Genomic DNA, 72,089 nt, shown 5'->3' on the forward strand with positions numbered 1-72,089 from the left:
GCATCTGTGCTCTGTGCATTTGCTTCTGATGGCTTCCTCTGTGGCTTGGTATCAGTTTAGAGCTGAGTGCTCTGAAATGTCGATCACAGCTAGTAGTCTGACAGTTTCCGGGTTTATTTCCTGGCTGTCCTATCTATCTTCCTCTGAGTCTGTATTTCGCCAATTATACATTGTATCCTTTTACCACTTTTCTATAATTGGGTATAAGTGCAAGAGAAAATGAAGAAATGAAGAAACCCCAATTCAAAGAAGAGTAAAGATATAAATATTATCAAAGCTAATGAAACTATCCACCACCTCATATATTTGACATTATTTTTGTAATGAGAACATTTGAGATTTACTCTCTTGGTTAATTAGCTTGATCTCACATTGTATCAGAAGATCATAACATCACTCTGTACCGCATAAGTATATACAACTATAAATGTCAATATATAATTTAAAAAATTTCCCCCAAGTAAACATAGTCTTTACAGGCCTGGGAAATTATATGTAAATAATGTGCAATTTGTTGTGTTTATTTATTGTTTTATCCTTCTAATCACTCAAAGATTAGAAAAAAAATCAAAGAATAATTTGGGGAGTTACAAACAGCAGCTGAAATAGATTATTTACACTTCCTTGCAAACACGGCCACTCTATTTTATCTTCCCATTACCTGTTTGACCTTGGACATGTCATTTGATAGGCCCAGGTCTCAATTTCCTAACCTGTAACTTGGGATTTGGAAACTTATCACTGTGAAGCTGAACTGTGATTCCCCTGTGACTAGGGCACGGTACTCACAGAGTCGCTTGGAGGCTGAAATAAGAAAACACACTTTACTTTGTGTCTGACTCATGGTAAGTAAATTCATGCTGAGTAAATTCACGTAATAATGCCTTTTCCTTTCCCTTGATTTTAATTTTCTATGATGTGGTATGGAGGTATTCTTTGAAAATAAGTAGAAACTTACCAAGAAGAAAGTCGGGTTCCCCCCCCAGAATGGATAGGTGCATTTACCATATCTATTTACAAATAGGTCTGTCTTCCTGAGCATTGTAATCCACAATTACAACACTCAGGCAGTGAAACCCACACAGGCGGTTCCTGGAACCATGCACAATAACACAGTGAACTCAGCAGGGCCTTGAATATGCACACATGCCCTGGAGAATTCTCTTCATTTTGCAGGTGGTAGCCTGACAGTATCATTTATTGGTTTCCATTGTCCTGTTATTTATTGTCACAACAATACTGAGCATAAAGCTTCTTTGTAATTACATTGCAGAAGAGCTCAGAAAAAAGCATTCCATAAATACAAATTAGAATTCTTGTATAAATTGTTTCCAACAGTAAGTGGCATTGGCCATTGATGTATTCATCTTACTGAATCCTGAGTGCCGATTGATTGTTGGTATCTAGACATCACTTACTTAATAGAGACATTCCCTCTGCGTTGTGAGTCATTTACACAGTTTTAACCAACTGCCAAACACATTCAAATGTGTATGAAGGAGAGGTGGCCCAGTGACATACACCACAGCAGGGCATTATTTAGCCCACCTGCCATGGTGTTATGGAAAGGCGGGATAATACACTGTAGTTCTTGTAAATAAGAACTTGTGGAGCCACATGGAGGCACAACGTGTTCATGACACATAGTGGCTAAATTGGGGGTGGGACTATAAATTCGGTTTGCATTTAGAAGAGGTAAATTCATGGTTAAATGGAGTTGGAGGAACAGTGTCTCACTATGAAGTAGATCCTACCCCCTCACCAAGAGTCTTATTTTGCAGGCAGAAAGAAGTGCCATGTGCAAAATATGTCTGAATATGACTTTTGACACAGCCATGGCATGTTTAAATTGATAGCAATTCGTAGCAGTACGGAAATCGAGCAGTAATAGAAAAATCAAAGGGGGAGACCACTGTCACCACCGAAACAGGACAACTTCCGTGAGTTGCAGGGAGCAAGACAGAGCCATTCCTGTCTGTGCTGTGGGGACTGTTCCTGTCTGTGCTGTGAGGACTGAGGAGCCAGCCTGCTCTCACCTCCCGCTTCCTCCAGATTCCAGTCTAGATGTCCAGAGACCACTGTCCAGAGACCACCTTGAGGAATCACACAAGCCTTTCCTGCCCCACCCCCGCCCTAGTAATTCTTGTTCACCTAGGGTGGCTTTATATTTCTCCAAAATCCTCATCATTATCACCTCCCCTATCTATCTACACATACACACACACACCATACACAAACTTACACACACATGCACACACTTCATACAAACTCCCCACACTCACATGAACACATACACACATGCACACTCATAAACACATACACACACCACACTCACAGAAACCCACACACACACTTACACTCATACACACACATTCACATATTCAAATGCACGCACTTACACACACAGACATGTGCACACACTCATACATACACAAACTCAAATCCTCCGCACAAACCCACATATACACACTCACACACACATTCACATGCGTGAACTTACACAATCAGACATGTGCACACACTCACACATACACATACTCGTACAAATGCCCTGCTGTTCACACATACACACTATGCACACTTATAAACACATATACATGCACTCACACACACCACACACTCACACAAACCCACACACACTTACATAAACATACTCACATATACTCATAAACACATATACACACATTCTCACACATGCACACACAAATACACACTCACACACTTATAAACATGTATTCTCACACATGTGCACACACATACCCACATGTACACACTCATAAACATATACACAGACACACAAACACACACAAACACACACATACACACATACACACTCACACATATGTACTTATACACACATATACACACACGCACACACATGCTTCTTTTATCTGTCTCCCCTTCTGTAATAGGAGCTCCACAAGATCCCACATCTTTGTTTTGTTCTCTGGAGCAGGTCTCTGGAAGTGTTCAATCAACGGATACAGTATGAAACTAGGAATGACTGCATCAAATGGCCCTATCTTTGAAAGGTTGTAAGTTGAGGTAGGGGTGTCATATGCAAGAGCGAGGTGACTGGTGATGTTGACAAATACCTTGGTTCATGCCCTGAAGATAATGGAGACCCTTCACCTTCCACACCTAGGAGCGTGAGCTCTCCCAAGCACCAGGGCAGACCCTGCACTGTCAGCCACCAGCTTAGCCTCAGCGAGGCTCTCTGATGTGGTCTTGGGGTGGAATCATGCCATGTTTGGGGCTTCTGGCAAAGTCAGGGGAGAATCGGGCAAGTGGTGTATGGCTGAAGTGAAATCTTGGGGCTTATTATCATCCCATTCAAGCATCCCTTTCTCATTAGTGTGAAGCAAGGAGACTGATCAAGGGAAAATCCCACAGTTCCTCTGTTCCCAGCACTATGAAAAAGCAGGTGTTTTGGGGGGAATGGTTAATAGAGGCAGACTCACAGTCAGAAATGAGTTAAAGCTGCTGAAAGCCCATCTGTAAAACGCTACAATTACTGACATTTACTGACAGCAATTGTGACAATGGAGAACGATTTTCTTAAAGCTAATTCAAACAATCTTTGGAGTGGTCATTTGCAGCGGTAAATAGTTTGCTCCCGTGACAGAGGATTTAGAGAGGTTTTTTCTCCTATCGTTGAGCTAACCAAGCACATATTGAAGCTCACTTGGGAGGGGAGGAAGGGGAACGTGGGAGACATAGATCTTATTAAAAAGCATTCATTTCTCTGTTCCCAAACTAATGTGGCGTGCCATTACTTTGCGACATAATGAGTGAAACATCGGTGCATAATTAGGCATCACCTTATGACAGCATGAGCCATTAATCAAACAATAATTTTAAGGGTTGTCATGGAAGGAAGGTTCAGGTTTATTCTTGGCTTTTTAAAAAAGTAGTACAAGCTGCTAGGTAGTGAAGTTCTTAAAAAAAAAAAAAAAAGAGAAAGAAAGAAACACCAAATCTTAAACACCAGAATATTTTCTTTTTAGCCAGAATAATATGCCGATTCATTCTTATAGGTTGTCATTTCTATGCAGAACTGCTATCAAGATTTCTGTTATAACTTGTTTTTTCATCATTGAGAGTATTTTAGTCTACTGAAAAGAAAAGATAAATGAAATTTGGACTTTTAAGTTTTTGGTTAAAAAAATCTGACTAAAAATTCAGGCAGGTGAATTTTCCCGCTTTATGTTTTCCTCTGTTCTCTCCTAACACCTCAGGAAGATTAAATACACTGAAGTAAGTTTATGCAGCATTAAAATAACAGTCTGACGTTTTGAAATGTTTAAACGGTCAGCTAATTCAGCTCAGAACAAATGAAATTCAGTTGATTTAATTGCCTTGCAACATGTTGGTTTGAAATTACTAACACCACTATTGCCTTGACACTTCTTGGCCATCTAGACTCTGAAAATCTTATTCACCCTGTCAGTGTGAGGGATGGCAATATCCATTTCAGTCTCCCCAATGAAACACCACTCCCAGGTAAATCTCAGACCAGTTGTTTAGTTCTGTCTCTCCTTGCCTTTAAGAGCGAAACATGGATGCTGAACCGAGTTTTGAAATTTCTCTGTGTTTGCAGGAGGCCCAGCTGGTCAGCCTGACATGGCCACAGGGATGTCTGGCCTCTACAAGTGCATCAGCTCTGGGGCTGTGTCTACTGGAACTGTGATCCTGCTCGCACTGGGGATGGATGATTTCTTGCCGCAGTACAACTGTATCCCCCCAGGACAGCTCATGATCAACAGTCATATCCTCAAAGAATTTGCCATTTGTCAGCAGGAAGACAGGTAAAAGGGGACTTGGGAACACTAAATGAAGAAAAATAAGTTTTATTTCCGACTGTGCTGAGATTGCTGGGCAGTTCAGCAAATGAAACAAGACAGGCTGAACCCAAAATCCGTGAGATAGGGAAGTAGGCCCATGCTCGGTGACGGCGACAGGTGCCAGTCACAGAGCCTTGAGAGCAACCGAGAAATCCAGTGCTGTCTGCTGGTCCATCGTTAAGTGAAATGATAAAGATGGCCATCGGGTTGTTTGTAAAAAGAAACGGATCTATGAAGAAGGAGTAAATAGGAATTTCCAGCCAGGTATGAATCTTAGCCACTTAATTCAGACTATTAAAATGTAAGCTAAAATTAAACTAAATAAGACATTAAAATATCTGGATTATAGCTGAGAATTAAATGAAATAAATGTGATATCGAGATCAGGGCATTTTTTTTTTCCCAAAAAACTTTCTAGGTAATTAGCTTGACATGTTACGCTTCCCCGTCACTCTTGGGAACAGCAGGTACAAAATGCCACACTCTTAGCAAGGAGGTTTACTGATCAGTTTAATGAACAGAGAATGGCATGCAGTGAGGATCTCAAGCATTCACATAGTTGCGTACAGCCAGAATTTGAAATATTTGGGATTCTTGACTATTTTATCTTTGTAAAAACCTTTTAATTCTTCAAAGGACAGAAAACCTAGGAACAGTGGTTATCTTCAGAGAGGGATACAGAGATTGGAAAATATGAGAGAGACAGAAACATTTTTACCATGTATACTTTGGTATCTTTTGAAATTTGGTTGATGGGCATGTATTATTTATTCATATATATGTTTAAAAATCTATATTATATTTTCAAATTCATATATATGTTAAGCAATATTAATACATATTTTCAAATTCATATGTATGTATTAAAATGTAAATTATATTTTCAAACTCACATATATTCAAATGTTTAAGTTATGTATTTAAAATATATAATTTATCACTTTCTCAATACTTAACACTATTTTGTATCTCAGGCTTGGATCTTCAGGATGTTCTTGATTCTCTGGTCCCTAATAAATCCCAGCACCTACCATAAGGGTGAATTATAAACTGTTTCCTAAAGACTCATGCAACTGACCATAGTTCTCTCTTAATTATACCCTCGTTTTTTGATCCATTTTATCTTAATGATAGACATTTTGGGGGGGATTTCTTTTCCTTTTGTAATTTTTTCCTGAGAAATATTAACAGGGGTCAAAACTCATAAGCACACATATATGCATAAACACCGGCAGATATATAGGTACTTTTAAATTATTTATTATTATTTTTTGGTTTTATTTATTTATTTTAATCTTTACTTTTAAAGATGTGAGGTACAATTCAGGGTTAGGCATACAAATGTTCATTATGCAGGTACCCTTGTTTGATGTGTGCCCCCCTTCCCCTGGCAGTTTCCCACAACTGCCAATCCCTTTCTTATTGTATTAAGATAATCATTCAAGGTCTGATTATGAGTGAGAACATGTGGTACTCTGTTCTTAGTTTCTGTGATAGATCATGAGTTTGATATACTCTAAACCCATCCAAGTTGCTATGAAGACCATATGTTTGTCCTTCTTTATGGCTGTGTAACATTCCATTGTGCATAAGTACCACATTTTTTTCTCTAGTCCAGTTTCGATTATCAGCGTGGTTGGTTCCATGTTTTTGCTATTGTATATAGTGCTGCAATAAACATGCATGTGCGTCTTTTTTGTAGAATGATTTGACTTCCTCCAGGTATATTCCCAGCAGGGGGATTGCTGGGTCATTTGGAAGGTCAATTTGTAGTTCTTTCAGAAATTTCCACACTGTTTTCCAAAGAGGTTGCACTAGTTGTGTTCCCACCAGCAGTGTAGAAGCATTCCTTTTTCTCCACATCCTCTCCAGTATCTGTTGTTGTTTGTTTTATTAATGATGGCTATTCTTACTGGGGTTTGGTAGTCTCTCAATGTAGTTTTGATTTTCATTTCTCTGATGATGGGTAAGGCTAAGCACTTTGTCATTTGTCTGTTGGCTACCCATGTATCTTCTTTTGAGAAGTGTCTATTCATGTCTTTTGTCCACTTTTTAATGGGCTGTTTATTTTTTTCCTTTTGGCACATTTGTGTTCGGACACTCAGGTACATTTTAAATGTTGAACTTCCCTTTGAAAAAAGGAAGATTTGACTCCTGGACTAAAGATAGATAAGGATGAAAGAGGGGGTGTGACTAATTCAGGTGAGAGTTTGATGAGGAAGTGATTCTCTTAGTCTGCCTCTACCTCTCCTTGCTAGGACTCCGCAGGAGATCCACTTATGCCTTTTTAGCTGTGTACTTAGGCAACCAGAAAATTAAGTATGCAGAAGCCCCTACCTTACTGCCTTTTGGATAGGACAGATGTTAACAACTCAATAGGTGTGTTTAAAAGTGGGGAGGAAATCTTTATGCTATAAGCCTAGACACTTAGATTATCTGTAGGATCAATCTTCCCCCCACTTGTCATTATCCTTCTAATATCCTACAAAAAAGGAGAAAAGTAAAAATTGTTTTCAGAAGGTTCCTACAAAACCTGGGAGTAGGTACATTTATCTCAATTTTCTGGGGTTAAGATCAGCCTTCACACTAGTTCATTCATTAAATTGTCACCAGACAGCATATAATACAGAAGGAAGAAAGAAGCAACATCCCAACTGTGATGATTGAGAGAAAGTGTGTGCTTAATGAGAAAGGAGAGTCGTATTCTATTGTGATTTCAGAGGGAAAAAAATGCAGTGAAGAGGCACAATGACTTTTTAAAGAGCTTGTTATGCACAGTAGAAGAAATGACACAAGCATCTCCCAGGACAAAGCCTCAAATGTAGCGTAATTGGAATTTACAAATTAGTGATGATCTGCCAAAGTGTGCCCTATGTCTGAAAAATGATCCTATTTTAAACATCTCATTTTATTTGCACCACTCTTGAAACATAATCACCAAGACTTTTCTGATTTGGACCTGTCACAGGAGCTTTGAAGCTACTGGTAGTCTCATCTTAAGAATTGCTGACATGCTACTCATTTTCTGTCTCACTAGACCGAAATTGGAAACTGACATACAAGATTTCAGATAGGTGGATTTAAAAAAATAATCAAATAAGGGTAGAATTTTAAAGAAACTGAAATTATTTGTAAATTTCTAACTACATAGGGAAATAAATCCTTTGGAGTCTTTTAATCTTTAACTTATGCCTTTTTTTTTTTTTTTGAGTTGGAGTCTCACTCTGTCGCCCAGACTGGAATGTGGTGGCCACTTCCGGCCACTGCAGCCTTGACCTGATGGACTCCGGTGATCCTTCCACCTCAGCCTCCCAAGTAGCCGGAATTACAGGCACGCGCTACCACGCCCGGCTGATTTTTTGATTTATTGTAGAGATGAGGTCTTGCTGCCCAGGTGGGTCTCGACCCGTGGGCTCAGGCAATTCACTCACCTCAGTCTCCCAAAGGCATGGGATTACAGGCTCAGCCACCGAGCCTGGCTCAACTTATGTCTTTATTGAATGTCATTGTGAGAAGTGACTGAGATTTCAGCATACTAACTCAGTATAAAAAAAACAAATGGAACCATATTTATTAGCAAAATAAAAAGATTGGAAGATAAGATAATGACATTCGACTTACAATATCATCAAAATATCAGATACTTAGGAATAAGCTTAGTAAAGTATGCGTAAGCTATACACTAAAATCTATGAAAGCTACAAAAGACCTACATAAATAGAGAAGTATACAATGTTCATGGATTTGGAAGATTTACTATTGTTAAGAATCATATGAGTAGTCAATAGATACATGAAAAAATGCTCAGCCTCACTAGTCATCAAAGAAATGCAAATTTAACCCACACCATGATATCACCTAACTCTAGTCAGGATGGCCACGATCAATAACTCAAAAAACAACAGATGCTCGAGAGGAAGCAGGGAAAAGGGAACACTTCTACACTTTTGGCGGGAGTGTAAACTATTACATCCTCTGTGGAAAACAGTGTGCCAATTCCTAAAAGATCTAATAATCAACCTTCCTTATGACCCAGTAATCCCCCAACTAGGAATATACCCGGAGGAACTCAAATCACTCTATGAAAAAGAAACCGGAACATGCATACTTATTGTAGCATTAACAATAGCAAAAACATGGAACGAACCATGCTGCCTATCAAAAGAGAACTGGATTTTAAAAATGTGGTACATATGCACAAGGAAATATTATGCAGCCATAAAGGAGGACAAAATTATGCACCTCACAGTAACTTGGATAAATTTAGAGTCTATAATACTCAGTAATCTATCACAGAAACAAAGAACTGAGTACCATGTGTGCTCACTCATAAGCGAACCTTAAACAATTATCATAATACTATAAGAAAGGGATTGGAAGTTGTGGGAAACTGCCAAGGGAGGGTGTGCACAATTCATCAACAAGGGTACCTGCATAATAAACATTTGTATACCTAAACCTGAATTGTACCTGACACCTTTAAAATAAACATAAAAAATACAAAAATAAAAAAGAATAAAATATCCTTCAATTGATCTATAGATTCAACACAATATCAACCAAAATCCATTAGATTTTTTAAAAATGTAGAATGTACATTAATTTCCTATTGCTGCTGTCACAAATTACCATAAACTTAATGGCTTAAAACAAACACAGTTTATCATCTTGCAGTTCTGGAGAACAGAAGTTGAAATTGAGTTTAAGGGAGCTAAAATGAAGGTGTTGGCTGGGCTGGTTGTTCCTGGAGGTGGTAGGGGAGAGTTTGTTTCATGCCTTAACTGCTGGTGGTACCCAACATTCCTTGGCTTGTGGTCACCTCACTCCGATCTCTGCTCCCATTGTCACATTGCCTTTTCCTCTTCTTCAGTCAAACCTCTTTCTTTTTCCTTCTTATGAGGGCACTTGGAATTATATTTGGGGCTACTTGGATAATCCATTCTAATCTTCCCCTCCAGGACATTTAACTTAATCACATCCGCAAGGTCTCTTTTGTCATATAAATATGATTCCCAAACTCCATGAATAAGGACCTAATTATCTTGGAGGGGGGTATTATTCAGTCTACCATGTAAAGTGTAGGCTATGTCTAAAATTATGTCAAAGTACAAAAATCTACAGTAGATATGGCAATCTTGAAGCAGAAGAACAAAGTTGGAACATTTATGCCACCTGGTGAAGGCATAGATAAAGAGATGAATGAAACTGTGAAAAAATAACACTTCCCAAATTTCTCAGTGTTTTGTAAAAACCCCTAGCCTCTGCAGCCATTATATATCCTTTAATGTTAGAGAATATTAGCTTTTACTTCTTCCAGAAACATTTTCAAATACCACCAGATTTAGATCTGGGATTATTTTTAAAAATACTTTTTATTACCCACCAAGTCAAACAGCTGCATCTCTGGATAGGGACCTTGATTAGCTTTAACTCTGAAGGTGCTGAGATGGTTAGAATACTATCTAACTAGGTATCTACATTCTAAATAATCCAAGTTACTGCAAAGAGGCATTGAAGTCTCTGATCCTACTTAAATGAAACGTGATTCTTCTAAACCAAAATAAAGTTGAAATTTTTCTTCTCATCTCTTGGCTTAGGGAACACTGATGATCTAACTTTAAAGTATTTAAGATTCACTCAAAGATTCTTATACTCAACCTGTAGTAATATATATACAGTAGGTCTGGGAAGGGCCCCGGGGGGAGGGTGATATATATATATATGTAGTAATAAACATCTCAAGAGTTTCTGAATCAGATGGTCCAAAGACTGCTCTTTGATGAACGTGGCCATAGAAAAATGATGATTCTCCAGAAAAAAAGACAATTCAAAATACTTTGTTAAAGAGACAAGCAGTAATTTATAAACATCACAGAGAAAAATAAAGTCTTCAATAGAAGTCAATAAGTAATGTGAGAGAAATAAAACAAAACACAGATCCAAAATGGATTACAGTATTATAATATTATTTTACTGATTAAAGGACCGTGAGGAGGACCCACAGGTGATATCACAAGTGATAGTTCATCAGGAGACGAATAATAGGTAAGAAATAATAAACTCGAATCTTAGTAGGGTATGCCAAAATTCTTGGAACCTTAGAGGACTCTAGTCCCAGTGGCCTTGATAAAAGCTTTTCCACTTCAGTTTCAAATCACTGAACTTCTCAATTAGGAGAACGACTGCTGTTTGTTGTTTTAACTAGATTATCTCAGGCAAGTTTTTCACTTGGACAAGCAGAGTTCATGTCAGGTGATTATGTCATGGTTTTGAAGAAATGTAACGTTTGGAAATAAATTGTGCACAGTTGCTCAATTCAACTAATATTTCAGGTCATTTTAGTTTCTTTTGGAAATGCATATATTTGAGTTTTCAAAACTGCCTCTTCCTATGAATATATGAGGTTTTTCCTTTGGTCTGATATGACAGTTAAACTTTGCAGAATTTTATTAAAAATACAACAAAGTCAGCAAATAGTCTTCCATTTCTTCTGTCAATGCCAATATTGTGTACACCCTCAGAATCATTTTAGCCTCAGAACATTCAGGTGTAACTGTATCATTAGATAATTACTTGTGACAGGGTAAAATTCTCAGTCTTGTTAGTACGATGATAGAATTTAGTGTCGAAAATAGTCTTGTATGTTGGTAATCAGAACAAGATCAATGGCTTTACTTAGCTTACTTTAGAAGTGCCAGGGACTTTATTCATAGAAGCTAAGTGCTACATCTTCATGATATTAGAACACATGTATATTCAGTATAAAAGTCAATTAAGTACATAATAAATATACACACTTTTGATTTGTCACTTAAAAATAAATTTTAAAAAGCCAACTAAAACCTATTAGCAATTAGATAAGTGAAAAATTTTTCTGATTCACCTGTCTTTTCTACCAATTGTTTGGTCCATGTTTACTCTTAACTTTTCTTGGTAGGGTTAAATAATATCTTAATTAAGTATAGTGTATCACATATAAGTAGTTCTTCACTAGACATAGCAATCTGAACATTTAAGTACATTTAGATTTTTTCCTTTGCTATTATTAATAACTAAAACCAAACACAACAAAAACCCTCATCAAGAAAAAAATACAAGCAATAGCTATCATTTATTGAGCAACTAATATACGGCAGGGTGCTATGCTAAATCTTTAATCTATAAAAGTTAATTTATTGCTTATTAGAGTCTTATGCCTATATAGTATGCAGTTAAGAAAACTAAGAATCAGAGAGGTTAAATGGTTGTGTAAGAAGTCAGTCTGTAAGAGAAAAATTGGAATTTGGATCCAAATTGATCTCACCCCAAAGCTCAATGATTTCTTTTCACAAAATAGTAACATTGAAAATATCAGCAGCATTACTTTATTTGTTTGTTTATTTATTTGTTTTTGAAACAAGCTCTTTCTCTGTCACCCAGGCTGGAGTGCAGTGGCATGATCACGGCTCACTGCAGTCGCAATCTCTGGGCTTAGGCAATCATCTTGCCTCAGCTTTCCAAGTAGCTGAGACTACAAGTGTACATAACCACATGTGTCCAGTAAAAAAAAAAATTGTAAGCCAGGCTTGGTGGCTCAGCTTGTAATCCCGCGCCTTGGGAGGCCAAGGCGAGTGGATTGTCTGAGCCCGCAGGTTCGAGACCCGCCTGGGCAGTGAGACCTCATCTCCACAATAAATCAAAAATTAGCCAGACGTGGTAGCGCTCACCTGTAGTTCCAGCTACTCGGAAGGCTGAGGCGGAAGGATCGCTGGAGCCCAACAGGTCGAGGCTGCGGTGGCTGGGAGCAGCCACTGCATTCCAGTCTGGGCGACAGAGTGAGACTCCAACTCAAAAAAAAAAAAATTGTAGAGTTGGGGCCTCACTATGTTGTCCAGGCTGGTCTTGAACTCCTTTCCTCAAGCATTCCTCCTGCCTCAGCCTCTCAAAGCACTGAGGTTACTGGTGTGAGCTATTGCAACTGGCCAGCAGTGCTATTTTATTACATGAAATGCAAACACAGACTGTGTTATAAACACTTTCTCTGTTTGTAAGTTGTCAGCATCCTGTCAAGGATAAACTAAATATAACGTAAAGACAGAAGTCAAATGGAGCTTCTGCCTTCTCTTCTCTAAGCAGATAGCTCTTAGATCTCTGTCTCTCATTCTGATATTTCTTTAAAGCCATTGGACATCTGTCCCTGGAGGATCTTCTAACTCTGCAAACTGAAAATGTCACAAACTGAGCCCATTCCTTTCTTCCCATTTCAAAAAAACTTTTAATTTTTTTATTTTAAAGATGTGGTGTACAATTCAGGGAATGTATACAAATGTTCATTATGCAGGTATCCATGTTGATGAGGTGTGCCTCCCACTCGCCAGGCAGATTCCCACTACTGCCAATCCCACCAATCCCACTTCCCTGCCCCGCTCCTGGCAGTTTCTTTATCTCCTGACTTCCTTCTGCTGCTGGTTCCATGAGTCTTCAGTTACCCAGGTGGAAACGTTAGTGGCGTTTCGGAGTTTGCTGTCTCCCTGCACTCTATGTCTCTCAGCTGCCAAGTCCTCTTGTTCTTCTTTTAAAATCCCCAACTTCTCTGATTTCACTGTCAATATTCTTTTTCAAGCTGCTTTTTTTAAACCCTAAAAATCTTTTTTTAACCTCAAGCCAGCTCACCGTTGCTTTCCTAGCAATGTTTCTGAATCACTGCCTTCACTGTGCTACAACTACTCTTAACACCTTCAGTGGCTCCATATCGTTTAATTATGGGATTGCTGGATGAGTTACAGGATTCCAAGATATATATAAATTTAATATTTGCATGGACATACAGTTAAAAAAGGTTTATCATTTGCTGCATCTGGCAACCGTATCGTATTACAGAATATAAACTCCTTAGCCAGCTCTACACTGAATCGGTCCAGTTTGTGGCACTAGTTTTATCCATGGCTCCTGTTTTTCCTGCATTTCATCTTCCAGTCAAATGCTGTAACTCACTGGTAAAACACATGAATTACCCTACTCTGGGCTTTTGCCCAATGGCTTATTTGTTTATGGACCCAGAAAAAAGCTATCCCTTGAAGAAGTCTATGATTCTTCCCAGTGGAAGTATGTCTCATTCTCTGAATTCTAGGATTCTTGGTTTTTTACTTTTCTTACTGCATTTGTTCTATTCTGGTTTACATAAATTATATATTATTGATTAATTATAAATTATCTCATTGGTTATAACTTTGAGGATAGGGTCTAGGTCTCTCATTTTTATTTATTTATAATTTTTTTTATTTTAAAGATGTGGGGTACAATTCAGGATTAGATATGCAAGTGGACATTGTACAGGTAAAGTTTGGATCTTCCTTTTGTCCCTACTTTGCCTGGTTTGAAATCAGGTACTCTTATTGATGTGCTGTCCTCCCCTTTTCATTTTTATATACTTCTATGTGTAGCATTAAGTTTTATACACATTAAGGCCTCAATGTCCATCAAACAAATCAATACAATAGTAGGAAAGACTTGAGACTTGCCACTCTAAAAAAAGAATTATCCTTTCATTTAGCATCCTCTCTCAGAAAGATCCATTTAGTGTCATCTCTCAGAAAGATAAAGAAAAAAAAAGCCTAGTGGGGTATGTGTTAAATGTGTGAATAATATCCTGCTTTATTGATACCTTATTATACAATGTTAAAATCACCAGTTCTTGAGTATTCCCAAAGAACAGTCACAGAATTCCTTTCCTCTCTTCTTCATGGGAATGTTCTATGTTGCTAGTTTTAATAGAACTTTAAGCTATCCTAAATAACCCGGAAAAATATTGAGATTTCAGATTTTCTATTAGTCAGGAAAGAAAGAGGGAATATGACCATAGGGTCGCTGACTTGTGAGGTTAAGTTGGGGGAGGAGGAGGTGCGCAGGCACATTTGAAAAGTCGCTTGCCACCCAGGTAAGACCTGGAGGTTGGGACATGGAATTTCACTTCTGCAAGGCTTGCATTTCACACTCCTTCCTTGTGTGCCTCAACATATCAGAGGGGGTATTCTGTAGAAACATCTGGCCTCCGGGCTACATCTCATTTATTTTTCTATCAGGTTATATTGAGTTTTCTGGTAACTGCTTTCTTACACCAGCAGATAAATCGCATCATTTCAGTTGTTTCTGATCTGACACAAACAGTAAGTTGAAAGACAGCCCAGTCTAGTCCTTGGGGGAGAGGTTTGACTGGCTTCCATCCTTATTCAAGATTCTTTAGCCCTGGTTTATTAACTGTTTTTCAAGAACGTAGATGCGAGGCGCATGGTGTTGGAAAAGTTCTCCTCCTCATCCGTATGTATGTAAATCACTGAGGAGAATACAGACGCCCCACCAGCAAGAGTTAGAATGACACTCTCAAAACTGCATATGGATGAAGCCATGGCCGATAAATTCCTCCTCCAAATATGCTCTCTTGTTGCATTATTTATGGACTTTGAAAATGCAGGTTGACTCCTGTGGTAATTCGTTGGCACTATTCTCTTCCTACTGAGGTCTGTGAGCTGTAACCTGATCCTTCGATGGAAAACGCTTATTCTTTCCTTGACAGTAAAATTGCTACTCTAGACTTATCAACCATTGCATATAAATTTTTTTTTTTGAGCCTTTACAACTTTAGAATTCGGAAGGAGAGGTGAAGGTTTTCCTGCTTTGGCTCTGTGTATGTATCTAGAAACATATTTAATTATGCTTCTCTATGGTACTTTTTAATTAAATTTGGAGGTTGGGAATTTTTAAGGCATGTTGCATTATCTGGACATTTAAATAATTATTCTTAGCATGATTTCGTTCAGGTTCTTCTTCCCTCAACCCTCTCTTTTTTTTCCCCATTCTTTTAGGGCTGTTGAAAGCATCCACAGAGACAGCAAAACTTGTTAAGCTAATTTAATGTAAAGTACAGAGCTTTTCAGGGAACCACAAAAAAGAAAAAGGCTTTTTGCAACATAGACAAGGAGTGCATAAAATATTTCAGATAAGTGAAGTACAGTTTTCAGGGCAGAAGGATTGTCTGTAAAATATCCCAAAATTTCACCTGGGAATGAATACTTTCTTTTTGCCTAAAACCTAAAACTGCTTTTGCAACACTGTGCATGTTAAAATAAGCTTAAGGACTTAGAGAATATGTTCAGGCTGAAGAATTGTTTAATAAGTTGTGTAAGGAGCAGAGATCTGGAATAGGGGCAGTGGAGAAATAGGAAGACAAATTGTCTTCCTTTTTCTTTTTTAAATGCTACCAATTCATTTGCTTTAACTTGTTCATCAGCTATCTTGTTTCTTCATTCTCTCTATTCCTCTGCCATCGTATTATATTTGAATGCTGCTTGCTGAAGGTGCAATCTTAGAGAGGTTTAGCTTCCTGAATGCTCTTTTTTGATGTCATTACTGAAGCACAACTCTAAAATATGTCTGTGTAATGTGGTACCTTCTCCTTTTTCTATACTTTTGTTTTAAAAGCAAACATGTATTTGTTGGGAAGGTTTGAATTTGGTCTGAAGACTGCCCTCATCCTCTTTGCTTGATGTATTTTGGATGAGTGCAAAGGTGAGGCAGGTTATTCAATGTAGGTTAGACATAGATCACTTGTAGGTAGTTTACAATAGGGTAAGCGTTCAGACATTTTTTTTTTTTTTTTTTTTAGTTGGGGTCTCACTCTATTGCCCAGGCTGGAGGGCAGTGGCATGCTCATGGCCACCACAGCCTCGACCTACTGGGCTCAGGGGATCTTTCTGCCTCAGCCTTCCAAGTAGCAGGAGGTACAGGCACGCACCACCACACCCAGCTAATTTTTTGATGTATTGTAGAGATGAGTTCCTGCCAAATTGTCCGGACTGGTCTCAAAACCATGGAATCAGGCGATCCTCTCACCTCGGTCGGCCACCTTACCCGGCCAGACATTTTTCTTACTGGCACACCAGACCTGTGGGCTGGAATGTGAACTTGTAAAAGTCTATCTTGTCAAAGGCAAATGTTCATTCAGGAAAAACCCATTCCTTTAGCTCATCAAAAATAGAGAGATCTTAGTTCATGGTTAGCATAATAATAATCCTAAAAGTATATCAAGTTTCTGGTCAAAGGAAAAGGTGTGGTATTTCTCTTAACATGCCCATATCTGTCAGGTATATTTCTCTCTCTCTAATAAATAAAACTATACTTGGATTTGCTCTGAAATGTTCTTTTGTGGCAGGTGAAAGAACCCACGGAGCATCACGCCACACCCCTTTCAGAGAGAGATCTGGATGCATTCTATGTCCTCAGCTGAAGTGAGTGGGAAACTGAAAAGGAAAGATGGACACAGCTATTTTGTCAGCAGATAAAGATGAACACAAAACATCTAACTGACCCAGAGGTTGTGATAGAAACACAAGGGGGAACCTCCCCCAAACTGGAATTCATATACAAAAAATTGTGCATTTATTCTTACATGTTTAAATTTCAGTCACCTTCAGAGAACTCTCTGATGCAATACGCCTATTGAGATGCTTTTTCTACTGCTCAAAACAGCTTTTGAACGTGTCAATTTTTATGCTTTTTAGTGCTTCTGCTATTTTTTGTTTCACCTTTTCCACATGGCAAAATGTTTTCCTCTGAGGACTTTTTTTCATCCGTGGAAACGAAAGTTGCTTAGGGTAAGATTGGGTGAATAAAGAAGGTGGCACATGGAGGTTATGTTTTTTTGATCAAACTGCTGAAACTCAGAGCAGTGTAGGCAGGTGTGTTGTGATGGAAGAATCAGTCACTTGTTTGCCACAACTTGAGACGTTTCTTCCGCAAATCATCTCTCACCACAACATTAGCTGGTACACTGATGCCAGGAGGTTCCCAGAACACTCACCTATTGGGGGAAGCTTGTACTACAAGAAGCCCACCCTCCAAAAGAGATAATTCTGTTTTTTGGAGGTCCCTCTCTTCCATAAAGTTTTACAATATTACTCACCTATTTTTCTGGGGCTACTAGCATTTCATGCTGTAATCAGGTTTCATAATCTTGAGCTAATTTTTGAACAAGTAATGAACAAATGACTATACTCATTTAGAGTACAGACAACTATTTAATAAATGACATTAGGGCAGAATACCAAGCAATGTGTACTCGATAGTGTTTATTAATTTCAGGCGAATAAGCAGTCAATTCTATGAGATATTTACTAAACAAGGACTCAGATGTAGGGTGTATTGAATTCATATAGGAGGTTTTCTCCCCAAGAATTTCCATCCATTCAGACGCTGAAGGAAAGTATAAACATGGAACTACAATTTTATTTTCTGATGTATCCCATTTTTTATGAAAGGTCAATGTTGGAACTATTTGCACTTATTCTACATTTTAGGAACATTAATTTTCTGTGAGTCACTATAGTTGATTTTTCTGCATTTTCTCTATATTATAAATGCATTCTTCTCTGTGTTGCTGGCTACATATTCATCTTAATTTACCTGTTAGCATATACTCCTGGATCAGAGTTGACCACTCTGTGATATACAGTTGAAAACATGAGGCTCATTCCCACCTGGATTGCTGTGTGATCCTGTTCGAAGAGTGGGAACTGCTTCTCCGGGAGCATCTTTACTCGAATATATGTTCTTTGATAAAGAAAAACTGCCTTTCTTCTTTCTTTCTTCCTTTCTTCCTTCCTTCCTTCCTTGCTTCTTTTCTTTCTTTCTTTCCCTTCCTTTCTTCTTCCTTCCTTCTTTCCTCCCTCTCTCCCTTTCTTCCTTTTTTTCTTTCTTTTGGACTTGATTTTGAAGGGATAATCCAACTTTTTCTACTTCAAGAGCTAACTGGGATATTATCAGCAGTACATGTTATCATGCAGCAGTGCTTCCATAGAACTGCTTAACTGAGATTAATGTCATAAGATGAAATCAGAATATCGTGTTGAGGAAAATTCCATTCAAAATCTTAGTAACTCTTTTTCAGAAAGTAACCTTAGATCAAGATAATTATGACGGTCTTGTTGAAATAACTTTCAGTAGTTTATATATGACAACTTTTCTCTGATTACTTTAATAATTTTATTATTATAAAGGAGTACCTACAAAATATTTTGGAAAATAAAAGAAGTGAACAGCAGGAGAAATCATGTAATTCTGTTTTCCAGAAAAAACAAATATTCACATTTTGATTTATTTCCTTCTGAATATACGTATATACATTATACACATACTTTTTGACTCAAGAATTGAACATTTTCCTATTTTAATACTGCTTGACTGAAGAATTGAGCATTTATTCATTTTAATAGAATTTCTTCAAAAGGATCATGTTAAGAGTTATTTACTATGCGTTATAATATTATATCATATTTTTAGTCATTCTTGTATTTAATGCTTAAGACCTGTTTTTGTTATTAAGGATAACTTCACAGTGAATCGTATTTTCTAACTGGTTTTAGCTGATTATTTCCTTAAGATAGATTCCTACTATGAAAATTATGAGGCAAAGGCAAAATAAATGGAACCAGTGAAAGAACCCATAAATACCAAAACATCCTTGGAAAAAAAGAATGTCTTCTCCTATTAGTTTACTCCAAAGAACACACACACAAACAGATGGATCTCCAACTTTGATATATATTTCCAACTGGTTTTTCAAAAATGTTTTAGTAATTAACTTGCTCGCCTGTTCAATAAATTGTTTTCTCTCAAGTTGTTACAGAAAAATAGCATCTTACTTGAAAGTACTTTTCTTTGATTACTAGCCACATTGAATGTTCTTAATTTGTTTAGTAGTTATTTCTATTTCTTTGGCTTTCCTGTGTGTGTAGCTTATATTTTTAAAGTGCTAAAAATACTGAGCACAACTCAGGTCTTCACTTTCATTCTAGGACTACACAAAAGAGTTCACAAACACTATGCTCTATAAAAAAAAATAAGCTGCTGTTTAAACATTGCTCTTTCCCTGATTCCAGGAGTCTGGCAGGATCACCATTCTCATGAAAGGCATGTGTCAAATATTGGTGCTCAGCATTAAAAGAACTCCATAGATATAATTCCTTCACTCTAGGCATCTGAAATGATGGATGTGGAAGTTTTGAAAGATGTTTGCAAGGTAATTGTCTACTTGTTCCGTGTAACTGTCTGTTTTAAGAACCCCTAATAGAAAAACTGGAATTTGTAAAATAGATTACAATGCACTGATTTTCAAATTAGTTCCTTCCTATCTTACTCTATGACTTAAGGTATCTAAATGTTTTAAAGAAGTAGAAAATTGCTGGGCTCGGTGGCTCAGCCTGTAATCCCAGCGCTTTGGGAGGCCGAGGTGAGTGAATTGCCTGAGCCCATGGGTTCGAGACCTGCCTGGGCAACTTGGTGAGACCTCATCTCTACAATAAGTAAAAAATTAGCCAGGCATGGTAGCGTGCCTGTAGTTTCAGCTACATGGAAGGCTGAGGCGGAAGGATCGCCAGAGCCAGCAGGTCGGGGCGGCGGGGGCCGGGAGCGGCCACTGCACGCCGGTCTGGGTGACAGAGTGAGATTCCGACTCAAAAAATAAAAATAAAAGAAGTAGAAAATTAAACATCAAGCATATTTTTGAGCATCAGTGAGAAAATACATCTAAAATAGGGATGTTTTAATAAAAGAAAATGCCAGGTACAGCTGAATTTTCCGGATCCTGGGTTTTCTCTCTCCCAACTTGACATTTCCTGATTTCTTACAAATGTAGATTTTAATGGAGCATTTGTTTTGGTTCTTTAGTTGTTTTTTCTTTTTCTTTTTTGTATTTGTTCATTGTTTTTTAACTCATGGCATAGTTGCATTGCCACCATCTTTAGACCATAATACACTCAGCTGTGGAGCCTTCCTCCTTCCTCTGTAGTTCTTTTTTGCCCCCCTGGATAATGTGGACCACTGTTCTGTGTTGGTAATGGTGAGTGGCTGATAAACAAGCTACTCATGGAAGCATGGGATTATGCATTTTTTTTTTCAGGTAATTATGTCACTGGCAGTCGTCATATGGCTGACTTGGTAATCTGTATTTATGCAAAGAGGAAGTTTTAAATTGTTCAATTCTTCTAATATCTGTCCCTAAGGATATATTATCGTCCTTACCACGAAAACTTGTTTTTTTTGATCTTTGAGTCCTTCAAATATCTGAAGGAAAACATAAATTAATACTATCTTTTTCTTTTCCTTCCTTCCTCTGTTTTTGAAAGGATAATTTGAAGGATAAGTTTTGTCCAATCCAGCTTTTTGCTTCTTCAAGAGCTAATTGGGGTATTATCAGCAGTACATGTTCTCATGCAGTAGTTCTTCCATAGAACTGCTTAACTGCGTTTAATGTCACAAGATGAAATCAGAATATCGTGTTGAGGAAAATTCTATAGTTTGCATCAACTTGAATGAGAGCTGATTATGGAGTTCAAAGGGAGAGACAGAAATGAAGCAGATTAGAAGAGGTGAAGACACAGGTTGGGGACATTCCAGGAGCAATCTCATGTTGTTTCATGTCACCATTTTGCTTTTTTAAGTTCGACGCAGTCATTTTCTTTGGCATGATTGCTTTCTTTGCCCCCCTCATTGGCAATTATATAACAGTTTTTGAATAAAGGCTAAATTAAATGGCATGAAGCCAGTTTCATTAATGGAAGAACATTTATATAACTCAGCTCCTCAAGAAGTGAATATTTGAATCTCTCAATTCCCTATATTTGACTTTTCCTTCTTGTATTTCTGCAGTTAAATGAGCAGAAGCAACACTAATGCTCAAATAAGCTTTTCTAGTCTATTAAAATGTAGATCTATAATATAAGAATGCTTCAGTTCTGCCCTTCAACATGGCAAGCAAACTTCAAAAAAATTACATAAATCACTTGAGTACAAAAGTATTTTTTAAAATTGGAAAATAATTAAAGAGAACAGTGAATATATACCCCCTCATTGATCTGGCATAGTTTATAGTCCCTGGTGTAACAGGTTTGCATTTAAAGATTTGTCACTTGGCACTTGATACTAGCTAACTTGATCAGCTTGAAGATTCCAACGTATTTTTTGAGAAACAGAACCAGTGGCAGAGCTTATTGACATCAAAATGCCCTTAGGAAAAAAGAATGTCTTCTCTTATTAGCTCACCCCAAATAACACATAGTTTACAGTGTTCTGGATTCTGAATCTGGATTTTGAATATAATACTGATTATATGTAATTAAAGTTTGGTCCCCACCATGTTTTGTAATAAAGTATGTCCTCCAACACATAAAATGAAGCACCCACGATACTACAGTCCCATTATAAACCTTACTTTAATCCAGAATTGAGGGCAGTGGAATAATTTTGCAGATTTAATAAGAGGTCTAGGCATAAATTCTCTAACGTGTCCCTCCCATTTTTTTCTGAAAGGCAGGTATTTATGGGAACAAATGGAAGAGTGGACAACACCATTCTATAATCCAGCCTCTTCTTAATTTTTTTTTTCCACCAGGCCCCATCTATTCTCCACCTAGGTTTTTGTTTGTCCAAAACTTGTTTATTTCTAAAGAGCCCAACCAGGGATCTGCTCTCTCTGTTTTTATTCTCTCTTGACCCATACTTTTTATTGGGCTTCTTTTTCTCAATCTCATCTTTCCTGTCCTCTTAATCCATCTACTTCTTATGTTGGCCACTGCATTTAGGGAACACTTGGAGATACTTTGTCTATTTTCTCACTTCTGCAGGCTTCTTTGACACTACCATTCACCAGGGACCTTTGAGGAGGATGAGAGATCCTCCCTATTGGGGGCCTGTTGGGATGTCAGGATTAAAACTGGGGTTGGGAGAATCAGACTTCCCCAGGAGGAGACCTGTCATAGTATCTGAAAGGCTTCAGTCAGCCACGATGAGGAACCCACCCCCTCCAAAGGCTAAGCCTAGGCGTGGCCCCCACCTAAAATAGCACTCCCGCCTAAGAAGGCACCCGGACAAACTAACATGGGGGCTTGGACAAGGCTTTCTAGGTTCTTCTTCCACAACAAAGCCCACCATTCCCGCGCCCACGAAAGCCCCCGCCAATTCCAAAAATGCCTCACCTGCCGACCAAGAGGTAACTGACAGGTCGCTTTAAATTTCTATAAAATCTGCCACACCCCTGTCTCCACACTGCAGCCTGATTCTCAGGTTCTGTGGCCACAGCGCTTGTTCCATTAAATCTCTTGGCCTTAACGGGTGTTGAGTCTCACTGCACTGCCACCGTCTTTCAGTAACCAGTATGAGTGGAGCTGGCAGATGGAAACCCATCAGCAGCCACCGGGGATCTTGCCCCTCTGCTTTATATTTTGACAGTGGAGGTGGCCAGAAAGTTGTAGGCCAAGGCATGCTATTTCTGGGGAAGTTCGGGGGAGAAAGGTACCAACGTTCTTGAGAGTAGAAATCTCCTCAGCAGAGCACAAGGGAGGTCATCACAGCAGAACTAGTGGGGAGGTAGGGGAAGAGCCAGAGGGACTTGTTTCAGAGTGTTTTTTTTTAATTCTAGAAGTAATAATACAAATTATGTCGTTAGGTCATATGATCTATGACCCCAGGTTTTGGTTTCTAGGTCTAATCTAGAGAAACTCTTGCACATTTGTACAAGGAAATAAATATGTCCAAAGGCTTTTGTAGTAACCTGGTGTGAATAACAGAATGGTCTTTGGTTTGGTATAATTCTCCTGTTGTCTCAGCCAACACCTAAAACTCTAACTGGTTATACACATAGTTCAAGAACCCTAAAATTTTTCCTTAAGTGATATTGAGACAAGGTAGCTGGAGTAAATTAAACATAGGTAGAAAAATTTCTTATAGGCCGTTTTTAGTAAGAAAGCGTCCAGACATCTTATTTGCAGGCTGAACTGCCTTGTGGGCTGCCATGTGGATTCAATGTAGACTCCCGGTCCACCCTACCCCCTCAGCTTACCAAAGGAAAACCCTATCGGTTCCTTAGACTAAGACCAGGAATCGAAAGCTATAGAAATGTAAATCAGACCACTTTTTGGCTCATAGTCCCCAGTCTGGCAGGTCAGCCTACCAAGAGCAAAATGTGTTTCTGGGAAAAGCCCACCTCACAGAGGCGGAGAGATGGCAGTCACTCCACAGCAGATATCTGTAGCCCATTCTTAGCATATCAATCAGTGCATAAATATATCTAGCTTTTAGTCAAGAGCAAAAGCACTGTTTTTCTTTTTGAGAGACTCACCCTTGCCTGCTCTCTTTCTGGCATGAACCCCCTTCCTTCCCTTTCATTCTTTTGCTAATAAACTCTGTTTTAAAAACTTCACTGACTGGTGGGAAATTCATTTCAGTGGCAAACCAAAGAGCCCATGAGTTTTGTGCAGCACCTCACCTGGCAACAATCTTGTCAAAGATTTAGATGAGAAAATGTTCATCCCATAATTTTACATTTATGTGAGAAAATGTTCATCCCCTAAGTTAATACTTTGAAAATAACCTAAATATCCGATTATAGGGAGTGATTAAATATACTGTAATTATATGTAAGATCAGTAATTAAATTTTATTTTTAAAAACTTTTTGATTATATTAAAAATATTCATTGTAATGAAAAGTATAGAATGTAGATGACTAAGTTGAGTATATTTTATTATTGCAGTTTTGGTCAAAAACACATCTTCACAGAAAAAAAATAGAATGGTATGCATTTAAATAATAAAATTATTTTGTTTGTGGGCTAGAAAATTGCAAATATTTTCTTATTTCATAGTGCATGGATTCTCAAAATTTTTTATATAGTTTTATAATCAGAAAAATAATTAAAAATAAATTATGCAATACATTCAAATTATTTAAAAAATCTTTATAATGCTGAATGTACTAATTCCACTTCTGGGACTATTTCTCAAGCAAATAATTCAACATGTGGAAGAAATTACATTCGTAGAGTACTGAATTAGACATTTTGGAAACATAATTGTAAAAAATGTAAACAACTTAAACCCATAATTAAAGAAAAGTTAAGCAAATCATGTCACATTCACCAAATGGACAGCCTAGCCATTAAAAATAATGATTATGAGATCATATATCTATACGAGATAATACTTTTTAATGTCAAGTAAATTTGCAATGCAAAATTGAATGTATAATGCTTCAAGGAAAAATAATGAAGTATGTCAAATGCTAACCATAGTGTTTGGGCATGATTAATATTTTTTTACCACTTATTTTCGTTTGTTTTTGTTAAATTAACTTTATAATAACACTCGGTTTTATTGAAGAAGCATCCAAGCTTCTTGTGCATCCTGAAAATTAGTGGTTCTCTCAACAAGACAGAAAATGATTAATATGTATTAGTTTTTCAAGCAAATTGTTATTAAACAAGTTGACAAAAATTTGATGTATTATTTACCTCATTCACAACAGGGTTTTTGGCAAGTTCTCTTTTGTGGGGTTTTGGCAAGTTTTCACTTGTGGGTTTTTTTTTTTTTTTTAAGGTTAAGTTGATATGGCTTACTTAACATAATTACTATTCCTCTTAGGGCCACCGCACAGTCCATTAATCTAATACTGCTGGTTTTCCACCTTGATTTTTTAATGAAAGAGTTCTTGCAGGGTCATGAGAATTACAAGCACGTATGACTTTGTACCTTCTCGGTGAAACTCAGACAGAATAATTTAACGAGCCGAAGAGACAGTTGTTAGTAAAGTCGGTAGACATAGCTGCTGAGACTAGAGGTACAGCTATGACCTGTTCTGGCTGCTCTTTGCAGTCATCCAAAAAGGCCAGAAATCATAGACAGGGAATCAAACAGAGCACTGACTTTCGTATCTTATGGATGTGCACAATGGCTGTCAATTGGGTGTATAATGTACTGTGAAGTCTGAAAGTGAGAATTTCATCTACACTGCTTTTTACGACTTCAAAAGGATCAGGAACATCATCCCAGATCATGGCAGGCCTTCACCAAATTTTCACTGCCTTTCTCTGTGGCTCAGGCAGGATGCAAGGGTTCTAAGGAATGCCAAGCTCTGCATTCATTTTGCCCTTTTCAGGATCTCACACAAGGACAGAGAAAAATTAGTGAAAGTGTTGGTAATATCTTTTAAGATCAACAGTTTATTCTGTTGGGATGAGGTGGGATTTTTTTTCCCTTAGCACTATTAAGCCTGCAATTACCCACCATCTTAATATAAATACTTAACTTTGAGCCTCAACTCCATTTGGTCTTTGACATAAACACCTACATTTAAAATAAAAACTCATTTTGTTTATAATTTCAATAATACTTGAAAGACTGACATCTCAACAGCCTTTGAAAAATGAGTTAGTAATATTTTCTCACCCTTCTGTTTTATTCTCAACGAAGAGCTGTGCTAATTATGTTTCTATCACTTATATATACTTGAAAGGCAAAATCCTAGCATAAAATCAGGAATCAAAAACCAGAATGTGTCAATGTGTGCCTTATATACAGTCAGTGGGCCAAATTATTCTTCAACAATAGCCTTTTGTGATGTAGGATGCTTCTAAAGAGCTGGGAAGTGTAAATTCTGGCACCACAAACCACCACTTCAGATGGCACCACCTAATGTTTCCTTTATCCCAGTCCACATACAAGAATATCCCTTTTTTGGAGGTCTAGTCTTAGCATGTGGACTACTTAGGTAACACTGAGTCTTCAGAGTCAACTAAGAGAATTTGTTGCTAGCAGATTTACCCTAAGAGAGTGGTTGAAGGAAGTTCTCTAAACAGAGAAGTGAAAAAAGAAGACATTTTAGAACACGATAAAAGAAGAATGAACAAAGGAAAGAACAGAAAGATGGAGAAAGCACAACAGACATTCCTTCTTCTCTTGAACTTTCTAAAACGTGTTTGACCTTGAAGCCAAATGGAAGCAATGTCTATTGTGATTCTCAGTGTATATAAAGGAAATATTTAAGAGGAGTATGTTATAAATGGGACAAGATCTTTAAGGAACATGAAGGAGAAACTGCAGACTTACGAGAGTGAAGCAGATGATGGTGTGCAACCATCTTGATAATGGGAGCATTTCCCTGAAGGGGTTGAGTCTTGATGCAGGTGTCAGTGTGGAAATTGGTTTGTAGGAGTAGCGCAATGTCTCCTGACATGCCATGTGAACCACTCTGGACAACAATGTTGGAGTCATTTAAGGTGGCAGGCAGGATGCCTGTCTCATTCACTTGTGTGCATAATGGAGCAAAGGAAAAGAAGGATTATTTAAATAAAAACAAAGGATTTTTGATTAGACTAAAGATTTCCTTTGGGAATCACAAACCTTAATGAATTACATCATGGATGTTGATACACATGTTTTTCCTTGAAAAATATTTATGAAGACCTCTAGCAGATTTGGAATTCCAACTCTTGTTACAACTTTTTAAAAAGATTGTAGAAATATCAACATGTACATGACTCAGGGAACACTTTCAAAATCATTTAGTAATGCAGACATAATTTCAGTAGACTGACTAGTAAGAAAATTAGAAGCATTTCTTTTTACGGCTAGCAATAAGGACATAGTTGATAAAGGAAAAAATCTTATTCAAAAAGTAACAAAAATATACAAAGAAATGATCCTAACTAAGAGATTGGGTCTACAAAGAATAAACTTCAGTAATATTGTGAGTATTATATAATTATATCAACATGTAAAACATATCATATTCCATGAAGAAATGTTGAATAATATTAAGATATGAATTCTCTTCAAAGTAAGAGACATGAAGCCATCCCATATAAAATTGGGAATTGGGTATCACTGCAGAACTTAGTAAATTAATTGAAAATTTAATTTCAAAATAAATACACCTAATATTATCTAAAGAAAGTTTATTAAAGAAGAATTTGGGAGGCCTATGGATGTCAGATTTTACCTCCCAGTCACTTAAAATGTAGTCATTTTTGTTGTTAACAGAGACAGTAGTCTGGACAAAAAAAATTGAGAGGCACCTTAAAATCTCTGGCTGGACTGATTAGTGAGATCTTGCTTAAACAAAGCCAGTCTGACAAGACTGTGAAAGGTAGTTGTATTATCTAATATCAAGAGTCAAGAAAAATGAAGATACAGGAATCAGGAATACACAATAATAAGAGTCATTACAATGGAGAGTTTCAGTCTTTAACCTGTTTTCTAGGCCTAAATCAGTGCACATACCTCTATCTCCTTGACTGGAGAGAATTCTAGTTTCTCTTGAAAAACACAAAACTGTGCAATATTGCCACAAGTATATGTTGCAATACTTCCTCCAGCTCTTTCCCAAAATGGATTTGTGGTCAAATATTATGATGACTATGTACTTAGGAAAGGGAATTTACCAGACCTTTCAGTAATATCCAGGCACTGGCTTTGAAGTGACTCTAACTGGGAATACAAAATGTCCCTCTAGCCATCAATTAAAGTGGGCCCTTATAGAGGTCAGAGGATAAATGGAATTTTAACCTATATCTAACAGTCAGTTCAGTGGGTTTGCAGATTCAAGCTTCCGAATGTTTAATTGAAATAGGCACACTCAGCAACTGGTAGCATCTCTATGATTATCAGACCTGTGAAATCAGGGTCAGGGTCATCGGAAGGGCTAAGTGGAAGCTCCTGGAGTTTTCCTTCCACAGTAGGATAATAATTCAAAAATAATAGTATATCCCTCCAGGAACTGCTAATATGAATGCCACTTAAAAGATTTACAAGATGAAGTATGATGAATCCTATCACATTCTCATTTAACTTATCTGTTTTGCCTGTGCAGAAGATGGACGGATCTTGGAGAATGACTGTGGATTATCATAAATTTAATCATATCAACACAATCTTTGATACCTGATATGAAGTTATTTATCTAGCAAATACTTGTTAGAAATTTGCAGGACCTCCAGAAGCAGTTTGTTTTCTTATGATGATGATAGCACATCTTCACAGACTTGCTCTCTGTTGCAATTTATTTTAGACAGATCTTCATCATCTTGACATCACATTGACTATCACACTGGTCCACTAAATTTGTGTCATAATGATATACATATTTTTTCTGATGAGTCAGAACCTAGGAATTACTTTATATATCTTAGTAAAACACGAGGGAATGAGAGAGAAAATTCACAAAATTTGAGGCCCATCTTCCTGGTAAAGTTTCTGGGGGAGAATCCACTGATCTGCAGGATGTTAGAATGTCTTCCCCACAGTGAAAAACAAGTAAAAGTAACTTAACTATCTACTGCCAAAAGAAAGACATAATGCTTGCTGAACCACTTTAGATTTTTGCAGCAACATATACATTGTTAGAATAGGAATGTTCTGACTCATTTTCTGAGTTACCAATGCAGCTGCCAGTTTTGAGTGGAACCAAAGGGGGAAAAATAGCCAAAACCTCTACAACAAGCCTACACTGCAGAGTAAACTAATGACCAAGCATATCCAATGATATTCAAAATGTCGGAGGTAAATAAGAATGCTGTATGGAACCTCTGGCAAGGCTCAGTAGGAGGGTTACAAGCACATTTCATGGAAGAAAGCCATACTCTCTTCTGTACATAACTGCTCTCCTTTTGAGAAATGCCTTCTGGCTTGCTGCTGAGTCTTGTTAAAATCGGACTGCTAGGCAATGGGATATTAAATGACCATGTGACCTGAGTTTACCAATATTAACTGGGAATTATGTGAACCATCACACCAGAAGTTTGGCCTGCATAGCAGCTTTTGATCATCAAGTAAAAGTAGTAAGTAATGAAAGGAGGTTGCCCAGAGCTCTTACTGGATCTTACATAGATTCAGGTCTGCAGATGGTTCCACATAACATACTAGCATCAGTTAGAAGCAGCCTTCTTTGGTATTAAGGCCTCAAACAATGGTGTCCCAGAAAAATGGTGGTGAAGGAAAATTCTATTAGCTAGCCGACCTTGAGAAGGCTATTTTTTTGCTCACTTTATCTGGACTGAAAGATGGCCAAAGATGTGGACACAAGCTAGTTTATGGGCAGTTAATTAGATAATCAGGGACTTGAAAGAATAGGGACAGAAGATTATTAATAAATTTCAGAGTAAAGTATGTGGATGGGTCCCTTGAAATGAGCATGGAATTTGAAATTATTTCTACCTAATCTGAAAGCTTACCAAAGGATGCCCTTGGTAAGTCAGTAAACAGGATGGGGTAGGTTGATAACGTTGGATTTTTTTTGTTATAAGGTCAGGCAGTGACTTTTTCGCCACTGGAATCTGTACGTGTCTAGATTTCTCTTTCCTTCCTATAATACTTCTGCCAGTCCCATCATCCTTGTACTTGCAGAATACTTTAATCATTACCATTGAATCCTATAAATAAAGTCTTGGAATAAAGAATTTTTTTAAAAAATAGCAAAATAAGTGTGGCAATGGTAACGTGACCAACTACTTTGGCTCACCTGAGACTTAGTGGTTTCCTGTATAAGACCTTACATCATCAAATCCTGAATGGGTCTTGGCAGGCTAGAATGGCGGGTCATGCTACATGGGCTCATGTCAATGGAATTAACTAGTCTTGATTATATCCAAAGCCCCAGAATGTCCAGTGTCCTGATGGAACAGGAAAGACTCAATTATGGTGCCAGTTGGGGAATCACACCCATAAAGGTTAGGGTTCTATGTTATAGGATGCAGTATATGCAGTGAATCACCAAAATATAGATGATGTTGCCTCTCTCACAGCCAGAATATGTGGGTCCTGAGATCAAGGTGCTTTAGTGAAAGTGGCTCCTATTATTATTAGCTGTTTGCCAATTCCTTCTTCTTTTCTTCTTCTTTTTTTTTTGAGTTGGAGTCTCACTCTGTCACCCAGACTGGAGTGCAGTGGCCGCTCCCGGCCACTGCAGCCTCGACCTGCTGGGCTCTGGTGATCCTTCCGCCTCAACCTTCCAAATAGTTGGAACTACAGGCACGCGCTACCACGCCCGGCTAATTTTTGATTCTCGAACCCGCGGGCTCAGGCAATCCACTCACCTCAGCCTCCCAAAGCTCTGGGATTACAGGCTGAGCCACCAAGCCTGGCTCTTCTTTTTCTTCTTCTTTTTTAAACTTAGCTATTCCTAAAACTTTGTGCTGTGTTAGTTTGAAGACCTTGGTTCCCAAAAGAGGAATATCTTTATGGGAAGACACAATGATGATTCTATCCAGTAAGAAATTGACATTTGGTCTCTCTTGCCACAGATCTAGGAGGGAAAGAAGGAGATTACTCTACTTTCCTGGTTGATTAATCCTGATTACCAAGGGAAATTATATTGCTGCCACTTATTGGGGTAGTGAATATTATGTTTGGAATATAGAGGATTGTCTGTGGTGCTTTATACGACTTCATGTTTTAAAGTGAAGTTTAGTAGAAAAGCAAAGCTACTGAACACCACCACTAACACCACCACCACCACCACCACCACCACCACAATTACAGCAAAACAACCCTGGTTCATTGAGTGCTCTTGCCGTTTAGGAGTAAAGGTTTGAATATTCAATTAGCTAAGAAATCCTAATTAGCTAAACGTGAGGGCAAAGGGAACATGGTGATTTGAAGTAGAAGAAAGGACTTATGTATATCAATGGTTTTGTAACAAACTAGAGAATGGAGAAATGTTTTAGTCATATGTTCTTGCTTGCTTGGTCTATCTATCCATCTGCCTATCTATCTATCTAAGATATATATATGTGCCAAAAAGTGTACATATTTTAATAGACGTTATCTGTGTACTACTTTTCAAAATTGATTTAAATTATGATAGCAGTGTAATATGACATTCACTCAACCTTGCTTCTGCCATTTTCTTTGACTGTGGCATTATGATGCTAGCATTCATTTGATTAATGCCATCTTTTGAGTGAACGTCATACTTAAGATGCGTATACAATTTTTGGCACCCCCTGCGTGTGTGCAGTGCAACACAGTGTAGAATGTGTTGACTAACTTCTTTTTTATTCTTTCTTATTTTCCCTTACTGTTTCAATAGGATTATTGTCAACTAGTTATCAATTTATATTTTAGGTGACAGAATGGTCAGATGAGATTTGTGTGATTTAGAGGAACAGGTGTCATTACTCAAATAGATTCTCAAAGATGACTATGATGTTGGGATTTAATGTCTCCTCTTCTTGGAAAGAGAGTAGGAAAGACTTCACTTGTTACATCTAAGTTCAAATATATGCAGCAGGGTGTACATGGATGTTGAGAAGTCAGAAGTATGAACTAGGATGGTTATTAAGCTTTTATCTCCCAGATCCAAATGTTCACATCTATGTAGCACTAGATTTACCTCTGTAAACTACATTATGTATGTATTTATATACATTATGTATGGATATAAATGTGTGTATTATTTATTTCCAACTGGCATTCAAGTAGGTTTTGCCAATAAAGGATACTAGAGGCAGATTGGACAGCAGAGGGGAAAGGGAATTACTTCTTCTTCTTTGCTTGCTAGTTTTTTCATGGTCTTTGTACTTGTGATCTTTACTGACACCCTCTGTCACGATTACCACAGCAATGATGACGTACTGAAGACAGTTGGTTCCAGCTATCATCTTCCAGAAGAAGCCTCATAATATCTCTTCAGAGGTACCAGGAACACCCAAGGAGGCATTAGTCCCCTGAGATCTGAGCACCAGGTCCCCACCAGGGAACTTTCAAGCTTCTAGGTTCAAATAAACCTAAATTATTTTCATTTTGCCTTAGCCCAAGGAGGCAGTAAAAACCCACTGGTTTCTTGAAGCCATTAACTAGGTTATGTTAATTTTTTTTTTTGCCTCCTAAGTCCTCCAATATTTGTGTAACTAATTTCTTATATTCAGTTTCTTCTGTTGAAATTCCTCGTGTGGTTTCTGCCTTTCTGAATAGTTCTTGTCCAATATGGAGATGAAGAACTAAGTCATGTGGGGAGAAGATGGTGTCAGTAAAAGAGAACAAGTACAAAGACCCTGAGAATGGTACAGGCACCTCTGAGGGGCAGAGACACCGCCCAAGATGAAGTCAGAGAACACACATAAGCTGGATCCAGGAGGGTTTTGAAGGCCCTATAAAGGCTTTGACTGTAAGCAAGAAGGGATGCCTCTAAAAATTAAAAGGTATTGCCATCATTGCACATTTCTTTAAAAGTCTCATTTCTTGAACTGCTCTGTTCTTGTTCTCAGGCTTTACTTCTTATTTCTACCTTCTCCCTCTTGTCTCCAATCTTTCACCCCCTGAGAAGCTTATTGTAATCCCGCGCCTTTGGGAGGCTGAGGTGAGTAGATTGCCTGAGCCCACGGGTTCGAGACCCGCCTGGGCAGCGAGACCTCATCTCTACAATAAATCAAAAAATCAGCTGGGCGTGGTAGCACGCGCCTGTAATTCCGGCTACTCGGAAGGCTGAGACAGAAGGATCGCCAGAGCCCAGCAGGTCGAGGCTGCGGTGGCCAGGAGCGGCCACTGCACTCCAGTCTGGGCGACAGAGTGAGACTCCAACTCAAAAAAACAAAATAAAATAAAATAAAAACAAGCATTTTTTAAAAAGATACAACTACATTTCATAACTTATGGCTGCTCTGCTGTTTCTCAGCTGTATCTAAAGAAACTTCTGAGTATATAGTACTAAACCCTGAGAATTGAGAGATTTTTATTCTGAAGCGAGCCTTACTGAGAGGGCAGACCTAAAATGAATTGTCCTTGGATAATGAGTGCTATCCATAAAGTTTTTGAGAGTTATGTTTTTCTCCAAACTTGTTGTAAATATATTAGACTTGAGAAAAAAATTTGCCTAGAATTTTTCTAGTTTAGTGATTGGGATAAGTTATTGCCAAACTTTCTAATTTTAGGGCTTTTCTTCAATGGGCTACATAATAAAACAAACCTACCCACTCACCCACCAATCACCCAAACAAACAAAGCAGGTGGTGACAGTTACGGCTCTATATCACCTTTTTTCTCTCACTTCCTATACTCTGATGGAATCTTGTACACAAATGATCCTGGACTTCCCGTCCTGATGACAAGATTTAGAAGCTGAAGCTTCATAGTGAGTTCTAATATGTCAGAGCTCTTGTCAGGCCTTGCAAATCTGACTACACAACAGTGTGTCTCAAGTAAAATAATTAATTTGAAGTCCCCTTTTATTAAAATTATTTTTATAAAGAAATATTCTCCTTACAAAAGTACAAATTTTCCAAAAAATGAAAAAGGGCAAAGAAAAACAGTCATTTGCAATCTTACTGATTATTTAATAATGGCTACATTTCTTTTTAGCACATGTTTAAAAATATGTTTTATAAATATATAAAGCTATATAGTCTGTATTCACAAAACCTTTGGTGTGATATCTCTACCTCAAATACTTTCTGAGTGGACTATAGGTGAATTAGAGTATAAAAAGTATAATCTCGATTTCTTAATCAACTCATCTTCTACAAAGCCTCCACTGAGAAGAGAACCTATTCAAGTAAATGGTGCTGAGAAAACTGGCTGACCACATGCAGAGGATTAAAACAAGACCCCTATTTATCAGCATACACAAAAATCAACTCTAAATGGATCAAAGACCTAAACGTAGAGCCTCAAACTAAGAATCTTAGAAAATGAAGTAGACACCCTTATGGAAACTGGAACTGGCAACCAATTCCTAATCAAAATTCCAAGTGCCCATGCCATAAGAGATAAGATAGACAAGTGGAACTACATCAAACTGTCAAGTTTTTGTAAAGTCAAAGAAACCATCAAAAGAGCAGGTGGACAACCACCGACTGGGAAAAAATATTTGCCAACTGTATGTCTGACAAAGGCCCAACATTTAGAATCTACAGGAAACTCAAATGTGCTGAAAACAATCCCATTACAAAGTGGGCAAAAGATATGAATAGACACTTCTCAAAAGAAGACATATGAGCAGCCAATAGATACATGAAAAAATGCTCAGCCTCACTAGTCATGAAAGAAATGCAAATTAAAATCACACTAGATACCACCTAGCTTTTGTCAGGATGGCCATTATCAATAACTCAAAAAGCAACAGATGCTGGAGATGATGTGAGGAAAAGGGACATTTTACACTGTTGGTGGGAGTGTAAACTAGTACAATCTCTGTGGAAAACAGTTTGGTAACTCATAAAAGATCTAAAAATTGACCTTCCATAAGACCCTGCATTCTCCCTACTGGGAATATACCAGAGGAACTCAAATCAGTCTATGAAAAGATACCTGTACACGCATGTTTATTGCAGCATTATTCACAATAGCAAAAACATGTAACCAACTGTGTTGCCCATTGAAAGAGGACTGGATTTTAAAAAATATGGTACATATACACGATGGAATATTATGCAGCCGTAAAGAAGGAAAAATTATGAACTTTGCAGCAACTTGGATGGACTTAGACTCTATAATACTGAGTGATCTATCACAGAAACAAAGAACCGAATATCACATGTTCTCACTCATAAGTGAACCTTGAACAGCTATCATAATACCATAAGAAAGGGATTAGCAGTAGTGGGAAACTGCCCGGGGAGGAGGGGCACACCTATCAGCAAGAGTACCCGCATAATGAACATTTGTATACCTAATCCTGAATTGTACCCGTATCTTTAAAATAATAAAATGAAAAAAATTTTGTTTTAAGGGAACACGGTAATCTCTAAGATAACACAGGCAAACAATTCAGAAATTTATCAGCGAAATTTAACATATTGAGATACTAGTGATCAAAAATATTGCAACTAAGAAATATATCTGATGAACTGAAAAATAGGCAATAGCAAATGCTGGCGAGGTTGTGGAGAAAGGGGAACAATTGTGTGCAGCTGGTGAGAATGTCAATTAATATAATTACTATGGAGAACAACATGGAAGTTCCTCAAAAATCTAAAAATATGATTTCCATCTGATCCAGCAATTCCACTGCTGGGCATTTATCCAAAAGAAAGAAAATCAATTTATCAAAGAGACATCTCCACCCCCATGTATATTGCAGCACTATTCACAACAGCCAGATATGGAATCCTCCTAGGTATCCAACAAAAGATAGGTAAAGGAAATGTGGTATACATACACAATGAAATACTATTCAGTTATAAAAAAAAAAGAAATGAAATTCTGTCATTTACAGCAACATGAATGGGACTGGAGAACATCATATTAAGTGAAATAAGCCAGATACAAAAAGATAAATGTTGGTTGTTTGCAATCATATGCAGGACCTAAAAAGTGAATCTCATGAAGATAGAAAATAGACTGTTGTTTACCGGAAGCCAGGAAGGAGAAAGGAGAGGGATGAAGGGAGGGTATAACATAAATAACTTTATTGCCACTGGACTGTACACTGAAAAATAGTAAAATGATAAATGATGTATGTATATTTTATGTAAATATGAAATCAACAAGAAATATTTTTAAATGTTTTTAATTGTTAATAATATACTCTAATTTCTTAACATTTCTATTATTGTTTGACATCAAAATTACTTCTATTCTTATTAATATTCATAATGGTGGTTACCAATATTATCACGCATATGCTTTTGTTCAAAATTAGGATAGATTACAACAAATTGAGTTACTGGTTCAAAAAATATGAAAAAATTAATAGTATATGATATACTTTGTCAGATTTATTCCTTAAAGGCCAATTAACACTGATATCAGCAATATGAGATTAGTAATTTAACTACTTTCTTGACTGTATTGGTAATTATCTTTATAAAAACAAGATTTGTTTGTGCTAATTTATTAGGCAAAAATCATTTCTCATTGTTTTACTTTGAATTTATTTATTAGTGCATCTGAGCATTTTTCTGTGACTGTTTACTGAATTCATTTTCTAGCTTGTGAATAATGATAATTACTTTCGATATGGCAGCTCAAAAAGATGGTACTAGAAGGGTAGACAGTAGCTATGTGGTGTCAACTATTTGACTTTTTACAGACAAATTTAGATAGGTGTGACTTGTGAATTACTATAACTTGTTTCTTCAACATTGGAGTGGCCATGTTTTTCTATGGGAATGTGGAGAGCTTGGATCAAGAGTCATAAATTGTCCTGACAGAGTAACAACCAAGAGCTAAGAATGTTAGTATAAATTAGATACATATTAATGTGATTGAATACTGTTAACCTCATTTACATATAGGGTGGGCAGAAAAACCCGGAATTCATTTATTAAAAATTGTGTATTTATTCTTACACGTTTAAACCTCAGTCACCTTCAAAGTACTCTCCGTTTGATGCAATACACTGATATAGATGCTTTTTCCACTGCTTAAAACAGTTTTTGAATTCATCAGTTTTGATGCCTTTTAAGGTGCTTTTGCCATTTATTGGTTCACCTCTTCCACATGGGCAAATTGTTTCCCTTTGAGGACATTTTTCATCCAAGGAAGCAAACGTACAAAAAAGTCACTCAGGGCAAGATTGGGTGAATAGGGAGGGTGGGACACTGAGTCATGTTGTTTTTGGTCAAAAACTGCTGAACACTCAGTACAGTGTTAACATGTCTGTTGTCATGCTGGAAGAACCAGTCACCTGCCAAAACTCAGGATGTTTCTTCCACAAATTGTGACATAACCTTCTTAAAACTTCCAGATAAAAATATTGGTTGGCTGTTTGATCCAGTGGAACAAATTCTGAATATACTACAAGATGCCTGCCCTCCAAAAGATAATTTTAGTTTTTTTATTTTATTCTTCCTTTGTGTGTTTTGTCATTTCCTGGCTTATCAAGTTTTTAATCTATATGCTAGTGGAATTTCTTTCTCCTTTGACAGAGTTGCTAATACTAGATTACCGAAAATTGGACTCTTTTGCCAAATAATTGCATCAATGGAAGGTAACAGAGATAATAAAAATGATCATTGATGAAAGTTACTTGACATTTGATCATTGCTTGACCTAGTAGTTAAGCTCACAGAAGCAAGGACCATTATGACAGAGTAAGGACCTTGTATGTCAGATAAAAAACATTTTCTGAAACCTTCTGTTTTTCTTTTTGATCACTTTTGTATCTTAAGCTCCTAGAACAATAGCTGGTACATAATGGTTTCTCAAAAATATGTGTTCAATTGGATGGATCATGGTAAACTTTCATTATTTTTACCCTTAAATATTAGAAACTTTGCTACTCTTTATCATTTTATTTTGATCAAGTGTTTTTATCATGATATAATATTCTAATATCATCATCATCATTCTCATCATTGAACTTTTATAATAATCCAGGCAGCGTTCTAATTTAATAATTTAATCCTTATAACAACTCTACGAGGCAGGTACTGTTATTATCTCTACAAACCTGAGTTCTATCAGAGTAAGCATTGCATCTTTCTTGTTATACATGCTTAGAATATTGTGTGGCACATATTAGAAGCACAATAAATATTAGTAGAATGCATTTTTTATTGATGAGAAAACTGATACTTATTGCTCATTAACCAAATCCAGACCTCTTTAATGAAGAATACAAGATCATCAAACCATTTGTCAAGAAACTTTAAGCCTATCCCTGACCTTTCCATACCAAATCCTAACCTTTGCTTCCATTTTCAACCCAATCTTTATGTTAAGCTGGGGGTATAGTTCCTCTGAGGTTTTAGCCTAAAAAGGAAAATATTTGCTGTTTAAAATTCTGATTATCTTTGACAGAGAGCAGCTCTAGTTATTTAAAAAACCCCTTGGATCTGTTGAGAATAAGATCCATGGTAAGCAAACTTTATCCTTGATAAGCAAAGCTCCAAATGCATTTGGAGCTAAGTTTAGGTATAATATTGTTCTGCTTGACATACTAAAATAAATTTGGATTTCTGAAACTAGAAGACTGTGTGGAGCTTGAAGTGCAGTAAGAGGTGAAAAATTTAAGGTAGGGTGGAGGGCCAAAAAAAAGAGAACCAGGGATATGTAATCTTCTGTTGGAAGTTGCATTTTTTTTTGTAATTAAAATCCTCGTTAGTCCTCATAGATATCTGTAATCCTTACTATACACACAAATAGCATGTTAAATGGATTCTCTGAAGAAGTGATGAAAGAGAGGAGAGTTAAGCCTAAATTGCTGTATGGAATAGAAAAGCAATCCATGATTATCTGTACTAATTCAGTACAAGCAGAAGATTGGAGATAGGGAAAATATTTGAGAAAAAACCCGAAAATTTTGTCTGGGGTGGGGAAGGAATTAGAGCTTCTCTAAGAGTGTGAAAAGTTAGTTTAAATCAATCATGTCCAGGTGTCCTGGAAGAGGGAGTGCCCAGATGACATCTTGTTCATACTCTGAGAGTGTTCATACTTCTTTCTTGTGCATGTCATAGGTGCCCAGATTCTTGGATTTCACATTTTCACTCCTGAATTCCAGATTCCTTGTCTGAGTTCTAGACCTCCTATTTTTCTCTCTCCTGATTTTCCAATTCATTCCTATCTTTTCCCCAAACTTCTGACCTGCTGCCATATTTTGAGGAATAAATCTGTCTAATTCTTTTTTTGAGTTAAAGTCTCACTCAGTCACCCAGACTGGAGTGCAGTGGCACGCTCCTGGCCACCACCCTCGACCTACTGGGCTCCGGCGATCCTTCTGTCTCAGACTTCCAAGTAGCTGGAGCTATAGGCTGCACTACTATGCCCAGCTAATTGATTTTTTTGATTTATTGTAGAGATGAGGTCTCACCAAGTTGCCCAGGCGGGTCTCGAACCCACAGGCTCAGGCAATCCACTCACCTCGGCCTCCCAAAGCGCTGGGATTACAGGCTGAGCCACTGAGCCCAGCATCTGTCTGATTCTTTAGTCCTTGGCTAAGTACTTCATTATCTTCCCTTCTTAATTAATTCATTCAATTCATTATTATACAAATGTATTGACAGAATTGTCAGGAAAAGTATAGGAAGTCTTAATTTGAGAAATCTCCGACTATGGAGAAGGAAGTCAATTAGATTTGAGAAATCTCAGACTATGGAGAAGGGAGCCAATTAGAAACAGAAAAGCAGAATACAATTGTGCAAAGGCTATCAGAGAGGGCCCAAGAAACTGCTGGGGCTGACTTGGAAAGGCTTCACAAAGGTGCCGTAATTCATCATGGGCCTTAAAATAACAGTGGAGTGTTGTCTGGAGAAACAGAAGGGAGAGGCATCTTAGATAGATGCAAAGATACTGGAGCAGGGAAGCAAGTTTCATAAGGAAAAGAGTGATAAGTTTAGAATGGCTGAAATGTAGGGTGAATGAGTTGGAAAAGTAGGAGATAAATCTCGGGAAAAATTGGAATGAAATTATGATGAGTCCTAATATGCTCTGATCATGACCTTGGGACACATACATTGAGTAAAGAGGAAGAGCCAAGGCCCACTGTAAGCATGGGTTTCTTTCTCAGGGATATCACCCTAGTGGCAGTAGGAAGGGTTAAGCAGAATGCATAGATTGCTGGTGTCATGTTGACGAACTAGGAATCTACAGAGCAGCGGTAGACCAGGTGTGGTAAGAACTAGTACTTCCCAGTAACAAGAATCCTAACTTTGTCAGGGCAGCAGTTGAGCTATTAATACCTTATGTCCCAGATTGCCACGGACACTGTTTTGACCAATGGTATATAAGCAAAAATCATTAGATGAGGATTTGAGAGCATTGCTTGAAAGGGACATTGTTGATTGGCAAGTCCCTTCAGGCTCTTGCCCTTTGGTGCTTTGTCCTTACCTTTCTTCTTACCTGAAATGTGATTGGAATACCTGTTGGTGGGGCCGCCATCTTGTAACCATGGAATGAAAAGCCATCTAATAAGGATGGAGGAGCAGGAAAGTTGAATGACTCCAGGTCTTTGATCATCTCTGACTGCTCACTAGCCCTGAACTTTCTCACCTCCAGACTTTATGTTATATGAGGAGAATAAATCCTATCTTGTTTAAGCCACTAATGGTCAGATTTTTTTTTGTTGCTTGATTTGAATAAATTCCAAATGATACCTAGTATGATAGAGACTGATGACTTGAAATAAAGGAACCATGATATGGTTGGGAGAAGCCGAGAGGAAAAATTCTAATTGAGAGTCATTGCTAAATAGCATTGAAGTGATTGATTTCATGCGGGTGAGGTGGGTTTGAGAAATTGTGTGCTGGGTTGGGAGACCAGGAAGGGTTCCATTTACCCTCTTGAGGAGATAACAGATTACTCCCACATGGTGACTAATGCCCTTAACCAGGTCCAATCTACCTCTCCAGGGTTTCAAACGGTTGCTTGTCCTGATATTTTTCCAGACCCAGAGCTTTGTTGAGTAAATATCTGGCCCTGTGAAGAGGTACTTTTGTGGTTCAAGAAGTATGATTCTTTTTCTGGAAGAAAATTTGTCAGACTACTTCTTTTTCACAAAAAGAATATTAAAGCTGCCACATTACTCTTGGATACCTAAAGTGAATGGATTTTCTACCATCAATAATACATAATACCTACACATTGGATATATATCAAGGAGCTGAAACTTAGTTGATTATTATTCAGCATCAGCCAAAATTTGTGGTTGAGGCAATGGGCATTTAAGAAACGGTGCTGATGTCACACATTAACTACCCTTCTTCAAAGTGCTCTGAAAGTTCTCTCCTGTTGTCAAATCAAATAATCGGAAAAGAATGTGTCAGAACTACATAATCTTAGGTCCTAGAAAAAAATTCAATTTTATCCTATGGGCTTGTATCAAAATTTGAAACGGATCAACAAAAACAATACTAACTTGGTTTTATTGAGCTCTGTGCTAAGATACTTGACATATCCATTTTCACAGCAATGTCTTAGGTTTCATATGATAATTTTCTGTTATTAAATAAGGAAACAGAGGTCACTTAACTAGCAACTGTGAAAGGCAGTATTCAAACCCAGGTCGGAGATTTGAGGTCCTCTGTTTTTCGTTTTTGTTTCTGTAATTGTTTCTAACTGTGATGAGTAGAATATTGGCTTTCCAAAGATGTCCACATTCTTATCTCCATCACCAGTGGATATGTTCATCTACATGATTAAAATGAAGGACATTGAGATATGGAGATAATCCTGCATTATTCGGGTGGGTCCCATGTAACTATATGGATCCTTAAGGGCAATCTTTCCTCACTATGGAGTGAAGGAAACGTGACTGTGGAAGTGATGGGAGAAAAGCAACTTCCGTTGGATTTGAAATGGAGATGAGAGACATGAGTCAAAATATGTGGGCAGACTCTAGAAGTTAGAGAAGGCAAGGAAACATTCTCTTAAGCTTTCAAAAATAACATAGCTTTGTTGACGCCTTGATTTTTGCCCAGTGAGACCCATGTTGGATTTCTAAACTACAGAACTGAAAGAGCATATATTAGCATTGTTTTAAGCCACTCAGTGTGTGGTAACTTTTTATGGCAGCAACAGAAAACTAATGTACGTGCCAATTCTCTAACATGCTGCTAAATCCCTCCTTACTGGGAGAGTTCTGGGAAAAGTTTGCATTCATGCTCAAATTCAAGGAAATTTATTTATTCAAAAGATCTGACCACAGCCCAATCCTGTTTCTTTTTTGCCTTGGTTGACCAGAAGGCCAGAGACAATTTTCAAGTTCAATTGGAGTTATGATACATACAGGTAAAATTAGTTTTTTTGTTTTTCTATATGTTTTCTGATCTCTTCTTATATCTTTGTTTGCATTTTTCTGTGTATATTTACATATGAATTTTTAATCAATATGTTGCCAAGAGAAAGGGAAAGAAAGAGAGAAATCCACACTAAGTGGTTTCTATGAAGTTAGAGAGGTGTCTCAGTGATGTCAGAGGACATATTTGAATGATTGTTTTTAAAATATTTTTTAAAATCATTCTAAAATTTTGTCCACCTTTATCAATGCTTTGTAAATGGTTACTCCCAGAAGGGGTGTTACTTTGCCATTGCCATTTATTTGTCATTTGTGTCTATCAGACCTATTTCTTGCAGACTGTATGCAAGTCTCATTTCAGAAATGCAACTCCCATTTAGAAGAGGTTTCTATACAATGACACCTGAACTGCGGTATTGTGATGATACGACTTTCTATTTCAGTGGAGAGGCTGATAACAGCATAAGAGAATTGAATCTATTAAAGACAAAGATTTCTAACACAAGTGGGGTTTGGCTTGTACATTGCTGGGTGTACAAAAGAAAGGCTGATCGCATTGTCAGAAAGAAGCCACATCATTAATCAGAACTCTGTTCTTGCAGGACTGAAAGTAAATTAGGAAGTCATGATTTCAGAAAAAGAAAAATAGCCTCCCGCCACCTCCACTGCAATATTTGTGTTACTAAGCAACACAATTCTCCTATTTAGCAAAGCCCTAATAATGCTGGCAGTACAGTCTTGGAGACATGCTTATCACAACTTCATTATCCTTACCACTCTAGTGGCAGTGCATATGTAGGGCCTGATTAGGGATAACCAGAAGGAAGGTGAGTGCTCTTTGGTGCACCTGCATCTACCAGACCAAATAAAGTATTGATTTGGATGAATCTAATGACAGCCATTTAATGTGTTTATCTATTCACAGCATTCATTTGAACTGACAACGAATGCAAGACAACCCACTGTTAAATGTGTCCTAGAATTGTAAAGCCTTACTGATCCTGCATGCCCAGGCACATAGACACAACAATTATGACATGGTTGTGACCAACTCTATTGACACCTGCTATGATCTTTCTGTAAGGAAGATGCTTGTTTTTTTTTTTTTTTGAGGAAAGCTGAAGATTGAAATCACCTGATGGTTTGCCTATGGGTTTTTTTTTTTGGAAAACTTCTTTTCTGTATTAAGGTTTCTGTAATTTCTGCAGAAACTACAGAATAGGTTAGAAAGGTTTTCTAAATTTTATTTTCTGGAATTCATGCTGAGAAGTCCTTTCAAAGGATCACTAACACCTTTGTAGGTTTCCTCTTCTTCTTTTATTTTCTCCCCCTTCTCCTTACCCCTGCTGTTTCTTCCAAGTTTGTGGCTTCTGAGGGTTATCATTGTGAAGCAGATGTTAATGAAAGGTGTGCTGCAAAGAAAATCCATGACTATCTTGGGTCAGAATCTACTCAAATGCTATTATTGACTAATAAGTGATATTTTATGCCATAGCATTTTAAATTCACAAAGCCACTTAGAAACATCCCTCCATTTTTCAAATCTTCTTGTTATTCTTTTTATTCACCTTATTATTAAATGCATTTTTATAGTTCCTGGATGTAGAGACAGAAAGAAGGGGAAATACTTAATATTTTCTTCTACCATTTCTATGCCAACATGCTGCATTTAGAATGTAAAACTCCAGGCAGTTCTAACTCGATTAGAAAGAAGAACCACTGTAGAAAGTACAGCACCAACCTGACTTCTTACAAGACTGATTCCTACTTCTCTCTCCCAAATAAAACAGGATAAGCAAACAGACACATAACTTCATTAGACAAGAGAGATAGAATACGTGGATGCAATACTTTAAATGAGATTGGCTACTGGTGAGTCTACTGGGAAGGAAGGATGTATTGACTAGTAGGGCCATTGGGGTCCTACATGACTGTATACACTCTCAATTCATTGGATAAAAAATTAATTCAGCCTTTTTGTTTCTGTTTATATTGATTTGGAAGAAGTTTTTCACTTGCAATGTTATTCTGGTTTTCCAGAGGAAACATCCTGTTGACCAATTCTGATTGTTTGTAATAATCATAGATTACATACATATCTTGTATCTTTGGATTTGGCAAATGGCTCTCTTAGCCACACCACCTCTCCTGAGTCAAGCGTGCTATTCCAATTTTCCACCTGCGTTCAAAAGTTGTAAAATCTTCGTTACAATGTGTTCTAGTAGCAGCAATAAGGAAAGGAGAAAAGAAGGCAGCTGCATTTTGAAAATGTGTGTCCATGGGGCTGTGTGCTTTTTGCACATTGCTTCAACTGTCTCCACCACAAAGTTATCAAAGTGTCCTTTTTCCCATTTTACAAATGAAAGCACTGAGGCTCAAAGAAATTTTGTAATTGGTTCTAGGTCACCCAGCTAAACAAATGGCAGGGCAAGGATTAAAATTCAAGTTTTTCTGACTTTAGAATACTACTTTACTATTCCTGTGTTTAGAACGTTCATGTTTGGTTCTGGGATTCAGGCATGCAGACTGGCTGAGCTCATTTTGAATGTTTACGTTTTATAAAAGCAAGAAGAACTAATTTGGTAATGAATTTCTCTTCTAAACTGTGCTCAACTACAATTCAAATGTATATATTATTAAGCAATTACACAAAAATTAACCCACAGCGGTCACTCCTTTTTATGCCTTTCAAAGGAGAGAATTCTGGTCATTTGCCCATTACGCTGTTATAATTTAAACCTAATACAAATTAGAGAGCGTTTCACTGAGTAGCTAATTTTGAAACACTTTGCATATGTGATTGCTTTAATTGTGTAAAAATTTATCTTTTGAAAAAAGATTCTCTTATTTCTAAAACTCTGAATCTGCAGCAATAGAAAGGGATGGTCCACAAAATAATAATTTGACCCCTAAATCCTGAATTCTCTGACTCTGATGTACCATTTTGTACTGCTCAGGGTTTGCCAGGGTTTACTTCAAAAACAAATATGGGAGTTCGTTGACATGTGACTGTTTTTCCGTATTTACAGATGAGTGTTTTGAAGGCTAAGGTTTATTGGTGTTTGTGTATATTTGTTTCATTTTGCTATTATAGTATGAGAATATAGAAACTGATAAATGTATATTTAGCAAAATATATTACAACTTGAACAACCTCACTTTCTAAAAGTCACAAATCATTGTAATGGGGAAGAAGTATTTCTTTAAGTATCTGCACAATAGAGATGCAGTTATTCAGTTGCTTATAGGTTATGTTATTTCTTTCTAACCCAAACTTGAATAGATGAATATAAGACAAGCCATTCTACCACCAAGTTAGTTTTTAGTGGATAGAAACATTCTTAATATTATATTCTAGTAATGTTGCTTACATTTGTAATTGTGAAACTATAATTGTATAAATTTAAAGGCTCTTACAACTAAGAAATTCATATCTCTTATAAATTGGTAAGTCAATTATTGAGACAAAAATGAAAAATTTGTATACACACACACCCACACACACACACCCATAGCCTCTGAGAGGAGACTTTGCTGTGACTTATTTGTCCTTTAAAGTTTTTCTGGTTTTAGGTACACTCTTGGAGATCCATTAAGACTTTCTGGAAAATATATTAACTCTTAAAGTCATCAGAATACCATCTAGTAAATGGACAGCTTCATGACATCAGTTTATTTGTGGCTTCGAAACTCTTGACTTTCTAAGGGTTTGCATATTTCCTTCCAATATCTGTGTGTTGTGTTCTCATACCTTGTGTAATGTTGGTGGCAGTTGTTGTAGTAGCAATCTGGTATATTGTATTTCACTCAATCTGGATTTCCAAATGTATATTTGGAATATGTAAAATATTCCAAATATTCTCTAAAATAGGCATTCTTGTTTTTCTTTTTTAACAGTCTGCCAATTGGCATATGTCTGCCATTTTTCTTTATTCTTGACAACTGTTCGGTATTCATTTCAACCAAGCTGTCACTCATGTGGATTGCTTCAGCACCTTGAACACTTAATGTCCATTCTCTGGGACCTGGCCTTTCTCCAGCTTGGTGAGGATCAAATTTGAGTTAGGTGTAGTAAACAGAGCTTTCCTCATGGTGCCATGGTTAGCTAGAATATTTAAATGGTAAACTCTAGCATTATGCCCTTGTATTGGTATATATCTGATGTTAGAGTTATTGGACTATTTCAGACTTGAGTTTAAAAGCGTTTGGATAATACTTTATTTTGGCTACTGAGAATTAAATAACATTGAATTGCTGTAACTTAGTGATATATTTTCATATAATAGTTCACTGATGTTTAAAATTGGTAGGACAGTATTTGTGCTGAGGTCCAGGAACTTAATTCTTAAAAACTGTAATATATAGAGGCATCCACAAAATTTTATATTTGGTATCTACTAAAACCGTAATTCTGTAATCAGATATTAGCAGATATTTATCAGTCAGCTATTAATATATTAAAATACATGGCATATGGAAACTAAGATAAACTCAAACTATTAATTCTATTCAAGAACCAACTCTGCTGTCCATCAGAAGTGGACTGGATAAAAAAAATGTGGTACATACACATGATGGAATATTATGCAGCCATAAAGAAGGACAAAACTAGGGACTTTGTAGCAACTTGGGTGGATTTAGAGTCTATCATACTCAATGATCTACCACAGAAACAAATAACTGAATATCACATGTTCTCACTCATAAGTGGACCTTAGGCATTTATCATAACACTACAAGAAAGGAATTGGCAGTAGCGAGACACTGCCACATGTGGGAGGGCACATAATATCACCAAGGATACCTGATCCTGAACCTGGAGAAGTGAGAGCCAGTGGGAGGTCCAAACTTCACCTGTAAATAGACCACTTGTGTATCTAATCCCAACTTGCACCCCACATCTTTAAGATAAAAAAATACACACAAAGAAATTTAGAGAGTAATTATGAGTGACTGAAGAGAAAATAAGCTAACTTTCCTTAAGTTTATTTTTCCATAGTGACACTGACTAAAATGCATGCACTTGTAAAATGCAAAAAAAATCCCAAAAAACTACATACAGACATTTAAACATTGCACAAATCAAAAATTATTTGAAAGAGAAGGAACCATGGTTTAGTAAGTCTAAGTTCACTCAAAATATTTGTTTTCCTTCATGTGTTACAGAAAATAAAGTTAAGGATCTGGAAAACACTTCTCTGTGCCTGTGGTTTGTTATGGGTCCAGGGAAATATTTATTCCCTGAACTATCATGAGCTGACTTATGGGAGTGAACAGAGACCACCCAGAGGAACCACTGGGAACTTTTGAGCTAAAACAATTCTCAAAGTGCCAGTCACCCAGGAGTTGAGGAGGTTGTTATCTGTTGTGTGGGTGTCCTGTCTAGGATGTGTAGAGTGGTCACCAGCACTCTCCAGCTTCCACCCACTAGATGCCACAAACATCTCCTCCAGTTGGTTGTGATAATAGAAAAAAATCTCCAGAGATTTCCAGTGTCCCACATTGGGAAGGAGGGTGTAGGCTAAATTGCCCCAGCTGTGGTCCACTGACCTAGAACATTTTTTAACTCCCCTGTGATTTTTCTGTTGTTACATTCACAGCATCTGAATGCTAATCCACAAATTATAAACACCAGGAATTATTTGAAAATGATTACTTCAGTTTGTCTTTAATCAATTACTTCATGAATTAACATAGTGTACTTAGTTGGCTTGTACTTGTTCACAGTCACATGTAGGTCTTGACATTCTGTCTACAGGTGCATGTGAGGCTATTTAACTAACACTGGTAGCAGCTCCTGATGGAAAATGGATCTAACAGCCACAAATAGGACCATTAAGTCATCTTTTTTTTCTGAGTCCGCGTCTCACTCTGTCACCCAAGCTGGAGTGCAGTGGCACGTTCACGGCCACCGTAGACTTGACTTGCTGGGCTTAGGTGATACTTTTGCCTCAGCCTTCCAAATAGCTGAGACTATAGGTATGCACCACCACACCCGGCTAATTTTTTGGTTTATTGTAGAGATGAGGTCTCGCCAAGTTGTCCAGGCTAGGTCTTGAACCCATAGGCTCACTTGAACCAAAGTGCTGGGATTATAGACTTGAGCCACCATGCCCGGTCTAGTCATCTTCTTCCATTGTAAAAAGTAGCAAACAAAGCAAGTCCCAGGATTTAAATAGAATGGTTAATTTTAAATGCCTTTTTATAATGTCATTAATTATGCACTGAAATGTAAGCAAAATATGTGCCTGACCAACTGGTCTTTGAATACAAAGGCATATGTTTATTTTCTTCTGGTTATTTATAAATAATAGCAGTAATGACAATACTACAAATTCCTTATAATTGGAGGGTACTCCATGATCCTCAAATGCTTCCACAGACCTTATTCCTTGTCATCCTCAGTTTGGTATCTCTGTTTGCTGTTTGCAGAACCTGCATTTCCTGTGCTGGCCTGTCTCATCCTGACAGAAATGTAGAGGCATAGATCATAGAAACATAATAACATTGGTTCTTCTAAGCTTGCATGCGTGGGTGTGCGTACACACACACACACAGCATTGTTACTTTTCTTACCACCTTCATAAAAGACAACGTTCCTAAGCATTTCTGAACTCTCCCTGATACCTGATTAAAAAAAAAAAAAAAGGGGGAGGGGGCAGTCTAAATCACAGTAGAACCTAAAAAAATTATAATTAATTCCTGACTTCAAGTTCATTTGGGGGGGGGGGTTTGAAATAATTAGATATTCTGTAAAATCTAAGACTCGAAGGCCGTAATAGATTTTGTTGACCTTTTATACAGAATTTGATTAGTTTTTCCCCTTTCTTGGAGTAAATGTCAGACTTGGAGTTGTCAGGTTTAGCTGTGGTGAAAAAGAAATATTACAGAGAATCAGAAATATCAGTAGTGTGCCTAAATGTTCAGTTCCTTCATATGCACACATCTCATATTTAAATCACAGTTTTTATCCTCATAAGATGCCTGCTACGGAGACTTTTTATTGCCATGTGTTCAAAGACGGCATCACCCTGGCTCGCGCTAACAGCTCCCCGCTGGCCTTCCCACCCCTCTTCCATTCATCCTACTTCCTTCCTGAACCTCAAGATTGAAACCAGGAACTTCACAAGGCCTATGTGTTGACTGAAAGATTCTGTCTGCAGTCTGCCGAACTGTAACCAAACTAATGTCATGTGAGTGGTTCCACTGACTGGGCACTTTTCAGAAAAAGTTGACTTTGTCCTGACCCGACTTCCTTAATTCTGTATCCACTGTGCCATCCTATTTTCCATTTGAACACCTTTTCTTTTTTCCCTTCTGTGGTAAATTAAGACAGTTATCAGATGAAAAATAATGGTTGAAAAGAAATTCACAATAGAGCAATTCAAAAGACGAGCGGAAATAGTGATTAACACGTTCTTACGCTTTTATCCTTTATGGACCTGCTCACTGACTGACAACTGTTGGAGTCAGCTACTTAAATACAGTGGAGTCTAATTTTGTCCCAAATCCTTCATGGCAAGGAACAGACTGCTTGTTGTAAGGAGTGCCTGGCCCCCTGCCAGAGGCCCCTTCCCTGCCAGGGGATTCCTTAAGGCTGGCCATACCAGTCCCTTGAGAGGCAGAAAGGGGCATCACTGAAGATGGCACTTGAGGCTCCAAAGATCCAGTAATGGACAGTGACCCTTGCAGCATGGACCCACACACAACAGAAGCGATCATCACTTGGAACCACACAATGGAATCGTACTTCTCACGTGGAACCAACACAACCGAAAGAGACTCCTTCTCAGAACCACACACAATGGAAATGTGCTCGTCACTTGGACCCAAACACATGGAAACTCACTCCTCACTTGGACCCACACAATGGAAACACACTCCTCACATAAATCCACATACAACAGAAACACACTCCTCTCTTGGACCCACACACAATGAAAACACACTCCTCTCTTGGACCCATACACAACGGACACACACTCTTCACTTGAACCCTCATACAATGGAAATACACTTCTCACTTGGATCCATAGACAATGGAAACACACTTCTCACATAGACCCACACACAACAGAAATACACTTCTCCCTTGGACCCACACACAGTGGAAACACACTCCTCATATAGACCCACACACAACAAAAACACACCTCTCACTTGGACCCCACACAACAGAAATATACTCCTCACTTAGACACACATACAATGGAAACACACTCCTCACTTGGACCCTCACACAATGGAAGCACACTCCTCACTTGGACTCTCACACAACAGAAACACACTTCTCGCTTGGACCCAAACACAGCTGGAAGGCCTTCTTCACTTGCAACCTTCCTCCATTCTATGTCTACCTAGAAACAGATATCAGTGCACAGTACAGTGAAACAGGACACGAAACGGTACTGGTATTCAATGGGTTGGTGGACCTATGGTTGTGTAATTGACTTTCTGGTTGTCTCCAGTGAGTGTAACGGAACAATGAATGTAAAAAAGTCCAGGCCTTTTTGGAAAGGCTAACACACGCTTTAAAAAATTTGTTCTTAAAATGCAATTTTGTATTGTTAAGATAACTTTTTTGTATGCTTGTGTTTTCACTTAACCTGTATTTACATATTACCTGTGTTATCCGAGTGAGATTATTTATTGAAGGAAAAAGAGAGCAAGCTATTCTGGACAAAGCATGGCCTAAATACCTTATATTCTTTTCTCTCTCAAACAGTGCCAGCAGGCTGCAGTGGGTGGGTGTAGTTCTCGTCAAACATCCATGCCCACGGCTCCTTCTGAAGTTACACAGTAGTCATCCTGCATGGATAAATGTGGCTGCCTGTAGTAAATCTTTCCCTACTCTGTCTAGTGAGTGTTATTATGATTCCTATTTTGTGGGTGAGGCTCAGATCAGTTATTTGCCCAAGAGACAATAGTTATGTAATACAACCTGAATTAGCAATAGGTGTGTGTGTGTGTGTGTGTGTGTGTGTGTGTGTGTGTGTGTGTGTGAATCAAAGTCCTGGTCTACCCTACCCTTCACCATTTCATTTGCCTTAATTACTTCAATTAGATGAAATGTTACTTGCATCTCCTAAATGTCTGGCCCTGGGCTAAGCATTGAGGGAAACGTGGTAACCCCTCATCTTTGGGAACTCGGGTTTATAGAAAAATATTTATGCACAGGGTAGTTGTGTGACAAAAGATAGCTTCCCTTTTCAGCCAGTTGGCCTCAGATGGGGCCCTAAAAGATAAAATTATGGAACATTTAGAAATATCTTATACATGTCGAACTAGAAGAGGAAGCCAAGCTACGTTTTGTTTTTCTCTGTGGGGCTAGGTGAAGAGGTAGTTGAGGAATGGACTCTATTTATATGAAATTGCTAAGAGAAAGAAGGGAAGATGCAAGGAGGAAGACAAAGAAGATGTGAAGAGGATAAGGGCAATTTCAAAACATGGTCTTCGTCCCTCAGGGCTTCCTGTGGCTCTCTCTTGGACTCTCTATTCTCAGGCCTGTGTCTAGCAGGGAAGAACTGTCCAGCTTAAAAAACTGACACGATAGCACGGGTTAAGGGGAGAAAAGACGGCAGGTTGAACTAAGACAATGACAGTGGGGTTGGGGATTGGGGATGGCTTTGAGATCCATTTAGGAGGACATGCTCAGCCCTTGGTTACTGGTCAGAGAGGAGAAGGGCCTGAACAGACTCCTTGGTTTCTAGCGCAAGGCAAATTTATAATTTGGTGAAAATATGTTCTTTTCTTTTTTTTTTTTAAATTTTCTTCCAGAAATATTTTAATAAAAATTGGCCATTTCCAAGAAACATCCACTGCATGCCCATCAATAAAAGAGAACCGTTAACAAAATAGAAAATTTACCATATGGCTATGACTTAAAGAAAAAAAAATGCAGACACTTGAGCACATCAGCAAAGTTCAATATTAAGGTCACATTCCTTTGTATGGACTATGATTAGGAATATGATTAGATATCAGAATAAAACTTAATACAAATGCTCAGCTATGTAGGTCAAAGGACCTCTATAGTTGCATCTGTCTTCAAAGGCATTCTAGTTTGAGACTCAATTTTAGAATAAGACATAACAAACATTAACAGAACACATACAAGGTGATGAAAAAGGGATCTCTGGGCACTGTGGTGCCGCCACGTTGACACATAAAATGAATAGTGATGTCTTCTTTCTATCAGAAAGTAATATGAAAATAAAATATTAAGTTCCGCTAGTAAGGAGATGTCACTATTCATTTTATGTGTCAACATGGCTGCACCACAGTGCCCAGATATGTGGTCATTTTTCTGGATATTGCTATGAGGGTGTTTGTTTGCTGGTGAGGTGAACATTTAAGTTGGTGGACTTTGAGTAAATCAATTGACCTCTGTCACATGGGTAGACCTCATCTAACAGATGAAAGCCAAAGTTGAGCAGAAGATTGATCTCACCCAGAAAAAGGGAATTCTGCCAGTGGCCAGCCTTTGGACTTGTACTGAAACATGGGGATTTCCTGGGTCTGCAGTCTGCTGGTTCTTCTGCAGGCTTTGGGCTTGCCAGTTCTGTGATCATGTGAGCCAATTTTTAAAAATATATCTTTCTCTCTTCAAATACCCATCTTGAATCTGGCTTTTTTTTTTTTTTTGGTTTGGTTTTTACTTTTTTTTTTTTGGAGAAGTCTGACTAATGCAGGAGATAACAATATTATATTTCTTATAACATTAGCTGAGGGAAAAAACTATAACTGAAATGCACTTATGTTGTAACATTTCAGAAGTTTTCACATACACATTTTTTAAATAAAGACAGGGAACATTGTGTACCTCCCAAGGCACAGGTGTACTGTGTCCTGTGAAGACTGCAACATTCCAGTCAAGGAGATATTTTATGTTCATTTTGTAGGTAGAAAAGTTGAGGGAAGCCGGGCTTGGTGGCTCAGCCTGTAATCCCGCGCCTGGGGAGGCTGAGGTGAGTGAATTGCCTGAGCCCGTGGGTTCGAGACCCACCTGGGCAACTTGGTGAGACCTCATCTCTACAATAAATCAAAAAACTAGCTGGATGTGGTAGCGCGCGCCTGTTGTTCCAGCTACTTGGAAGGCTGAGGCTGAAGGATCGCCGGAGCCCAGCAGGTCGTGCACTCCATTCTGGGCGACAGAGTGAGACTCCAACTCAAAAAAAAAAAGAAAGAAAGAAAGAAAAGTTGAGGAAGTGGTTTTAGAAAATGCTCATGGTCTTGATGACAGCAAGGGACAAAACTAAGATTTACATTCAGGTATGCCCAGCTTCAAAGTCTTTTATGTTCTTAACTTTGCACCTCAGTGGTTTTTTTTTTTAAGTTTTGTTGTTTAGAAATGTTTAACAACTTTGGGAGACATTATACACATGCAGGGTGTGCAGTGTTCCAGGCACTATTTTAAAAGCACATGCAATGTAGCTCATTTAAACCCCATAACAATCCTGCTTTGCAGTTGGAGCAGACACAGAAGTTCTGTGAGATAAGTCTCACTTGGCTACTTGTTTTCATCACATTATCATTGTTATTATTAACAGATGAGACCTGATAATGCTACCCAGCCTGGTCTCAATTTGTGGCCTCAAATAATCCCCTAGCCTCAGTTTCCCAAAGTGCTGGGACTACAGGCATGGCACCACGCCCAGCCAATTAAAAAAAATTAGAGATGAGATCCTGCTATGTTGCCTAGACTGGTCTCTAACTCCTGGGCTCAAGCAATCCTCTTGCCTCAGCCTCCCAAAATGCTGGGATTACAGGCATGAGCTACCACGCCTGGATTGTTTCATCATTTACATCTAAGTGGAGCCATTTTTTGAAGGATGGATGGAGAAAAGGAGTTCATAGTCCTTCCGAGACCACTACAAACATTTACTCTTTCATTATACTTTTTTTAAAAATAAGAAAAGTAGCCTACAAGATGATAGTTGAAAAGAAGGGTAAATCAATAATTTAGCATTGATTATCAAATCTAATTCACTTTTGTAAGAAAACATCTTACAATATACATTTATCTATAGATTCTTTAATTACTACGTGATCTTTTACTTGATATGCTTTTCTCAGAGTACAAGTAATACATGTTCAACCATTATTAACACTTTGCTTCATATTTTTAAAATTACACACCCCCCTAAATGCCCACACATTCCTACACGCCTACAGAGATATCTACATGAGCAATACTGATTGCTAAACTCCATGGCCATTCTTGGCTCTCACACTACTCAGCAAGGCTTAGCAATCTCTCCTTCTGAGATGCTCTCCTCTGCCTTCCAGGACGTTGCCAACTCTGGCTTTCCCTCTGTTTCCTGTGCTGTTTCTGCTCCATTCTGTCCTCCTCATCTTCCTGACTCTGAAGTTAGGACTGCCCAAGGGCTCAGCCTTGCACCCCTGTCTTCTCCAATCATTCTTCAGTGAACTCCTTCAGGTCAGTGGCCTCAAGACCACAAGTATGAACACCGCACAGATTTCTAGCTCAGACCTTGACCCCATGAATTCCAATGGCATAATGGCCTATCTAACTACCTACTCAACATAGCTACTTGAAAATCGAATCATGCCAACATTGGGACATTAACTCATCCAAAAACAAACTCCTCCTGTAACCTGCTCCTGCTTAAGAAGAGTGAACTCTCCAGCACATATTGTACTTAAAAAGAGTGAACTCTCCAGCACATATTCAAGTTTGTCTCCTTTCATTTTATATTTGATCCAAAATCCCGAGGGATCCCTCCTCCTTTTTTTTTTTTTTTTTAAGGGAAGCAAATTGACTGAAATGTTTTTAGTAGTTTTCTCAAGATGATGAAATCATGAAGTAGATGTGAGTCCAACTCTCACTTACTAACTGTGAGATCTCAAGCTTAGTCTCACTGGTATTCTAGGTCTCAATTCCTCATATTAGAAATGAAGAAAATATAGAAACAAAGAACTGAGTACCACATTTCTCACTCATAAGTGGACCCCGAACATTTCTCATAATACTACATGAGAGGGATCCCTTTAAAATGCAAGCCCACTGAGTTTGTGCCACAGCTCAGCTCAGAGTCTCTTCAGGGCTCCCTATTTCACCCACAGCAAAAGGAAAATTCCTTCAAAAGTCTCCAGAACACTGAAGGATCTGAGCCCACTTCTCTTCCCTTACTCAGGTCCAGCCTCAGTGACCTCCATGAAGTTTATGGAACCCATTGGAAAACCCTCATTTGATGCATTTATTCATACTGTTCCATCTGCCTGGAATGCTTTTCCCCAGAACACAGGTTGACTCGAACAACCACATAATCGCTAGATCTTAGATCAAATGTCATGTAAGCGGTTTCTGATTACTCGTTTTAAAATTCAATCACGTTTCCCCCTCCTGCATACACTCTATTTCTCTTCCCTGTTTTATTTTGTCTTATAGTACTTAATATTTGACATCGTCTTATTTTACGCATTTGTTTCTCAATGAGAGTCTCTCTCTATAGATTGTAAGCTCTGTGAAGGCAGAGACCTTTGTCCATCTCACCTCCCACTCATGTATCTCCAGACCCTCTGAGAGGGCCTGGAATGCAATGTGACATCAATAAATACTTCCTGAAAGTTCAAGGATTACTAAATAACTATTTAACACAACTGAGACTGTCCAGTTTAATACAGTTTTTGTCTTTTTTTTTTCTTGTAGTACTAGTGTGGGGGAATTCAATATTTTGAATAAATTTTGGAAAAATGTAATTTTACCTTACGATGATCTGTTTAATATGTTTGTCATAAAGTACATATCAAGTTGTGTCCAATACTTATCCCCAGTCCAAACTGAAATCAGCCTTTCCCTAAAAGCTGAGTATGAAAGCAACTCCCCCCCAAAATCAAATTTGAATCAGAATTTAGAAGTTTAGAATTAAAGCGGCAAGAGACAGTTATATAATTTTGGCTGATCAAGTCAAAATAGCTTGACGTTTCCATATCCACTCTAGAGGTTTTTTTTTTTTCCAGTTTCAAAATACCATTTCGCTGTTGATACCAGCTGGGAAAACTTGATTTATAGTATCTCCATGGTATCCCATCATATATATGACATAGCTGTTTTAATTTTACAACTTTTCACCATTATAAGTGAAGCTCATATGAAAATCCTTATGCTTATGTGTGTGTATGTGTGTTTTAACACATCTTTGCTGTCCTCATGATAAACGAATAGGTATGCATCAAAATATGTGAACATTTTAAAGACTGCTCCATTTTGCTAAATTGCTTTCCAAAAGCATTCTTCTAATTTTCTCTCTCCAATGGAAGATTAGTGTGCTCCTTTCTCTCACACTCTGCCAAAAGTAGAAAGTATTTTAGAAGAGTAATTATCACCAAATTTATGAGTTGCAATGTGTTTACTGTAGTCATTCCCACTCTTTAATTGTTAGTAAAGTTTAATGCTTTTCACATGTTTATTAGTCACTTAAAATTCTGTAAATGCCATCTTTTTCTTTCCCATTCACTGTTTATCATTTTTTATTCAAATATGAAAGGTCTTTTAATAACAAGTATGGTAGTGCTTTGCTTATCAATGTGGTGCAATCATGTTTTTTCTTGCCAATTTCATCTAATTAAGTTATATATATAAAATCTATCAATCTGTTCCTTTATGATGTTTTGGTTGCCTCCCCTGTTTTTTTTAATTCCCCTAATGTCTAAATTTTTTAACATGTAGCTCCATAATTTATGCTGATTTTATTTTGCTGTTGTACATTACCATCACTATGTCTTTAAGTGTTCTTAAATGCCTTTTAGGGCCTGCTTTGTGAAGGTTTTTCCCCACAAGGGGAGGCACGCAGGGGAGGCTGCCTGGGCTGAGGGCCCTGCTTGCTGACAGCTAAGGTACTGCAGAGAATAAAAACATCAAAAACAAAGCTCACCTGCTGAGAGTCTCTGAACTGTTTGTTTTATCCCCAGACTGAGCTCAGCCTCAGCTGTTTCTCCCACAGGCGCCTTTGTTGTGTGCTTATTAAAGGAAGATCAGGTAAGTTAGGCTGGCAAGAATGAAAACCTGTCTTTGAAAGCAGTTTTCTGAACTAGAGGATGCACCATAAACTTTCTTGACTGGCTAAAAGGCATTGTGTAGTGTGGCTGCTTTCTGACTTGCCGCCATCTTTCTCTTTTTAGCACCAGTGGTGTCTCTGAACAACTGCATCCAATCTCGCTTGATCCCGGGAAAGCAGGACAGGGAGGCAGATAATTTTGGGGCCCTGGCGGAGCTGGAACTCTAAATGTGAGTGTGAGGGGAAGGAAGGACCATAAAAGTGGGAAGAAACGAATGCTGCAGGTAATCATGGCCTATTTTGAGTAGGATAGATAACTATACACGCGGGCATGAAATCATCCAGCATAAAACATGAAATGAAGGATCAGTGAAATAATAATAAATAATAGAAGCTGACAGAAAAAATTATGTTCAAAAATCACACCTTTCAGAAGAGCTCAGCATTTTCTTTTTCCTCCAGAAGAAATGCCTTTCAAACCTACTTGGGATGGAGGGCAAGATTCATAAGGAATTTCAAATAACAAATAATGATCATTACATTTCTATGTATGATTAATAAGTAAAGGGTTTCAAAAATACCTGACTTTGAATAAAAAGTTAGATGATGAATTTCCACAAAAATGTTATGTACTTTGTGCTGTTCAGTCAAAGCTATAAAATTATGATATGCTCAGAGTTAGGTGGTTTCATTGAAACCACTGAAAAATTGTGTTCTCCCTCCAATCAACCAAAAGCACAAAAAATAATAATGGATAAACTGACATAGGGCTCACCACCGTTATTAGCTTTTTTACTCTCAAAATTTCTGTATGAATAGCAATTATTACTCTTCCCATTTTGAAGACAAAGAGCTTGAGACAGAGTCAGGTTATGTCATTTTCCAAGGACATTCAGCTAGTAAGTGGCAGAACTGATATTTGAACCTGGGCCATTTGGTTTCAGAGTTGCTGCTCTTAATCACACAGTGTACAGAGTCACTGCCTATATGTGGTAGTAGAACAATACCCAGCTGTCACCTATACTATAAACATTATAAACACTTCTATTTGAAGCTATCTATTTTTATAAGGGGGAAGCTATATTATTTATCAAATGTAAGACTAGCAACAAAGACTCCTCCTTGACCAAGCTTTAATTGGGCTCCCTTGATCTCTCTTCTCAACCAGTCCTTGACTTTCAGTGTTCCCTCACCAACCTTGCTGGACATACATAGCCCAGTTGTCATAAGAATTCTGCTAAGTCACTTTAGCAAGAATCTCCTCATTTTTGACATCAGATCACCCTGGCCTGTCTTTAGCAAGAATCTCCCCATGCTTAATGTCTCTTGTTAGCAATTGTCTATCCAAGGATCTCTTCACTCTACTTGTTGGCTATAAATTCTCAGATGCCATTCTCTCTCCATATTGCAATTATTTTGGCAGTTGTCCTCTCCAGGTTAACAAGTGTCAGAATAATTGTGCCTTTAAGACCAGTTAACAAAAATGTTTTGGGTATGGGTATTATGATTAATTAGCTGAGAATGGATTTCATAAGCAACTCATTCCTTTTAGTTTTAACCCATTAGATTTATTCCATTTATGCCTTGATGAGTGTGCTGGAAAAGACCAAGCTTTTTGTTTTTTTTTAAGTAGCAAGAGAAGGCTACATATCAGGAGGAGGGCTATCCTAGTGATTTCAAGAGCTATGCCAATAAAGTAGTCATAGGACTATTAAATTGTAGTAGTTTGCTGTTGCTAAATTACACACTACATTCCTACTTGGCAGGATCTTCTGAGCAGATTTTTAAGGCTGAAGAACTTATTTTGAAGAGTTTTTACCATTTGAAGAAACCGTAATGTAAAACTGAAAACTGAGGCTGTGCCAATTCAAGGGGCCACACAGAAGTAAAAAATAATGAGCAGAAGGTAAGAAAAACAAACCCCTCTAGCCATGACATCCCTTTCCCAAGCTGCCAGGCACCATGTGGAAATGTCCCCCCTGACTAATAGTTTCTACATTGGTGAAGTGAGATAGAGACAGGCAGCCAATTTCCCTACGATCTTGGGTTCTTTTGCTCTCCCCCCCAAAAAAAACCTTTCTGCTTCAGCCCATGGACATTGTGAGTGCATGTGAGGTGAAAATTTCTGAGGGCAGCAAGAGAAGAATAGTGGAGGTGGAGCTAATAGTAGTTAGTGTGTGAAACTATGACTGCTTTTTATCTTCACCAAAGGAGACACCAAATCAGAGAGGCAGTATAACAGCACCAAGCTGTAGGAGGCTTCATGGGTCCTCTAGGCACAAACTCCTAACCAGCCATCCTACACATCAGAGGTATCTCCACTGGGACCCACTGATGTGAGATATATAGCACTCCAAACTTTTGCAAGAGCCACAACAAACCTAAGCTTGGTGCATCATCTATTGCCAAAAATAAGGAGGCAATCTTGGGCTAAGGGAACTCACCAGTCAACTGGCACAGGACCTCTAGAAAGAAATACTCCCACAAGATCATGCCAGAATCAAAGACTGGAATAAATAACTCACACTACATACAAAGACATAGACATATATCCTTTGAAAACAGGAGCAAACAGGACCATGACCTTCCCATATGGACAAAACAGGGAGATAGTACTGACTCTAACAAGATGGTAATGTGTAAGCCTTCAGATTAAAAATTAAAAGTTTTTAGGAAATTCAATTAACTCCCAAGATAACAGAAAAATAATTTAGAGATTCAACATAAAGATTTAAGAAAGATATTGTAATTAAAAAAACCCACACAAATCCTGGAACTGAGAAATACAAAGATTGAAATAGAGATGCATTAGAAGGTCTCAGAAGCAAACTTAATCTAGCAGAAGAAATATTCAGTGAGCTCAAAACAAGGCAATTTGAAAAAACACAGCCAAAGTCGAAAAAAGAAAGACATGAAATGACTAATACTTATAAGATCTAAAGGATAGCCTCAAAAAAGCAAATGTAAGAGTTATTGACCTTCAAGAGGGAGTTGAGAAAGAACAAGAGATAGAGATAACTAAAAAAAAAAAATAAAACTTTTCAAACCAAGAGAAAGAAATATTCAGGTACTGCAAGGTCAAAGATTACTAAACAGACACAATAGAAATAAAAACTACCCCAAGGCATATGATAATAAAACGTTCAAAGCTCAAGGACAAAAAGCAGATTCTGAAAGCAACAAGAGAATAGAAGCAACTAACATGTAAAGGAGATCCAATTTGTCTGGCAACAGCCTTCTCAGAAGAAACTCTACAGACTAGGAAGAAGTCGAATGACATATTCAGGTGCTAAAGGAAAAATGCTGCCAATTGGGAATTCTATTTCAGAAAAAAGTAATCCTATAAACATGAAAGAGAGATAAAGACAAACAAAAGCTGAGGGAATTCATCATCACCAGAATGATCTTACAAAAAATGCTAAAGAAAGTTCTTCAGTCTGAAACAAAAGGATGCTAATACAAAAGGAAATACCTTAGGAATAAAATTCACTGAAAAAAGTAAGTGCACAGGCATATTATTGTAGTTGTGATGTGTTAACCACTCATATCTTTAGTATAAAGACTAAAAATGAATATGCCAAAAATAATAACTATAACAATTTGTTAAGATATAAGCAATATAAAAAGATGTACATTGAGACAACAAAAAGTCAAAATATGAGGTGAATGGAGTTAAAGTGTAGAGTTTTTAAGTTGTTTGTTTTTTCTTTGCAGTGTCATCAGTTTAAAATAACTTATTAAAGCATTAACATTTTAAATCTAATTCATATTTTATAAGCCTTGAGGTGACTATAAAAAAGAAAAATTTATAATAGTATGCTAAAATTAAGTCAAAAAGCAAGCAATTGAAACATACTATCAGAGAAAACCACTTAATCACAGAAGACAGTAAGAAAAGAAGAAAGAGAGAGGAGTTACTAAACAACTAGCAAACAAGAAACAAAATGATAGTCTTATGTTCTTATCTATCAATAATAACATTGAATATAAATTAGCTACATTTTCCAATTAAAAGGCAAAGAGTGACTGAATGAATAAAAATACAAGATACAACTATATGCTGCATACAAGAAACTCATCTATAAAAACACACAGATACCAAAAGTGACAGGTTATAAAAAGATAATTTAGTAAATGAAAACCAACAAAGAAAAGCATTAGCTATACTTATATCAGACTTCAAGTCAAAACTGTAAAAAAGGAGAAGGAAGATCACTGTATAATGATAATCAGGTAATAGGATCAATTCAGCAAAAGGATATCCATATATCCATATATATGTATCTTTGTATATATATATTCAACACTGGAGCATGCAGATCTATAAATCAATATTAACAGACCTGAAGGGAAAGATAAGCTGCATAGACTGCAGTATAATAATAATATAGGACTCCAACAAGAACACCCAGACAGAAAAACAATAACAGCAAAAAGCAGAATTAAACTATACTCCAGACCAAATGGACCTAACTGACTTTACAGAGCATTTAATTCAATAGCTACAGAATATACGTTTTTTTCTTCAGCATGTGGCGGATTCTAGAGAATAGACCACATGTTTGTTCACAAAACAAGTCCTAGCAAATTTGTAGAAAACAAAATCATTCTGACCCCAGTGGAATCACTAAAAATTAATGACAGGATAAATTCTGGAGACCTTACAAATATATGGAGATTAAATAACATGCTTCTAAACGACCAATGAGCCAATGAAGAATTGAAAAAAATTTAAAAATTTATTGAAGCAAGAGAAAATAGAAACAATATATTCAAACCTATGTAATACAGAAAAATAAGTACTAGGAGGGAAATTTATGGCAATAATTGCCTACTTTAAAAAAGTAGAAAGACTTCAACTAAACAAGTTATGGATGTAACTCAGTGAACTAGAAAATCAAGAACAAACCAAACCCCAAATTAGTAGAAGAAAGAAACAGAAGATCAGAGCAGAAATAAATGAAAGTGAGTCTAAGAAATATAAAAGATCAACAAAATGTAAAGCTTTTTTTTGTTTTTGTTTTTGTTTTTTTGAGTTGGAGACTCACTCTGTCGCCCGGACTGGAGTGCAATGGTCGCTCCTGGCCACCGCAGCCTCGACCTGCTGGGCTCTGGCGATCCTTCCGCCTCAGCCTTCCAAGTAGATGGAACTACAGGTGTGCGGTACCACACCCGGCTAATTTTTGATTTATTGTAGAGATGAAGTCTTGCCAAGTTGCCCAGGCGGGTCTCAAACCCGCGGACTCAGGCAATCCACTCACCTCAGCCTCCCAAAACGCGGGATTACAGGCTGAGCCACTGAGCCTGGCTGAAAAGTTTTTTTTGACAAGAGAAACATAATTGACAGGCCCTTAGTAAGAATAACTAAAAGGAAAAAGAAGGAAGACTCAAATAAAAAGGGAGATAAAAAGATGATATTACAACAGATACCACAGATACAAAAGATTATTATGAACAACTTTATGTCAGCAAATTGGAAAACCAAAAAGATTAACACATTAACAAATTAAATGTCCCAAATCATATGATTTTCACTACATTTAGGAAAAAAACATGCAATTTACTTCATCAATCAAGTATAATAAAAACTAAGCTTATAATATAAACCAATTTTCTTAATCTGATAAAGGAAATTTATAAACATTATTGTACATGAAGAATTATGAGATTCTAAAAAATTAGGACAAGTGAAAAATAGCTACTTTTACCACTTTATTGTTTTTAATATTGTGTTGGCAGTTCTAGTCAGTGCAATAAAAATAAATAAAGCATACAAATTTGAAAAAAGGAAATAAAACGGTCATTCTTTAAAAATGAGTTGTTTGTATACATATAACAAACGAAATTCTATACAGACAAATTACTAAAAATGATAGGAAAACTAAGCAAGGTTTTTAACCATATAAAAGTCAAATTCATGTCTTTATACAAGTAATGCACTTTTAGAAAAAATTTAAAGAAAAAGACATCATTTATGATGGCGACACAAACTATAAAGTGCCTTAGGAATGGTCTTAGTTTGTTCTGTTAACTATAACAAAATGCAGAAATGTATTCATACAGTTCTGGTAGCTGGGAAGTACAAGATCAGCAGGTCAGATGTCTGGTGAAGATTTGCACTCTGCTTCCAAGAGGTGCCTACTCATTGCACTCTCACATGGAAAAATGGGCCAAAAAAGGGACTAGGGAGCTTGCTTGAGTCATTTTTATAATGGTACGAATCCTATTCGTGAAGATGGAGCCATCATGACATAATCACTTTCCAAAGGCCCCATCTCTTAGATATGACCACTTGGATATTAGGTTCTGACATATGAATTTTTTAGATGGACACCAACATAAGACCATAGCAAGAATAAATCTAACAGACACTCTGCAGAATTTATACAGACAGTATAAACATGATGGATGCATATTAAAAATGAGTCAATAAGTGGAGAAATAAGGCAACATAGGAAGAGATGAAATGAGAATAGATGTGAGAGATAGGATAATTATGAATAAGAAGATAAAATAAATAAATTACATAAACATTGTTTCCTGAAAATGATCTATAGATTTTACAAAATTCCAGTAAAAGTTTTGGGTTTATGTGTATGCATATGTGTGCATATATGTGTTTGCTAAATTTGACAAATTCATTCTAATATTGATATGAAAGAGCTGAAGATCAAAAACAGCTAAAACCAACTTGCCACAGGGGACTTCTAGAAGTAGTTAGGGGAGATCTGAATGAGGAGAACTTTCTAACTGCTTGATCACTTCATTGTTTATCATATTGCTACCCAGAAACAGTGAAATATACATTATTGACAGTATTGAAATGTACCTGCTTAGTTTTGATTTTTCTGTCTCATGTTAACAATAACATTTTTATTTTGCCTATTTGATTGTATTTGCTTATTTTTGTACCTCAGGTTTATAATACATTAATCATAAATGTCAATTTATAATGCAGTTATCATTGATCTATTCATGGCCCCCTTTTATCTTATATATTTCTTTATGTAATAAAAGATGAACACTTATGAACCCATTGCTCAATCCAAAAGCTAGAGCCTTAACATTAATGTACAGTAATCAAAGTATAAATGTAGTGAACTCATTTTAAATTACACTTTTCTTTTTCTTTTTTTTTTTTTTTTTTGAGTTGGAGTCTCACTCTGTCGCCCAGACTGGAGGGCAGTGGCCGTTCCCGGCCACTGCAGCCTCGACCTGCTGGGCTCCGGCAATCCTTCCACCTCAGCCTTCCCAGTAGCTGGAATTACAGGTGTGCGCTACCACGCCTGGCTGATTTTTTGATTTATTGTAGAGATGAGGTCTCGCTTCCCAGGCGGGTCTCGAACCCGCAGGCTCAGGCAATCCACTCACCTCAGCTTCCCAAAGGCACGGGAATACAGGCTGAGCCACCAAGCCTGGTTTAAATTATACTTTTTATAGTATTATCATTTGCTGCCCTTCCAAGATGGAGATCTGGTAATATTACACTTTGTGGAGTCTCTATTTTTTGTGGTCCTATTCAGATTGTCGACTATAATTTACCACTAACCCCCAAGACCATAAGGTGTGAAGCTGTGACAAAAGCCCAGCCAATCTGAATTTCTTTCCCAGAAATTTGATACTGGGAGGAGTTACTCAAAGATAGAAGGATTTCTTGAGGGCAGTACTCCAAAAGGATTACCCACTATTTCCTGTTAATGAGAGTTTCAGATTCTTGTCTTCTGAAGGCCCCAATGCTATATTCTTTCTTAGATAGGTGAGAAACGTAATAGTCCTCTAAAAATCAAGTTATTTTTCTTTTAAGTTAGCTTGAATCAGTTTCAGTTATTTGCTTGTTTTCTACCAAGAATTATAGCAATTGCTTTCTATATTGAATTGAATTATCTACAGGATTAATGACTCAGCTTCATAGATACATAAATATCTGAAGTCTAAGTCTAGTCTCATCAAACTACTATTCTAATGACATAAAGCCCGCCAAGGAAAATTCCACACTACTGAACAGTCAATTTATTTAATGTGAATCAATGAACATTTCTTCAATCTTCTTTAAAAATTTATCAGTACATAAAATGAAAAATGTGAGAAAAAGACACCCATGTTGTCGCCAAAAGAAAATCAAATCAATTATGTAAACCATATTGCTAAGTTTCTACTTCTTAAGCAAAGGTTTTGAGACATGTTCCATGAGGCTTCAGGCTCCTTAAGTACCATATGTAACAATTTTTTTCCTTCTTATGAGAAGCAGATGGGATTAACAGACTGTTGCATTGTCTGCTAGAATGAATTATGGCTTCCCCCTTTCCACAGATAGACTGCCTGCATCAAGGGAGAAGACTATATCGTATTTCAAATTTGTATTTTAAAAACCTTCTTTGTTTAGAAGTCATCTTTCTTTGCTTTGTATGCCTTTGCAAAGCAATAGGGAGACGCTTCCTCTAAAAGGAGCAATTGACTAGCTGTCATGATTGCCACCAATATTTGCAGGAAGCAAAGCAGTAAGTGGTGGAGAGATTAGAACACTTTTTGTGCATTCCTTTGGGACGGGTCACCTGGTCTTCCCCTAGAGGTCTGACTGTGGAAAGCAGGTGATCTTGTTTCTATTCTCATTAGCAAGTAAACTCTGGAGTCTCAGACTGACTAGAAAATTGAGGAATCCTACCTTCAGTAAAAAGCTGATAATGGTGCATTCAGTACTTGTAAATAAATAAATGACAACCAGTCCTCTCCAATTATATCCATTCAAGTTAGCACCATTGGTCATTAGCTACTCAACCAGTTACACACCTCCTTTCTTTTATCACTGTCCTTCAACGCTTTCTCTATGTCTTTTGAAATAATATTATTAAATATTTGTCTTATTGTGATCTAGAAATGTCCATTGCATTTTTGATCAACCAAAATTATAGGTGTAAAGGAGAAATCCAATTATTTTGACCTAGAATAAAGTCACTGAGGTCATGTTGACTCTTTTTGATCACCGATTTCTTTTCAGTATAATTGCAAATCATCATTTTAGTAAACTGTATTTAAATTAGAAAGATCAATTTTTTTTTTAAAAGAACTGCATTTACTTGTTTTAGACTCCCAGAATTTTTCCCGTTTTGGATAAATTCTTGTGGATCATTGACTAAAATCTTTGATATCATTTGTAAATTTTCTCTGGAATCTGCTATGGAATTTGTTTCAAGAGATTTGAACTCATTTATAATGTTTAGTTACTTGTAATCTTTTACAGTCCACAATTGCTTATCAGGGTTTGGTTTATCCTTTTAAGAAAAAGAGTTCTCTACTGAGAAAAATGAAAACAAATAAAAAGTTCCTTTTCTTTTTATAATACATCAATATTTTACCACTGACCCAAAGTGCTAAGCTTATTTATTGGAACATAATTTAAAATGCCCTTTAACATGTTCATAGCAAATCTACTGCAAATCTTAACTCGTTGTAGCTGTGCCCTCTCTCATGATTATAGTATCTGGTCATACGCTTCCTTGGAATAAATGAGGATTTAAGGATATTGTTTTTCAGTCCTTCACATAGGATTCCTATACAAGTTCCTTCCTCTTAGCCTGTTTTTATTGCAGATTTCTTTATAAGAGAAACTTATTGCTTTTTTGTTGTTGCTGCTCATTTTTGGCAACTCCGAGACACAGTTATTTATAAAATAACCTCATTTCTCTTCCTAAACCACATTATGAAGGCTGAACATTATGTGTAGATATGTATGTATATGTGATATGTTAAGTGAATCTTATTTAATTCTGTTTGGTTCACACATATATATGAAATAAAGCTTTACCATACAGAATGCTGTGATTTGAATGTTTGCTTCCCCCAGAGTTTATATGTTAAAATTTTAATCTCCATTGTGATGGTATTGGGAGATGGGGTCTATAGTGAGGTATTAGGTCACAAGGGCAGAGCCCTCATGAATAGAATTAAAGAGGTCCCAAAGAGTGTTCTTGCCCCTTCTGCCATGTGAGAACACAGTTGGAAGGCATTTTCTAAGAACCAGAATGGCGGTCTTCTCCAGTACTGAATCTGCCAGTACCTTGATCTTGGACTTCTAATCTCCCAGAGCTGTCAGACACAGATTTCTGTTGTTTATAAGGTACCCAATTTGTGGTATTGTGCTATAGAATGGTGAAAACAAAGCACTTGCAATAAAGGCACAGGAGGAAATTGGTTAGATGATCTTATACTTTCCATTCATCGTTATGGCATCAAAAGGCCAGGTGTTAAAAATCAGGGAGGGAATCTTGAAGGTTGCTTTGGAGTGAGCTGTCCTAGGTATCTCACCTCTTTCCTTTTTGGAGAGAAGAATGGAATTTAGGAAATTGGATTTCCAAGGGACCCCCTGGACAATTTGATATGTGACCTTTCTCCCCTCTCCCAAGCACACAAGCAGTTTTGGTGACATAGTGAACTTGTGTCTGAATCACCTGTGAGAATTCCAAAGCTTGAGTGTTGGCTGGGCAGGCCCATGGCAGCAGAATATAAGGCTGTGTTTTGATAAAGGATGGGACTCCCAAAGTTTGTCATGGGAAAGGAAGAGTTGTGGCCACATCGAAGGTAAAGCTCCCAGAGGAGATACTGGATTCCAGAGACAGAGTGGAGGGTCAAGGGGACTGCAGCTGAAGGAAGCTGGCAGTGGCCTTCTAATGCTCAGAGGCTACAGGAGGAGCTACCACTAGTGGGACACAGACATAAGTGCCCATGTTGAGGGACTCCACGTGGGAAGTCTCTAGCAATAGGAGGTCTTCAAGGAACTCAGAATAGTGTTATGGGAGAAAGAGGCAGCTCTGAGCACCAGGCAAGCTCAGAAAGAAGCAAGATCACCAACCCCACTCAACCAGTTAGAACAACCCATAGGAGTTAAAGCAAAACAAAACAAACAAACAGCAACAACAACATTCCTTTCCATGATGAGAAGGAGCTTCTCAGGTATAGAGAAAAAGCTGTCTGAGTCCCACTTCCTTATTCTTCTTAAAAAGCCTATGCTGGAGAATAAGGCATAATGTCAGCCACAAATGCACTAGAGAATTTTGATTGTCACATGGGAGTGAAGAGCTGAACTATAGAACTAGAGTCTATGTTTTGCAACTAAATGAGCTGTAGGAATTTTTACTTTAGAGTGGCCAGGCTGCCATGGGGGTTTTTATCCAGGTGCCTGGAAAGAGGTAGTCTACTTAGTACGTTTGAAAGAACAGTGCTCAAAAAAATAAACACATGTTATAATTGTATTAATCTTGTTTGGCCCAGGTAAATCACTGAGATAGGCTGGACCATGTAAATCTTGTTTTAAGTCTAAATGCCTACTATGTTAAGCAAGTTTTAATAATACAGTATATTTAGGATTCTCTCATGCTTTCTCCTAATTACATTAATTCAAGTGAGCACTGTTTTCCATTCTTGGCATCATTTCTTCTGTATAGACAAGTCGAAGTGATAGCCCTTTCCAATTTAACAAAGCCCATCCTCTAATGACCATTATCTTCTTTCCTCATCTACTTGTCCTACTATCCATTGCTTTCTTTCAGTTAGTCACTTGTATTTTGAATGATGACTTTGATTTTCTTAGAACTTTATAATCATTCCCTAATCTTTTGAACACTTATTCTGTTTTACTTAAATATATTCATTCAACTGCTCTCCAGTGAAACACATTATTTTAATTTAGCATTTCTGTTTACTCAGAGGATCAATATCTCTGCTTCTTGGGATCCACTAGATTTAATAGTGGATTGGTCTTGTTTAAGGGTTAAACATGGGTGTGGCTGGGAAAGGGATGCATTAGTCATATAAACACCTATGTTCGGATCCCAACTGTTCACATTCAAACTTGCAATTCTATTGCTGACTGTGCTTTGTATGACACCCCCTCATCCTCCCTGGTGTATTATTACCTGCCAAAAAGAAGATGCCAATGTGCCTTATGTATGCACTTAAGAGGCATTCTGAGAATATTTTGAAAAGCAAAAGTGGAATGCCAAGGAGTATTAATTCATGCTTTATGACAAATGGCAGCTCTACTAAATGAGCAGTTCTCCAAGGGAGTCAAGGGTTGGGAGGTCAAAATTATTTTCATAACAAGACAAAAATGTTACTTGCTTTTTCCTTACCCTGTCAGCATACAGTGGTGATATCCAAAGGCTAGATGATGTAATGATACCATCATGTCAATGGTTGATGGAATCTGTGCTTGTGTTTCACTGCTTTAAAATATCCATTTAAGTAAAGATCCAACAAAGAAAGAGAACTACAGGCCAATATTCTTGATTAACATAGATGCTAAAATTCTCAACAAGATTCTGGCAAACTAGATCCAACAACACATCTTAAAAATCATTCACCATGACCAGGTAGGCTTCATGCCCGGGATACAGGACTGGTTCAATATCCTCAAGCACATAAACATAATTAAATACATCCACAAATGTAAAGACAAAAGCCACATGATTATATAAATAGAGGCAGAAAAAGCTTTTGATAAAATCCAGCACCACTTCTTGATAAAAACCCTCGAACATCTAGGCATAGATGGAACATACATCAAAATAGTAAGAGCCATCCATGAGAAACCCACAGTCAACATAGTGCTTAACAGACAGAAATTGGAAGTTTTTCCCCTGAAAACCGGAACAAGACAAGGATGCCCACTCTCACCCCTCCTATTCAACATAGTATTGGAAGTCCTAGCAAGACCAATCAGACAAGAGAAGGAAATCAGGGGTATCCAAATAGGTAAAGAGGAAGTTAAGTTGTCCCTCTTTGCAAACAACATAATTTTATAACTCAAAAACCCAAAAGAATCTGTCAAAAACCTCCTTGAACCCATAAAGGACTTTGGCAAGTCTCAGGGTATAAAATAAATGTGCAAAAGATAGCCGCATTCCTATATACCAACAATAAATAAGCAGAAACCCCCAAAGCACAATCCCATTCACAATAACCACAAAAAAGTTAAATATCTTGGCATCTTCCTAACCAGAGAAATCAGAGACCTTTACAATGAAAACTATAAAACACTGCTCAAAGAAGTCAAAGATAACGCAAACAAATGGAAAAATATTCCGTGCTCATGGATCAGAAGGATAAACATTATTAAGATGTCTAACTTACTCAAGATAACTTACAGATTCAATGCAATACCCATTAAATTACCAGCAGCATTCTTCTCAGACCTGGAAACAACAACATAGGAATTCATATGGAAACATAAATGACCACAAATAGACAAAACAATCCTCAGAAACCAACCAACCAACCAAACAAACAAAACAAAGCGGGAGGCATAATGCTCCCAGATTTTAAGCTTTTTTGTAAAGCTACAATAATTAAAACAGCCTGACATTGGTACAAGAACAGGCATATAGACCAATGGAATAGGACAGAGATTCCAGAAGCAAAACCTCAATTTCTCAACCAACTCATCTTTGACAGAGCCTCCACCATCAACCACTGGGGAGAGGACAAGTTATTCAGTAAATGGTGCTGGGAAAATTGGCTGACCACAAGCAGAAGATTAAAACAAGACCCCTACCTATCATCATACACAAAAATCTACTCTAAATGAATCAAAGACCTAAGTGTAAAAAAATCAAACTATAAGAACATTAGAAAATACTGGAGACACCCTTATGGAAATTGGAACTGGCAACCAATTGCTGATCAAAAGCCCAGGTGCCCATGCCATAAGAGGTAAGATAGACAAGTGGAACCTCATCAAACTGACAAGCTTCTGCAAAGCCAAAGAAACCATTGAGAGAGTGAGGTGACAGCCCATAGACTGGGAAAAAATATTTGCCAACTGTATATCTGACAAAGTCCTAACATTTAGATTCTACAAGGAACTCAGATGTGTGAAAAGGAAGAAAACAAACAGTCCTATTACAAGTGGGCAAAAGATCTGAATAGACACTTCTCAAAAGAAGACATACAAGCAGCCAACAGATACACGAAAAAGTGCTCAGTCTCACTAGTTATCAAACAAATGCAAATTAAAGCCACACAGAGATACCACCTAACTCAAGTTAGGATGGCCATCATCAATGACTCAAAAACAACAGATGCTGGATAGAATGCAGGGAAAAGGGAACACTTCTACACTGTTGGGGGGAGTGTAAACTAGTATACCCTCTGCAGAAAACAGTGTGGTGATTCCTAAAAGATCTAAAAATCAACCTTCCATATGATCCTGCAATTCCTCAACTAGGGATATACCTGGAGGAATTCAAATCACTCTATGAAAAAGATACCTGCACATGCATGTTTATTGCAGCATTATTCACAATAGCAAAAACATGGAACCAATCAGGTTGCCCATTGAAAGAGGACTGGATAAAAAAAGTTGTACATATACATGATGGAATATTATGCAGCCATAAAGAAGGACAAGATTATGAACTTTGCAGCAACTTGGACGGACTTGGATGCCGAGTGATCTATCACAGAAACAAAGAACTGAGTATCACATGTTCTCATTCACAAACGAACCTTGAACAACTATTATAATACCATAAGAAAGGGATTGGCAGTAGTGGAAAACTGCCAGGGGAGGAGGGGGCACACCTCATCAACAAGGGTGCTTGCATAATGAATATTTGTATACATAACCCTAAATTGTACCCCGCATATTTAAAGTAAAAAACTAGAATAAAAAAATACTCATGTAAAAGTCTTGATCTAGTAGATGTAAACAAAAACTCTTTGAGGTCCTTAAATGTTTTTAAGTTTGTATAGGGGCCCTGAG

The sequence above is a fragment of the Carlito syrichta genome, unplaced genomic scaffold (genome assembly GCF_000164805.1).
Source record: "Carlito syrichta isolate Samal-C Ts95f unplaced genomic scaffold, Tarsius_syrichta-2.0.1 Scaffold303317, whole genome shotgun sequence".
Taxonomy (NCBI): Eukaryota; Metazoa; Chordata; class Mammalia; order Primates; family Tarsiidae; genus Carlito; species Carlito syrichta.